Consider the following 72089-nt stretch of genomic DNA (forward strand, 5'->3'; position numbering starts at 1 on the left):
ATATGACAGTTCTGGTAGCATGGGCCAAACATTGCATCATCACATAGCTCATAGTGATGGTTGTCGATTATAAAGTCTCCCACAGAGTTATTTTGTATTCTTATAGACAAACAAAGTTTATTTTGTATGTTTACATACAAACTGAGTGATGAGTTGTTATCTACTATTTTAAAAGCTTTTCTTTATAATGCATCTTTACTACTGATTTATATCGAACTGAGTTGATTAAGTTTGAGTATCCTTGAGTTGAGTTGAGACGAGATAAGTTGTTTCTTCAGTTCCAGTTCAAGCTTATGTCATGTTTTATATTTCCCCTTGCATGCTCGTACATTTCATGTACTGACGTCATTTGGAATGCATCCTTTATGATACAGATACAGGAGATCAGGGTCATCAATATGCAATTCATTGATACCATTCGTAGTTCCAGAGTTATTTGGTGAGCCTCCTTGCTTCTGGAGGATCCTTTAGTATTTCTATTATGTCATGTTATTTCAATTTTGTTTGGATAATCGGGGGTCTTGTACCGACATCCCTCATAGTATTAGAGTCTTCATAGATGGATAGACAAACAATAGTAGTTCATGAGTCTTTTTCATTTCCAATGTTTAATGTTTAATGACTTCAGTTACCTTTTTGGCTAGTTGAATGTTTTATTTTAAAAATATTTTGAGTTTACTTTTTCAAATAGTTGAGTAAAGTTTGCTTTTAAAGCTATTTTTATTATTGAGTAAGTCTTCCGCTGAGAGTTGAACCAGGCCAAGGGTTCGCTTGGGGCCAACAATGGTTCTCGAGTACCAGTCACGCCCAGGGTCTAGGCACGAGGCGTGACATAAATATATTGTCTATTCTTCGAATTGTGAGACGAAGAGGTAGATAGACCAAAGAATAAAAGAGGTTTGATCTTTCTTGCATATAACTTGATTAGATTTGTGTTAAGGATTGACACCCGGACAAACACCAAGCTTGGTTATGAAACAAGACGAAATATAAATTCTCGCCAATTGAGTCTGTCTATCCCCGCTCAACGATGTAGTTAGATAATCAATTGGAGTAGGCAATTAGAGGTCGGGAGACCATGGTCATAAAATCAACCTTGAAAATTAGTAATTTGATAACCGTAGTTAATTATGCATGAAATGTGATACATGAAACCTTAAGCATGTTGCAGTCCTGGAATTTTCCAACTATCGTAAGTAATTTTATTATTTAATTCTTTCATTCTTAGTATTTAAATAAAAATCAAATTCTTTTGGCACTCTTAAATAAATAATTAGACTAGTATAATTTAGTAAAACAGTTAATTGACAAGTCCTTTGGGTTCGATAATCCAACTCTTTTAGAGTCAGTATATTACTTGTGCGACCACGTACACTTGAGTGTGCAATTGGGAGCAACACTAGCTCACATAGTTATTACATGATTCACTCGAAGATAAAATGGTGATAAATATTACCTTAAAAGAGTAGCAACAACACCTGAAAAAATTGCTTCTCCTTGAAGAATAATTCAAATCACAAGCAAAGAGCAGAAAGGAGTAATATGGTTTCTACGAACTTTTCAAGAGTGAAATCATGTTGTAATTTTATAGATTTTGGCTAGGATGGAAGCGGAACCCTAAGAGAGAGTTTAGAAGTACATTGATTATACTTTGGAAAAAAAATAATGGGTTAAAACAAAATAAGAATAATCTATATATAATCTGAAAATTTTCACCAACTTAGGGGGGGGGCACACCAATTGGTTGTCTACACAGTCTCACAAAAATGTGAATATCTTTCTATTCCAATGTCTTATTGATGAACAATATACTGAGTTGAAAACTAGACTTGTATTAATTCACTTTGATAATTAGTAGATCCTCTATCTCTTTTAAATTGGGAGATATGTTTGTTCAAAGTTAGACCTTGTATGAGACCGTTTAGAACACTCTGCCACAATGAATTTTTAACTTGAAATTGTGTGTTAAGGCTTCCCTTGGCCTAAACTTAGATTAATACTTCAAATACTTTCATATATGTTCCTTGATAAAATTATCCATTTGTAGCTGTATTTGAATTTTTTGACGTCAACATATTAGAATATGTACTAGTAGTTATGGGTGTTACATTATTCTCCCTTTAGGAAAAAATTTCCTCGAAAAGAGTTAATACTTATGGGCAAAGTCTTTAGATAATTTCTCAAAATTTTGGTAGAGTCTCCTTAGTAAAATGGACATCTCAAAACCAGAAGAGCAGAAGAATTCAACCTATAGGCCTCGCAAAATGGTACAATATACAATCATTGCAAGAATATATATATAGACACTCACATTATTTCTTGTCATATAATACAAAATCATAATATTTAAAAGGATTTCACCTCATTCTTTCACAAACTGAACTATCATGCCTTCAGTACAAATACTATATGTAATACTTCATAAATAATAACCTCATTAACATCTGAAATGTTATAATGAACTCATAAAATAGGCTTCTTGAAGAGAAACTTTAGCTTGAAAAAAATGAGGGTATTCCGATCTTATTTCTTAATCGGCTTCCTACATCATCTCCTCATCATTACTATTCCTACATAACACCTTCAGTGAGGCCACTTTCTTGGCCTAAGTTTTCAAACTTGACGATTAAGAATAACAATTAGTTTTTCCTCATATTACGATTTGTACATTTTGTATGGGGACAATACCTAAAGAATATCTCATTGTGACAATCCTAACCCAACGTGAGTGACACCCACACTAACCCCCTGGTGGAAGAACAAACTATGTACTGCCATCTAATAATCAAACAAATAGGTAGTTTCAAAAATTTTAAAACAATTTTTCAGTAATAAAAAGCAATTTCATAGTTACAAAACTAAGTCATCAAACATTGCAGAAGTAACTCTCCTAGAACCTGAAAGTCGTGGTAGCAAAACTCTAACTATTTGGAATAAGGAGATGCAACTCTATACTCAACTATTTAGAAAGTTGCGTGAAGATGCCCTATACTCAACAAAGAAAGAGCACGTACAGTATCAGTATACAATCACAATGTACTTGTACGATCATCGACTAGTTCCAGTATATGAGATATGAAGAAACAACTACAACCAACTAACACAAATAATACACAATCATAACACAAGTATAAAATAGTTCAGGCTCCCAGTCCTTACCCTGAATTGACATGCACAATAATTATGAAACTTCACAGTACAACAAACCTTCCAGTTTACTCATGGAATTAGTGTATCGACGTGGTACCCGTTTCCATTATTAGTGTACTGGCATGATACCCATTTCCATTGTACCGCGTAATATCCATTAGTGTACCGATGTGGTACCCAATCCAACAAATATATGTGTTGGTGTGTCATTTGATGCTATTATCAAACACACAATACAATCACAACCACATTGAATAACAATCACATATGTATATTCAAGTAACATATTCATTACATGCGGTTGATAACTTCTTCATTTTCCATCATGTTCTTTCCATTTTACCTTATCATATATAATGCATGCATTACTAATGAACAGTTGACAAGCACATATAACATAAGCGGGAAAACAAGCAATCATCACCTACCTTGAATCAAGCCTGGAAAACTCAGATTTTTATTATGAATCATGATTGGTTCTTGGTCTATAATTAATAGTATAACATATAATTAACTCAACATGGCCTAATTATACCAGATAATACTCAAATCCCAATCCTAAGCCAAATTAATGATCATTCTACTTAAACTAAGGTTTTTCCCACCATTGATTCAAGTTAAAATCCTCCCCCAAGAGTAATTCCCTAGATTCTAAGGCTTAAAAATCAAAACACAAGTTAGAGGAGTAAGTAACTTACCTTTATCAAAGAATTGGTGGAAAAACTAAGGAAAGCTTCCCTAAATCACCTTTTCTTTTCCCAAGAATGAAGTTACAGAAAATTGGAGATTTTTGTGACTTTTCTACATAAAACCCGACTAACCTCGATAAAGCAACCCGACTTTCTATAACAACATTGCCATAGTAGCCCGCCTGTTATAGCGAGAATTAATTTACCCCGCTATAGCAACTTGTGCAGAGGTAAGAGACTCAAAAATTCTCCCCAAATACCCTATTTAACGACATACTTTCGAACGTTGATGTTCTATACTAACCCCTTCATGCCAAGTCTGATATCGAGAGTTCTATATATCTAAATTCACTTATGAGAGGTCCTATGAATTTTTTAATGTCTTAGCTACTAGAATACTTTATCCAAGCTTAGATATGCCCCCCTAATCCCTTTACGGATTTCCCTAGACCTCACATTTCTCTGATTCCTTCCATGACTTAACCTAACCTAGAATTTTCAAGTCACTATCCAAAAAGTTTTCTGACTCAATTCTTTCACCATTTTTCTATCCATAATTACTTTAAAAAATTGTTACACCCATGCACTTCCACAACTCGGCATTTTGAAGCAAATCACGCTGACAAAATTCTCATCCGAATATGTTTACTAAGAATATTAAGCGAGGTCAAATATTTGTCAAAACTTCACAATTATCTCACTTAACAGCTCAAACTCATACAGAAAGCTTCGGGGACCAAACAAACTGTGCCACTAGCCCAAAATAGACCCTAAGAAGCTGATGGAACTAACGAGAAATTCATACAACATCAGATCCTCCAAATGTTGATCAACGTCAACTCTTTCAACTTAAAGCTTCCAAAAGGGAAAAACTAACTCAAAACTCTTTTGATCACATTGGAAAGCGTGCCACCCACCTCACACAAGACAAACACTTCATAGAAGACATGAAAAGGGACAATATAGTAAAATGCACACAAAAATAAGCAAATGACCACGAGGGTCATTACATATAATGAGCTCATCTACACAAATAGGATGTATAATATTTACGCTAGGTACATAACATATTTAGTTTTTATCATATGGCCGTAATGGTATAGTGATCCTCGATAAATTTATTTACACACTTATATTTATAGATGGAAGTTATTTTTTATTAAAAAGGAACAATTGGAGTGTGTTCCGTCAAATTGTTCCATTTCATATTTTTACTTGCCAATTCATATAACTATTTCTTTATTATATCAATATTTTGACATATCTCAAGATTAAGCTCATGATTTATTTAATTTTTTTTTCACTCTTCTAGAAAATAATTTATGATATGTACTAGATACGTAGAGCTTAGGTCGTTCGACTAATTTTTCATTTCCAGGGCCTAACATTGACTCGAGCCACACAATTAGGGCAATTCTAAATTTTGTACACTACTTTTGTATACCATGCAAGTGTAAAAGTCATTGAGAGTTGAAAAGGTTGCAGAAAATTTGTTGGTGTAGGTTTGAACGAAACCAAGTATGGACAATACTTAGTTCCACGGTCCGTGGATCGTTATCATAGATGATGTCCTAAAAGTTGAGGAAAATATAAAGTCTCAGATGAATTTTTACTAGCCAACAAGAAGGCTCATGGATGGGTCTATGGGTCATGAATGAGGCTCGTAAATTGAGTCTCAGACTTACTGATTTAAGTGTCTTGGAAATTTTTGAGATACAATGTATGAAGGGGTTACACAGGTCATAGTTGGGATTGCGGATCGTAGAGGATGCTTGTGGTTCAACATCATAAAGATGGACTTGAGTACTATGTTTGACGGACGATCAATATGGTTTGTAGAAGGGAGTACAGACCATACATAGGGGTTGTACATGTGATTTCAATAATTCTTTTTCAGGATTATTTGGGATCTTTTCCTACCCTTTTAATTCCTAAACTATATCATTTATACCCTATTTCTTAGACCTATAACCATTTTTATATTCAAAACCCTAACATTCACTCTCAAACTCTCAAGAGCTCTCAAGTCTTCTTCTCCAAGTTCTCTCAAGGTGATTCTAGGGCTCTTCAAGTTCCAATTCTCCTTTCCAAATTTCAACCTACGGTTTCATCAAGGTATGTAAGAAATTCATCAATGGATTCCTCTTCACCTATTGAATTCAAAGAAACCTCAAAATCTCTCTTATGATTTTTACCCAAATTCTAGGGTTTCATGATTTATGTTGAGCTCAATTGATTTAAAGCTTATTTATCATAATTGATCTTATTATGCATGATTTGATCATGTTTGAATGTTTTCAATGATTTTTATATAAACCTATGCTATATAAGTGATTTTGATATGAAATCAAGCTTTGAAGATATGCATGCATTATTAATTGAATGATTTATTAATCAAGGGTGCTTTAGATAAAGTATCAAGCATGTTTTATGAAATTGATTACTTCCGATTTAAGTGCTTCTTAGTATGAAAGATGATCATGATTTAGTTACTTTAGTGTATTTTATGAATATATTATGAATTCATGATTTAAAAGAACTATTCTTATGACATGAAGTTTATGAATGATTTGATATTACTAGATTCTTACAATCTCAAAGACTATGAATATGATATAATTATGCATGTTTTTCTTTGGGAATATACTTAGAACCGAGTGGACTTTGGGATGGAGGCTCAGTCGTTAGTAGAGACATAATTCTTTTGTAACAATCCCATTGTCCCATAACTATGTGTCCCCATATGACTTAGTCTTAATTGACTCTAGCTAGTGGATCCACGTAAGCTCATGATTATAGTCCTTACTGTAACACCCCAGAAATTTTTTGAGCTGAGACTCGAACCATCATTCGTTGTGAGTAGGATTTTACCGAAGAAATTAAAATTTTCTTTAGTGTTAAGGTCACTAGATGTAGCACCTTGAGTTCCAAGAAGAACTAAAGAGAGTTCATTCCTAAGTTCTTCTAAGTTGTGAGTCAACTTCAAACGACATAACCTTCAGTACAGGATGAGTTAGGTGGGCTACAAGGTACCATATGAAAGATATTTGCATTATCTTTCCAACTCCGCCGAGTTTTCTAAGTTTTGAGTTTGGATAAGTGAGATATTCCCTTTTGAAGTCAGGTTACCCAGTTAAGGAAAGCTTTCCAAAAATAGTAAGGGGTATTTTGGTCTTTTCCTTACCCAATCAAATTTAATTCGTTTCTAGTAAGGGTTTAAGAGTCTAATACTATTAGCTTCATTTTTATAATCCTAATATACGCCTAGGGTTTTAGTTGAGAGTTCAAGAAGAGAAAAAAAAAAGGAGAGGATCAAAGCGTTCGTCGAGAGTCTTGTGTTTTGTTGCGGATTTTTGCCATGGGTTTAATCCCTAAGAGGTATATAAGCTTCCATAGTGTTGAGTTTGTTCACCCACACGCCAATCATGTTATTTTCAGCGAAATTTCATTCTTGAAGTTGAAAGATTAGAGTTCTTGATAAGTGTTCTTGAAGTTTCCTTATTGATTAAGTTTTAATGTAAGATTCTACCTGGGTCAACTTCAAACAACCATATCTCCTAGAATATAAAGAGTTACGCGGTCCATAACCTATCCAATTAAAGGTATTTGAATCTACTTTCCAACGCCATCAATTTCTAAGTAAAAAGTTATGACTATTTTAGTAACCTATATAGTGTTGTTACGAATTAGCCGACGGGAAAACATTAAGAAAGGTTGTTTTTGTTTTTTTTACCTCCAAGAAAACCCTAATCGAATTTCTTGACTAAAAAAAGACTCAAAACAATCAGATTTTCATCTTCACTAATGAAAAACATAATTCTTGGCCATAGAGATTTCAAGAAACTAATTTCAAGAATCTCAAGAAAGGTTTTCTTGATCGTTTATCTTCAAGCTAGGGTTTCAAGACTTCTAATCAAGTTCTTCTTCAAAATTCTTCAAGAACCTTGTTCTTTCAGGTATGTAAGACTATCATAGTGTTGGACTAGTTCGTCCTCACACCCTACATATACTTTCAAGTCAGTAAAAGAGAAATCTAGGATTCTACCCCTAGATTTGAAATTCTTGAGATAAGTTAATTTTGAGTTCTTGAGTTCGTGTTTCTTTTAAAAGTTCTATTCTTAATTATCAAATTGCTATATTGTTATCGAGATCCTTCATATCATGAACCATAACTCTTGAATTCATAATTCACATTCAAAAGAGAGTTAAGACTAAAGTTCAAGAGAGTCTTTGAGTTCAATTGTGAATCCTTTGAGATCAACTATCGATTTGAGCTACGTTTTGAGGAAGTAAGTATGAGAATGAAAAGAGTCGTATACATGAGTTCCATAATGTTATGTAGACCCTCGAGTCGAGTTATTTTATGCTCAAAATTCTGCATGAACCCTCTGAGATGAGTAGTACCCTGAAGTCCATGAGTTGAGTTGTTCTTGCCCATAATTTCGCATGAACCCTCTGAGTTGAGCATTCTTGAAATAAGTAGGAGCATTGAAGTTCTTGAGTTCTGAGTTGTTGAGTTCCGAGTATTGAGTTCTATGTATGGTTATTGAAAACCTTGGATTGAGTCGTTCATGTCCATAATTCAGCATGAACCTTATTTTAAGAAGTCTTTTTACAAATTGTTTTAAAATGTGTTTTAAAGACTTGAGCACTTAGTTGAGAAAGAGTAGAGTTGAGTTCATTTTCTTTAAAATGATATATGGGAACTAAGTATTCCCAATAGTAAATGTTTTTACATTTAAGATGAGTGGAAACTGAGATTTCCAAAAGAGTTTTGAGCAATTTGAGTACTATCTCTTTTAACAAAAAGATGAGTTTTGAGAAAGAATTTCTAAAACATGATTAGTATGACAATCGAGTATGTCATCAATGTTTAAGCAGCATGGTATCTAGATATACCATCAATGTATGGCAGTATGACTTCCCAAGTCATCAATGATCATATTAAAATATGATTTTGATATGTTTTTTTAGAAAGAGTTTTCAAAAATAGTTACTTCTTTAAGAGGTTAGTTTGAGCAATTATCTCAAACTAGAGAAAGAGCTATGTTTTTAAACATATGAGCTGGGTATATTTTGGGAGTAGTATTGAGCACCAATATGGGGACCCGAGTTCATAATAACTCAAGTCTTCATAAACCATGTAGCCAATATGGGTAGAAAGAGTAATACTTTTTAGATGATTCCTTAATGCTCTTAGCATAGACTAGTGGATCCACTTAGTTAAGGCTTCCTTTATGAAGGCAAAGTATAAGACAGTTCTGACAGCGTGGGCAAGACGTTGTATCATCACTTAGGCTCATAGTGATGGTTATCAGTTAGAGAAACTCCCACAGAGTTATATTATATTTTATTATATATAAATTGAGTTGTTATTGTATCCTTCAATACACTAAGTTGATTTCTACTGTTTTAAAAGCTTTCCATATACTGCATGTGTATTATTGCTTTATATTAAGTTGAGTATCCAGAGTCAAGTTTAATATCGTTGAGTTGAGTATCTAATCTTTGAGTTGAGTATCTTATCCTTGAGTACTTCTGAGTTAAGTAAGTTTGAGTAGTTTTGAGTATCCTTGAATATTCCTTGAGTTGAGTAAGTTTGAAAAGAGGTAAGTATGTTTCCTTTTTATCAAGTTCAAGCTTATGTTTATGCTTTAGAATTCCCCTTACATGCTCGTACATTCCACGTACTGAGCCATTTGGCCTGCATCTTTTCATGATGCAGATCCAGGTATTCAGGATCATCAACATGAGCTTCGTTGATACCACATGGAGTTCGAGTTAGCTATGGTGAGACTCCTTGCTTTCGGAGGGTTCCACTTTTACTTTCAGTTATATTAGTTGTTAGGAGGTCTTGGGTCTTGTCCCGACTTCCATCTTTGTCAGTTAGAGGCTTCATAGATAGATAGTAGAGTTTGAGAGGTCTGTTTCATTTATCTTATTAAATGTTTTAAAGACTTGAGTTGCCTACTGTTGGCTAGTTGAATATTCCATTTATATTCAGAGTAAATTATTTGAGTTAAATCTTTGTATTTGAGTTTCATGAATTTTAAGGGACACTCATGTATGATCTCTAACACCATTAATCATGTTAATCCTAATGCTATGGATAAGGGGAAGGCTCAAATGCATGAAAATGCAAACGAACAACATACTTCGATTCATAGAAAACAGACTCTGGTCCAATCCAATGTCCAGAATCCCAGAAAAAACAATCAACATACACATGGCATTAACCAAGTATGGCAAGCTAAGGACAAGCAGCAACCCCTTCAACAAGCTCAGCATAAGACCAATGATGATCAGAACCAGCCAGGTAACAGGTTTCCTAATGTCTCTAGCAATTTTTAACAGCAAAATCCCAACCAAAAAGGAAGAACTGACATCAATCCTAGTTTAGTTAAGGAAAAACATGAGCAATCTCAGTCCAGCAATGCCAAGAAGGATTATGTACCTGAACCTGCTCCCTATACTGTGGTCCAAACCTATGCTGCTAAACTTAGACATAATCAATCTAAAATGATTAATAATATCAAGTTGACTACCCCTGAGCTCACGTCAAAGCAGGGATTTCCAGCAGTGTTATTTGAAAAAAAAAAAGTTCTGGGGGAATTAGCAGATACTTGTAGATACACTCTCATTGGGAAGTGCACTAACACTATGCCCAAGATGAAGATTATTAGGAAGAGTTTCATTGTTCAGACTCAACTTTCAGGGGGGGTTAAGATTGCTCACTTTAATTCAAGACATGTCTATATAGACCTTGCCAATGAGTTGGACTACAACATGGTTTGGACCAAACAAAGAATGAGCATAGCAGGTCAACTTATGAGAATACAAGCTTGGACACCAGCTTTCAAACCTGCAGAAAAGACCCTTATAGTACCAGTATAGGTTTCATTGCTTGAGTTACCATGGCATTGCTACAACATGGACTATGTGACATGCATTCTATCTCCTATTGGAAAGGTTCTATACTTGGACTCAGCTTCCATACAAAAAACTAGATGGAGTCAAGCTAGGGTGAAGATCCAATTGGACCTCACTAAGAAGAGACCACCTCGTGTTTGGATGGGATACAAGGGAGAAGATATTACTGATGGCAGATGGCAATCCATTGAATATGAGAGTGTGTCTGACTACTGTCTCCATTGTAAACATCAAGGACATGTAGACTCTGAAAGTACTGTGAAACAAAGAGAGAAAGATCACAAAAAAAGAAAAGAAATAGAAGAAAAAAAAAAGCAGAAAAACACCAAAGACAAGGATAACAAGGAACAACAACAAGACAACCAAATAGCGCAGGAGCTGAGAGAAGAATCATCACACAATAAGAATAAAGGGCAGGATGCATCAAAAGAAGTAAAGCAACATCAAGAAGAACAATGGCAGACTCAAAAGAGAAAGAGCAACAACCATTTGCCAGCACAAAAAGGAATGCAAATGGAAACAGACCAACAGATCAGCAAACAGCCAGGTATGACATCCATCCCTACTTACAATATAATTGTTGATCTTGATATGCAGTAACAAACCAATAGTCAAGTAGAGGAAGAGAATCAACAAGAAGGAAAGAATGCAACTTTAACGTCACAGGTTGCACCAGAACCAACTCCTAAATCACATATGCATAGCAAGGTACCAATAAACCAATAGAATAAAGAGTAGGAAATACAAAACAGGAAGACCACATGTATTGACTTAGTGCTCCCCAAATCCCAGAACCCATTTAGTATTCGTTCTGATATTGTTGATGAAGTTGAAGGAGGTATGGATGGAGGGTGTCAGGAGAAGCCAACTAACTTGCATGAAGAGGTTACCAAAGGGGGGAATTTGACTCATGTTCTACATGAGGTTGTCCACACAGACCAAAGGCCTGACCTTAGAACTTCTGCTACCACTCAACAAGTCCCTACCAAACAGAATCATAACCAGACTAAGGAGATGGAGACTATTAAGATGCAAAAGGACCCAACTAAGGTGAAGAACACAGAAAAAACTCAGAAACAGTCAGTTGTCAAGGATAATACACCTAAGGGTACTCATAGTAGCAAGAAGAAAAGGGAGATCATCAGGTATCTGCATGTGAACAACACCATTAAAATGATACGGAGGTTACAAGAGAACAGACTAGCAATAAAGTTCAAGAAAATGAAGGCTATCAAGAAAAGACAACATAATGAGACTAAAGAACAAAGTAACACGGGCCATGATAAAAGGGAGACAGGGGATCAAAATCAGAAACAAACTACTAGTAGAACAAATCCTAAGTTTGATTATGATGTACTAAACTCAGAAGATGAATTGGATGAGGATACTCAATCCATCAATGAAATTGATGACAATGAGGAAGATGAGGAAACTAGTGCCCATCTTATTAAGGCATTTGGTTCCATATTTCCCTTGGATTATCAGGATGAAGTACAAGAAGTTACTGCACATCATGGGTTGTCTCCTAGAGGAAGGAGGACTCAGAAACAATCCAAGCAACTGACTACCACCAGCTCATCTGCTACTTCTAGCAGGCTAAACACAAGGTCCAAAAGCAAAGGTTTTTAATGATAAACACCATATGTTGGAATGCCAAGAGCATCAACACACAGGGCTCTCTGGAAAGGCTACAATCCCTCAAGAAAATACATCATATATCCATCATTGCAATTCTTGAACCCTTTGCTGACAAAAATCACATCGACAATTACAGAATCATGCTTAACATGGATAATGCTCTCTCCAATGACAATGGCATGATTTGGCTCTTCTGGACCAATGATATGACTTACACTCTCAAGGAATATGATGATCAACAAATCACTGGTGTAATCAAGTATGATGCATTTGTGGAGAAATTTATTTTTTCTGTCATTTATGTTAAATGTAAAGATCAGTTAAGAAGACCCATTTGGGATAGAATGCTCCAGATTTCAACAGACAATGTCCCCTGGTGTACCATTGGTGACTTCAATGTGATTACCTCAACTGAAGAAAAGAATGGAGGAGTGCCATATAATATGAACAAAAGCCTGTAATTCATTATTGTTAGTGCAGCTTGTGGACTGGTTAATTTGGGCTATAGTGGTCAACACTTCACTTAGTGTAACTAAAGAGCTGAACAGGCTAGGGTGTGGAAGAGGCTAGACAGAGCCATGGTAAATGACAAATGGTTGGAGATCATGCCTCAAACTAACATTAGTCATTTGCCATCTGTGGGATCAGATCACACCCTACTTCTCATGGAAATGACAGTGAATGATAATCAAGGTATCAAGTATTTCAAATTCCTACATTGTTGGGTTGATAATGACAGCTTCATGGACACTGTGACATCTTGCTGGAATAAAGAAGTGCATGGCAATCCTATGTGGAGATGGCACCAGAAAATGAAAAAAGTTAACTACCACTCTTACTGCCTAGTCTAAAAAGGAATTTGGAGACATTTACTCCAAGGTAAAAGAATTTGAAGAAAGGGTCAAAGTAGCAGAAGAGGAGCTGATTAACAATAACACTGAAACAAACAGACAGAATCTTCACTACATCAATGCTACCTATATCAAGTATTTAAAAATAGAAGAAGCAATTCTCAAGCAGAAAACTCAGCTTCAGTGGTTCAAAGAGGGAGCTGCTAACACTAAATAATTCCATGCCCTTATGAGAGGAAGAAGGAAGAGATTATTCATTCACAAGATTTGTAACAGTGCAGATGAATGGGTTCAAGGGGACAGTAACATTGCAACTACAACCTGTGAACACTTCCAGAAAATCTTCGCAGGCCATGAAACCAGAATTGATGAAAGAATTCTCCAACATCTTCCTACACTGGTGACACCTGAGCAAAATCTGATCTTATAGGAGATACCCAATATGGAGGAATTGAAACAAGTTGTTTTTTCCATGAACCCCAATTCTGCTCCTGGTCTTGATGGTATGGGGGGAAATTCTATCAAACTTGTTGGGAGGTCATTAAAGAGGACTTACTTGCTGTTGTACAGTCTTTCTTCAATGGTTAAACTATGCCCAAGTTCATGTCACATGCCTACCTGGTCCTGCTTCCTAAAGTTGCTCAGCCTAATAATTTTTCTGAACTTAGACCTATCAGTCTGAGCAATTTCACCAACAAAATCATTTCCAAGATCCTAAGTGTAAGACTGGTTCCCATCATTCCTTACCTCATATCTCAAAATCAATCAGGGTTTGTTAGAGGAAGGAATATTGCTGAGAATATTATTTTGGCACAAGAAATCACTTATGGTATCAAAAAACCTAAAGAAGGAGACAATGTGATTATCAAGCTTGACATGACCAAAGCCTATGATAGAGTCTCTTGGGCTTACACTTGTTTAGTTCTAAGGAAAATGGGCTTTGGAGATGTGTTCATTGACATGGTTTGGAGAATCATGAGCAACAATTGGTACTCTATTATCATCAATGGAAGAAGACATGGATTTTTTCATTCCACCAGAGGTCTCAAGCAAGGGGACCCTCTTTCCCCTTCCCTATTTATTTTAGGTACTGAAAGTCCTCTCTAGAATGTTGAATCTGTTAAACTATAATATGTCATATAAAGGTTTCGTGATGGACCCCAAGGGCCCTAGAATTAATCATCTCATCTTTGCAGATGATGTGATTATTTTCACCTCTAGCAACAAGTATTCTATTAAGCTCATCATGGACACCTTGACTGTGTATGAAGATACTTCTGACCAGTTGATCAACAAAAGCAATAGTCACTTCATGGTTCCTGCTAACACTCCTCAGAACACTATCCAGATGATCAAATATTGTACAGGTTTTAGTCAAAAGAACAGTCCTATCACTTATCTAGGCTGTCCTTTATATATTGGGAGACAAAGAATCATTTACTATTCCCAAACTTGTGGACAAGGTGGCTAAAAGGATAAGTGGATGGCAGACAAGATTTCTTAGCTTTGGAGGAAGGGTGACTCTTATCAAACATGTTCTTCAATCCATCCCCATTCATACCATGGCAGCAACTTCACTTCCCAACACCACCATCAAGTACATGAAATGCATAATTGCAGATTTTTTTTTGGGGAAAGGAAGGAGACAAAAAGAAGTATCATTGGGCATCTTGGGAATCTCTGAGTTTTCCTTGTGAGGAGGGAGGTATTGGTGTGAGAATGTTGTCTGATATCTGTACTTCTTTACAATGCAAACATTGGTGGTTATTCAGGACCAAAGAGTCTCTTTGGGGATAGTTCCTTAGAGCTAAATTCTGCAGGATATCACATCTAGCTGCAAGGAAATGGGACAATAGGCAATCTCTTGTGTGGAAATACATGCTAAAAAATAGGAGCATGATGGAAAAGAACATCAGGTGGAAGATCAATTCTGGCAACTGTTCCTTTTGGTGGGATGATTGGCTTAGAGTTGGAGCTCTTGGTAATCTCATAAATGGAATTTCTAGTCAAAACAATACCAAAGTGCACCACTTCCTGCTTGAAGGAAAATGGAATGAATTTAAGCTCAGACAATAGGTTCCTCTTATATTAGTAACACAGATTCTGAGGATGGACATCCAGTTCCAAGCAGGGGTCAAGGATGAGGCCATTTGGACACTTAGAGAGGATGGAAATTTCTCCTGCTCCTCTGCCTGGGAAATATGTAGGGCAAAAAAACAAAAATCCAAGATCAACACTCACATTTGGCACAAACACATTCCTTTCAAGATTTTTTTTTTTTTGATGTGGAGATCTCTTAGATTCAAATTGCTTACCAATGACAAGATCATCAGCTTTGGTGTGGAACCTGCGAAGTGTTGCTGCTACATCAGATAGGGATGAGACGACATTAATCATATCTTCTCAGCAGGTTATTTTGCCACTCATATCTGGAAATTTTTCTCAGGACTGTTTGGAGTTGACTACCAATACACACCTCTGAAAAATCACTTACTAAAGTGGTGGAGTCTCACTCCTAGAAATGAGGTCCACAAACTCATAATTCAAGTTGTCCCTTTACTGGTCTCCTGGAACTTGTGGAAGAATAGATGCAGAGCCAAATATGGAGGGAAGAAATCCAGCATTTCAAGAGTCCAATTCATGATTTTCAAAGACACCAACCTTCTATTTCAAACAACCTATCCATATATACAATGGCCTATGAACTGGAAGGATGTTATAAGGATAATTGAGGAGTGCAGGCATGATATTAAAGTAAATCCAGTCACTTGGGAAAAACCACCTCCCAACATTTTCAAATTGAATACAGATGGAAGTGCATTAACCAATCCGGACAGAATTGGAGGAGGGGGCATTATTAGAGATGACTCAGGAAACATGGTATATGCATTCTCTATCCCCATTGGAACCAACAACTTAGCAGAAATACAAGTTGTTGTTTATGGTATTCAGTGGGGTCTACAGAATGGTTATAACAGGCTAGTCCTAGAGGTAGATTCTGAATTGGTTACAACATGGATCACCACCACCAACAAGCCTCCTTGGAAGCTGATGTAGGCAGTGTCTGATCTTTAAAACCTCACTAGACAGTGTGAATTTTTTCAGTGCAGACACATCTACAGAGAAGCCAACTGTACAACTGACTTCCTTGCTAAATGGAGCCACAAATTCAGCAGAAACCAGCACTTCTACACTAGCCAGCAACTTCCTCCAGCAGCAAAAGGAAGTTACGTTTTGGAAAAAATGGGGATGACCAATTTCAGAAGGAAGAAGCTCAAGAGAATCAAGCATCCACCTTGATACTACCTCATTACGACATATATAGAAAGTTCTATATTTTTTGGTACCCTACCCTTTTACATTTTGGCTATGGTTAATTTTAATTATAGCTATAGTGAATAGGCGTAGGTTTTTTATTCTCCTTGTAAGGAGAGAGTCTCCCTTATTTAAATTTCATAGTTGATATGTAAAGAGATGAGTCCTCTCTTAGGTGTCTTCTTTGATTTTCCCTTAGACTAGCTGGTTAACCTTAGTAGGATAACTTACTCAAAACCACCTTAGGTGGAGGTAAGGTTTATGCCCCCTCTTTGTACTTTTGCTTTTATTTATGATAAGGCCTGGGGGTGTTGCTAAGCCCCTGACCCCCCCAAGGGTCGTTCAAAAAAAAAGTATATCACCTTTTAAAATTATAGGCATTTACTTTAATCAATCGTAAAATCTCATACATGTTTAAAATTGATGCTGCTATTTTTAATTAAAGAAGGAAACACATTTCATGTGATTAGGTTATCTACGTAACAAATGAATATAAAAATATGCAAATATATTTTCAAAATATGATTAAAAAGTGCATAAAAACCATTTTATTATGTTATGCTATAATTTGAACATCTAAATAAAATTATGACAAATTTAAGGGATCTACATAAAGTATTAAAAAAAAAATGAGACAAAAGTTAAAAAAAAGAAAAGGACAACACTTGAAATGCCCTCCTGCTTGGTGGTCTCTTCTCAATTAAGTACACTTTGCAGCCTTGTTGCTGCAGCCATCTGAAACCCTAAAATCTCATCTTTCATAGCTTCTCTCTTCATTTTCCTTCACAGTGGAGTCGCCATTACTTCCCTCTCCGCCGTTTTTGGAATCTCCGGAGCGAGAGGCTACTGAGTCACTTCTAAGTCAAATCTTGAAATCAGCGTTCGCTTCAAATGGCAAGTCCAGTGGAGTCACTAACTTCCATTAGTTCATCAGTCGCAACATCATCGACCAAACGCCGAATTCAGATTTTTCGCAATGAGATTCCTTCAATTCTCAGTAATTCTGGTCAGCATTTTTCTCTTATGGTTTATAATATGCATGTTGTTGTTTTCCCATCCAAGTTGGCTATTGTTTGAATTCTTTTTTTGGAGGTATGGTCTGTTTGGTACGACGGTAAACATGTATTTTGGCGAAGTATTTTCCATGTTGATACTTTGTGGGGAAAACATTTTGCATTCAAAAGGAGCAGATTACTTTTCCTTTACAGATATACACTCTACACTCTTACTTTGTAGCACTTTGCTTCAACTAATAAGTAGTATCATCAAAATATTGTCTTTCAGTCTAAATTACACCTTGACTAACTCAAGTCACTTTGTACACATTTGAACACTGGAAAATAATCCAGAAAATGTTCTTATATCCGTGCACCCATATAAGAGAAATAGATCACAGGTTGTCATTATCTTTAGTTATCTTATCTGGATACCCAAGTAGCGCATTGGAACAGAAATATTAAAGGAAATGGAATAGTAAGGCTATGGTTATGGTTTGAACTGTTGAAAATTAAATGATTTTCTCACGAATGTGCAAAGATAATTTTATAGTTTATTTAAGTTAATATTTCCTGGATTTTGTAACTTTTTGCATCTTCTTGATGCCATCGATTAATTCTACTTACTTCATAAAAAATAAAGTTAATCAAATTTAATATTTCTTTTTTTTTGTTGAATAAAAGTTCTGTTGTTCACCAAATGAATGGGGATATCTGGACAAGAGGCATACAACTCTGGAAAGCCTTAGACCATCCCTACAAAGAACAGCTGATCATATATAAGATTGCATTGAGGAAAAGGTTGCAACAATCTGTTAGGAAATGTTCTCATTTCATTGAATGCACGTCTCTATCTTTTGTTCCCTATGACCACGATTGAAAAGTTATTTAACAGTGAAGTATATAAATCACTAGTTAAAATAGATTTGCATTCTCTTAGTAAGATTGACGGCAAGATCTCCTACAGTTAATGTAGATTCTCAAGCAGCTTTCTGTAACATGCTATTATCTTGTGGCCCTAAGGATTCAAATGGTGTGTGATGGAAGCACCTGTATTTGGGAAAGTTGCTTTTTGTTTGGCACATTAATTAATCAAGAAGATTGAGAACCATCAATGAAGAAAAGAGCAACAATGTCAGCTTGGTGTGTGTTTGATGGTTTGATTGGTTATTTGCTCATCCTGGTCAATCAGTTGATCATTGTTTATACCATTATCTTTTATGGTAGATATTGGTTGATACAATTGGAAAGTAGACAATGGTTTATGGAGTTTTTTGCAGAAGAGTATGGGATATGGTTATGTCGCCATAGTACTACAATGCTAAGTATCAACATGTTTCCCTTTTCAGCCCCCATTATGGCATTTTGGTATGAATAAAAGCCATGAAATTTTATGGGGAAGTATGTTAAAGCCTGTGGAGATTTTTCAACTTATAGGTGTATTAGAAGGGAATGCTTGAGGAAACTAGCTTTTTTGTTTCTGCATCCATTCCATATTTCTCCTGGAAAAATCGAATTATAACTGAATCATCCTAATAGTTCTGAACAAGTCCTTCATGGGATCTTCGTAGATGAGTTTGCATTCCTCAATCCAGTCTTGAACTTTTGACATCTAGGATAACTAGCTGGAGCACCCATGATGCAGTTCAACAAAATCTAAAATATGATCAATATGTAAATTATTTTTGAATTTGGTGCTAAAAAAATCCTAGCTTCATAATTGAATGAAGTTAGACGGTACAACTCTTATTGTTTTAATAATTCACAAAAGAGTTTCTCAATGAATTAGGAGCAGGTGCGCAATTGCCTAAGTTTGATTAGCTGTTTTTGGTTGAAAATATTGCTTTTGGTTGCGACCTTGTTAGGTTGAGCACTTCCCTAGTTGGTGATAAAAAAAAAGAATATACTAAGCATCTATTTTCTTTTGTAGGTGCCTAGAGAGGCATAGAAAGTCATTACTAAATTGATGTGATTAATGGATGACTAGAAAGCATTGATGTGCTTAAAAAGGGTATTTGTTTTGTCTAATATGAACATTTATATGGCACTTCATCAAAATAAAACTTGGACATGCATTTGACATTTATGAGATAAATATGCTACAAATTGCAGTTGCATTCAGTATATTTTTAGTCTTGCGATCTTGGAGACATGTTGATTTGTGTATCTTCTTTTTGAACAAGTGAATCCATGAATTAAATGTTTGAGCTTTATGTTGCATTGGGAGTAGCAAATGAGTTTTGAGTGATCGTGTATGTGCGTGTTAGTGTGATGGAGGAAATTAACCGTGACAAATATTCTAATATGAGAGGAGATGGGGCTGCAACCTGCGGGTGTATCGGAAGTGTTATTGTTGACTTGACAAGATGGTTGTAATTGAGCCACAACTTCACATTGTATATTTTTTTTGTACCATCTTGGTTTGCAGTGTCGAGAAATTTTGATTATCAAAGACAAAGAGGTTCGGTGACAATGTGATAGACTTAGAGCTTGTTTGGATTTGCTTATTTTATGTGCTTTTAAGCCAACATAGCTTTTAAGCACTTCTATAGTGTTTGAGTAAGATTAAAAAAATGCTTTAAAGCACTTGTTTTTAAGACAAAATAGCAAAAATAAACCAAAATTTCTAACTTATGGCTTTTGCCTTATAAGCCATAAGCTTTAAGCTATTCCTAATAGGCTCTCATTCTAGTTTGTAAAAGAACAATTTAATTTCTTGCCGCCAGAGCTTTGGCCTAGTATTAAGAGCATAGGACGTAATTTGTAGGTTAGGCAGATGCCATAGGATAGAAGCATGCACATACAAAAGTATGATTTTAGTGAAGAAGCATAAAGGGGTGGGCTCATTATATGCAAGTTTGGACCATGCGTGACTAGCCCTTGGGATTTCTCAATTATAAAAAAAGATTTGATTTCCTTGGATTTGGTGATATTGTTCTATCTTCGTGGTGCTTTATGCAAACCTAACTTTAGGGGCTCATTCTCCGGGAATCCTTCTAAAAATATAATAGACCTTTCTTTAGCCTCTTTTTCTTGCTCCTCCTCCTTGACCCTTTCCTGTACGTGCACTACCTATTGATAGCTTCCTGGGTGATCTTACCACTCTTTACTCCTTTGCCATGCATTCTCCATCAAATGATTCAAATCTAAGAAATCCGTCTTTTACCTGCAACTTTCAGCTAAAGGAGAGCTTGATCAATTCTTTTTTTTCTTCTTGCTCGATCAACTCTTAGTTGCTATGGTTTCGTTGTCAATTCTAGGATTGTGAATCTTGCAGTTTTTCTACATAATAGTATCAAACAAGATGTACACAGTCTCCAGGATTTTATTGGTGATATACTTAATATTAGCTATAGAGGGTAATTTTTCACTGGGAATGTTGTTGTAGAGGATAATTTTGAGAACTTTTGCATGACATTTTGAAGGTTTGAGACCCTTTCCTGGTTATGGTTTGCATAACCAGTACCGACTTGTCTACCGTAAGACTAATGCATATAAATGATGGAGATCATTTTTTCCCCCAAATTAAGTGGTCCTTGTTCATATTAGTGAATCAGGATACGATATGCCTTGTGATATATTGGACAAGTTGGAAAATGTTTGGTCTCTCAAATAACTTGAACTTTTAGATAAGATGATCATACATCTTCAATATGGTATCAAAGCAATCTGAGGTCCTGGTATCGAGTGTCACTGCTGCCCATTATCAAAAAATATATCCATGTGCTTATCACATGAAAAGAAAGAACCAGGCCCCGCCTGGGAGGATGTGTTGAGAATATAATTAAGTAAATAAAAATGTGTTGTCTAACAACGAAGTGGTCATACAACTTTAATAGTTTCATCTTTGTCAAAAAAAACAACAATTTCGATAGTTTCATTAAGATAGCACAATATACTAGAAATCATCACAGCATAGGAAGTGAGAGACTCCCTTATGGCAAATCAGATGCCGTAGGATAGAATTGCTTACTTTACCTCTTTTAGCACCATCATTGTAGTTTTTTCTTTTTTTTGGGGGTGGTGGTGGTGGTGTTGGTTGGGTTGAAAGCATAATCTTCTCTGTTGTTTCATTTCATGATAGCGTTATCTATGCATTTCTAATTCCCATTGATACATGTTCAAAATAGTGAGTAAAATCACACATGAATGAGTGTTGGTGATATTTGTCTTTCCTGTACCATAAGGTGAAACGGGTATAGGGGTTGTTAGGTCACTCCTCTACAAAGAAAAATTGTTGACATTAACTGCACAGATTTTGACATGTGGATATGGTACAGATAGTGCAATGTTACTTATGTGATATACCCACTTTCTTTTGAGAATGAAAAGCAAAATAAGGTGGTCTTGAATTAACAGTGATAAACAGGTGGTCTTTCATGGTGCATTTCTAGATTACTTTTTAGTGGAGTATTCCTATTAGAAATTGAATGCATATTTACTGTTTCTAATGTTAGAATTTAATCTTATGTTTTCAAGCTCACTGTTGGATTTGAATTGTACAGAGATGACCGCTGAAATTGCTTCCCTGTTGGTAGAAGTAATTTTCAGTACAACATTTATTTATGATGATCGAGGATCAAGGGCTGCAGTGGATAATGTGGTTATCAAAGCATTGGGTGAAACCTTTTTTATGAAAGCTTTTGCTGGAACCCTTGTACAATTCATGGAAAAACAGTTCAAATTCCAATCCTATATAGGGTGCCACAGACTCTTAAGTTGGTCTTGTCTTCTCCTAACTAATAGCCAGTTTCCCTCAGTATCAAAGAACGCAGTGTGTCGACTAGCACAAGCGCAAGCATCAATCTTGCATATTGGTATGCAAGGATCGTCCCATGTTAGACGGACCTGCAAGAAAAGCTTGTTCTTTTTGTTTTCAAAGGTTTCATCTCGTCTGACTAATATGCAGGTCTTAATTGAAGCATGGTTTTAGAGGTCCTAATTTTCTTTATAATATGTTCCGTTTTCAGGCACCAGATATTTACAGAACTTACATGGATGAACTAAGGGATTCAAGGATCACTTACAAGGATTGTCCTGAGTTTATACTCTTGATGCTAGAATTTTCAAGTGCAAATCCACCTTCATTTGATCAATGGAAGGTATGAATTGGTTTTCAAGCAACTCTTGGGATGTAGAAGTTATGGCACTTGAAGCCAAATATGTTAGGATCCATCTAGGCCTCCTCTGTGCTTTATATTTACATATATTGCGTTGTTTCTGTCTGCAGCAAAATTTTCTTGAGATGTATGTTAAAGCTGTTCTAAATGCAAGAGAAAAACCACCAAAGGGCCTCAGTGATGCTTTCGTTCCATTATTTTCTCGTTTGACACATGAAGATTTTAAGAACACTGTCATTCCCTCATCTGTCAAGATGTTGAAACGAAATCCGGAGCTTGTCTTGGAATCAGTTGGAATCCTTCTGCAATCTGCCAAACTTGATTTGAGTAAATATGCTGTAGAGATTCTTTCAGTGTTATTGTCACAGGCGAGACATGCAGATGAAGATAGAAGGATTGCTGCTGTATCCATCGTAAGGTGCTTAAGCATAAAATCTAGCAGTCCAGATGCTATAGAAGCGATGTTTAATGCAGTCAAATTGGTTATTGGAGGTTGTGTTTCTAACTTTATATTTTCCTTTTGACTGGTTGATATGGCATTTTTCTAACTAATTTACTGGACCTGGAATATTTACAGGTTCAGAAGGAAGGCTTACATTTCCCTATCAGAGAGTTGGCATGATAAATGCACTGCGAGAATTGTCAAATGCCCCAGAAGGAAAACACCTTAACAGCTTGTCAAAGACTGTTTGTAATTTCCTTTTGTCTTGTTACAAGGATGATGGTAGGTTTCGGTATCTTTATTACGTTGATGTGTGTGCCTAGCTTCTCTCTGACAGTTCCTTCTTCTGCAATGTCTTCTTTAGCTTACAGATCTATGGGCTATTCTTTATGTTTATCCAGGTAATGAAGAGGTCAAGCTTGCATGTTTATCTTGTTTGGCTACTTGGACTGCAAAATGTGCTGATGCAATTCAGCCCGATGTTATATCTCTCATTGCATCAGGCCTCAAAGAGAAGGAAGCACTTAGAAGAGGTCATCTTCGCTGCCTGCGAGTAATGTGCCAAAATGCTGATGCTCTTCCACATATGTCCCCTCTGCTGGCAGCTCTTATACAACTTGTTAAAACTGGTTACACGAAAGCAGCACAACGGTTGGATGGCATCTATGCATTACTCTGTGTGGCAAAACTTGCTGCAGTGGATGTTAAAGCAGGTTTATTATGACTTTTCAGTTTTGTGGTGCATGAATAATGGTTACTGACCTAGTGACAAAAAACTGGTTACCGACCTAAATTTTCACAGTCTGTGATTCAATTCAGTTACTTCTTTTCATGTGGATTTTTGCTTATCACACATTCTAATTTTGCCTTTGTTGCTGTTGTTAGATGAGACTATAATAAAGGAGAAAATTTGGTCATTGGTATCACAGAATGAGCCGTCAGTGGTGACAATTCCTCTGGTGAATATTCTGAGCTAATTTTTGGTCATTTTAAATGATTGTTGTTAGAAGTTGGCACAGAAGAAGCATAAGATGATATTCTCTCTGTTGGAACTTTATATGTGGTTGACGACATTCTCGGTGAATTGACAATTTTTCCTGGCATGCTTTTAGTCTGAACAATTAGAAGTAATACTCTCGGCTTTGAAGCTGATGCTCTTTTCATAGGCCTCATCTCTTCAAATTTCATTTACCTTCTTCCTTACCTCTACTCTTCTTAGTGGGAGGTCTTAAACTTTTGTGTTGTTTTTTCACATTTTATCACCTGACAGTCCAGGATGTTGGTTTTCCCCTATTGACATTTTGAGTGGTTTAAGTTCCTAAACATCTTAAGAAGTTTTCAACAGTGTATGAAGTATAATGCCAAGATAATTCTATGCCCTTCTCTTCGAGGACCTATATCTTGATACAAGATGCATGAGAAAATCTTAAATTTGTGTTGCAATTTCTTTAATGCACTCTCAACATGGTTCGATACTCTTTCCAGGCCTCAAAATTATCAATCGAGGACTGTTTGGCTTGTCATGACCTTTTTGAGGTGATGCTTGTAGATCATTCACAAAGGTTAGTTTTATGGTGAACATGGGAATCCTACTATGATGAAGATTCCACTCTCAGTTTGCTATCTGTGCATATATTTAATTTGTTGCCAGGAAGTATCATTATTGAAGTTGAATGTCCCTTTTCTACAGGGTATTGGAGACTTTTGCAGTCAAGACGTTAATGCAGGTTAATTGGCAAGGTTTATTTAATTGGGTGTCATCATCCTTTAATGAATTTGTCCTTATTTCTAACCGGTTCTTAATCCTTCACAGTTCATACTCTTTTTACTATGCCATCCAAATTGGGATATCCGAAGAGCAGCTTATAATTCTACGAGGAGGATACTTTCTGCTACCTCACAGTTATCTGAAACTTTAATGGTTGAGTTTTCGAGTTATCTCTCTGTTGTTGGTGAAAAGGTTATTCAAATAAAGATGAGGTGAACTTTCCACACATGCTTATGCCTTTAATATTCCCCACCCTGAACCTTTAGACAAATGGATTTAAAAGAAAATTAAGTTTGAAGAACCCACTCTGTCTACCATCTCAAAAAAAAGAAAAAAGAACCCATTTTGTCTCGAAGTGGACCTTGTTTGCACTGCAGCCATGAAAAAAGACAGAAGTTATTGAGATTAGGTGTTCTATTACTCTTAAGTAATATGGATTTTATAACCTGATTTGGTCCAGGATGCATAGATCTTAGCTAGGAACAAGATCAAATTTTAGGTGACATATCTAAGTCATACTGCAGTACTCAAATGTGCTTGGGCGGGGGGGGGGGGGGGAGCAAGAGTTAGAAGAAGTGGGTGGAGAATTATTCCTTCTGGCCAGTGTGGAAGGAATGGAATGGAAGGTATTTTGAGGATAGGTCCAGTTCTGTTCAGAAAGTGAAGCGGAGTTGTACTATATTTTTTAATTTTTGGTGTAATGAACAGTGTATAGAAGACGTAGATCAATTTGTAGAATTTCTAGGTGCACTGTAACTAGTCTTTCTTTTGTTTCCTCTTTATCTCTCTTTTGGAGGTCTCCAACATATCTTTAATGTGGAAGAATACAACAGTACCAATTTCTCAAAGAAAAAAAAATATGGATGGATATATTAGTGCATAAGGTTCTGAAATCATAAAGTTCTTGGTATAAGAAAGCTAGTTCACCCTTCGGGGTGGCCCAATGGTTTGGGCTTGGGACTTCCATGTTGGAGGTCTCAAGTTCGAAACCCCTTGCCAGCGAAAACAAGGGGTTTGCCTTCTGGGTCGAGCTCGTCACACCGGGCTTGCCTAGTGTGGGTTACCTCTCCTATGTGGTTTTCAAGGTCCACTAACTCTGAACTTTTAGAAAATTTTAACTCTCTGCTCTTCATTACTTTTTTTGATAACCAAGAAATCTCTGATGGCCAGTTGGACACTGTTCGAAAGTAGGAGTATGATGTGCCTGCACTGGTACCTTTTTCCTTTTAAATATCAAGCTTTTGTCTGTGGCAGAGTTCTAATCCATGATGTGCACCTGATCCGAACATCACATGTTACTTTCTTACCACTTGGCCAATACCTTGGGTGAAATAGCATTCTCTTAACCAGTATACCAACATCAGCATTTCCTTAAAATCTCTGCACTTGATTTATATGGTTTTACTTTATATATTTCATTTGATTGCCTAATCCTATTAGTGTTCCGTGCTATGTGTATTCTTTTCTTGGATCATATAGTTTGTTCCTTTATTGTGCATATAAGCATGCAGTAATTGAGGTTTGTGCTTAAAGCTCACATAAACCTTTGTCCTCTACTCAATTTACTTGTTGAAATGCTGATTAGGAATTATTCTTTGGGTCTTTAAAGGTTATCTATTAGGATTAACTGAATTAAAGTTCAATTAGTAATGATATATCTAACTATTTCATGTTCAAGTACTTTCATATCTCTTCTGATTCAAAAAACATCGGACCAATGGTTTGTTGCAGCGATACTGAAACTTTAGTGGATGCTCAAGTTCCATTTGTTCCATCTGTTGAGGTTATGGTCAAGGCTTTGATTATAATGTCGTCTGCTACTTTGGCTGCTGCACCAAGAGCGTATTTGCAAGTTGTATTTTGCTCGCACCATCCATGCCTAATTGGAACAGCTAAAAGAAATTCTGTGTGGAGGGTAATGTACTACTCTTTCTTGTTTTGATGTCCTGGATCCTTCTCAATAGCTGTTGATTAGATTTGATTTTTCTTTGACACCTCCAAAGAAGAAAAAGAATTTTTTTTTTCTTTTTTGAGAAAAGGGTAACTTGTATTCATAGAAAAAATTCATCATCCAAGAAATGATGAATTGGAAACTTACATCCCATAGTGTGATGGGCCCCCACCCCATACAGTTTATCAGATTACAAGTTTCCTAAGAACTCTGCTACTTCTACCACCCCCCCCCCCCCCCCCCCCAACCAAATCTTGTTTACACCAAAAAAAAAGAAGACTAATACAGTTTGTTTTAATCCTCTGACAAGTAATTTTCTGTCCTTCAAAGCACCTAGTGTTTCTTTCTTCCATATGGACCACCAGATACATGATGGGATGAGCTTCCACCATTCTTCCTTTTTACCTCTGCTTCCAACTCCTAGCCAACTGTTCAGAAGCTCCAATGTAGTCTTTGGCATCACCCAACTAACCCCCAAAATGCATAAAAACCTATTCCACAAACTGGTAGCTATTTGGCAGTGTATGAATAGATGGTTGTTCACTTCAGCTTCCTGTTCACACATAAAGCACCTTGGGCAGATTTGCATGCCTTTTTTCTCTGTAGGACCTCATGAGTGAGACATGCCTTCTTGATTAGTAGCCAAACAAAACATGAAACATTCAATGGACATTTCACCTTCCAAAGCAGTTTCCAGGGCCATCTTTCAGTTCGTGAGACATTATGGTTCATCTTCCAGTAGCATGATTTCACTGTATAGACCTCTTTGTTGTGTATCTTCCATATTGGCTTATCAGAACTCTCAGAAGTACCTGGGAAATTATTAAGGACCCCTAATAACATAGCAACCTCCTCGATTTCCCAATCATTAAATGCTCTCCTAAACAGCAGATTCCAGCCATTTTGACTCCATACTTGTGCCACAGTGTCATTGTTTTGTAGACTCAATGTATATAGGTGAGGGAATATTTATCTGCTCTTTACCTGATGCATCCTAAAATGATTTAATATTTCCTTTTAATTCTTGCTTCTTTTTCTTTTGGTTTGGGAAGCAGGCAGAAAGAGTAGCAGTGGGAGGAGAAGCAATGCCATAAAATAAGTCACTGAAACATAAATCTCGAAACTACTAAACAATATTTAGAACCTGGTCATATCCCTGTTTCTATGTACTTATGCAATTCAACTTCCTCTCATCCTACTGCCAACTCCTCAGTCTGGCCGGATGAGCTTAAAGGATAAAATATTAAAATATGGATAGGATTTGATTCATTTACCAATTATACAACAACTTTACTAACACTTGTACAAATACAAGAGCAAATACACTTTGCTCTTAATGGTGATAACAAGTAGCACTCCGGAAATCCTCTAGGATATAAAGCTTTCTATATGCCTTGCTTATTTGGTACTAGATTGTATCTTGCCGAAGTTTATGAAGATATGTCCCTAATCATCTAAACAGTTTAAAATGAAACTTATCAGGAAAGTTGAAGGGAATAGTGATAATTGTGTACTTGAAAGTGTCTTGTCTTTTCGAAGCAGCACTTAGTAGTTCACTTTTATCTTTTCTTATTACTAACATGTTTGTTTGGCCCTCATAGTTGGAGCTTCTTATGCATAGAATAAGTCGGTTTTGACAAGACAATTGTATGAGTATCGTTTTTGCATGCACACTGTGTTTGGTCTTGTCAGGATTTACTTACACTTGGATGAATTTACTTATTCTTTTTAATAATTATTTCCCTTTTTTGTTGCCTTTATTTTCTGTCTTTCCTTCTAGTTGAGAAATTATCTTATGTATATTTCACTTAATTTGTCTAAACCTCTTTTGTTTTTGTTGTTTGTCAGAGGGTGCAAAAATGTTTGCATAAACATGGTATTGATGCCATTGGTCTTGTCACAACTAATGTGGTTGGTTTGTGCAAGGTGAACTGCAACTTTTATGTTACTTTCCATTTTTTGTGAAAGACCATTACTGACTTTTGAAAGATCTACATATGATTGAGGAATGCTGATATGGGAAGTTTTGGAAAACTATATTGTTTTGCATCATGTCAAAATTATGATTACCTCTTCCCTATTCTAATTGCCTAATAACTTCAACTGGAGTTGGACGAGTGGAAGTAAAATTGGTTGGCTATGGGTTCTTTCCTTACTTGGTAAGGAAGTAAGAGCGAGAGAAGTTTAAAGTGTTGGGATATCCAAGCCCATCATATTGCCTTTTAATTCTTCCATAACTAGATGGAAAGGTGGAAGTATAACACTTTTACTTCCTTTCAAATGCGTCAAACAACCAAAAATAAATCATCAATAATAGCCTAAATGAATCAGTTCTCCTGTCTTTCATGTTCCTCCTCCCCTTCCTTGAGCCAAGCAGAGTGTATGGTCAATTGGATACCATCCTTCATTTTCATATGTTTAGTAACTTGTCCCATATGTTAACCTGCAGGGTTTGTTGGGACCGACGGGTCTGATGAGTGATAATCATTTTGCGCAAGAAGCAGCAATTAACTCCTTATCAACTTTGATGTCCATGTTACCTGGAGAAACCTACATGGAGTTCGAGAAGGTTACTGGCATGGTTCTTTTGGAGTTATTGTTTGTCACTTGTTATTGCTTAACGTGGTTATAAATTCTTTAATTCTCCTTGGCAGTACTTCAACGATCTTCCAGACCGTTTGGCACATGATATGTTATCTGAAAATGACATTCAGGTAATATCATTACCTTTCCTGTCACTAGATTCAATGATGGTTGCAACACATAATTTTAGAAATTTATGGATCATGTAATCTTGTGTACAATATCATTGTGATGTTTTGTGCTTGGATACAACATTTAATAAATAGTTGTTTCAACATGATTTTGAAAAAAGTAGTATTTGAAGTTGAAGTTGAAAAAGGGTATTTGGAAATTGAAGTTGTGTTTGGACATGCATTTCACTTGAAAAATGTTGAAAGTCTGAGGGATTTTTTTAGAACTTGATAAAGTGGTTAGACCAGTTTTTCAAACTCGGAAAACTCAACTTCAAGTTGGAGTGAAAAATTGCATACAATGTATAATCAACAGTTTCTGAAAAATAAAAGTTGAAAAAAGCAAAAACGTTCTAAGTCCAAACAGTCCCTTGTGTATGTATATTAATGCAAATTACTGGATCTACATCTGGGTATGTTATTTTCATATCTTATATCTGGCATTTAGGCATGCTATAGTCTTAGCCCTTGGGACATGTCAATTGTACGAGAGCTTTGGGGTAGGGGGTAGAGACGTTATGAGGATTCTTTGAACTTTTGATCTTGTAAGTTTTCCCCCCAATTACTGTTGATACCCTGTTCCACTCTGGACCAGCTTCCACTAATCCTTGTGATGACAAACTCTTTTGTTTCCTCAACTGCCTTAGGTTGTAATATTTTATTCTTAGTTTAGACCTAGTTACATGCCTAATTTTCTTATTCTGCCTAACAAATTCAGTTAGTTGCAAAGAAACATCTTTTTATTAACCAGATTTAGACTTTTATATAGATACAATTGAAAACAAATATGCTAATTATGTTTCATAAAAGGCTAAGGATATATTTGGAAAACAGTAAAATCCCCATCATCAAATCTATCATTAAACCATGTCCTTAATCGTTTTGAATCAGGCCATGTGCAATAGACACTAAACTTTCTTCTAACTATGGGAGTAAAAGCCAGAGGGATAGGAACCCATGGAAAATATGCTGGTGAACGAATGACCTCCAACTGGCCTGAACTCCTTGGCCTTTTGAAAACTTTATATCTGTGATCCTATCAAAGAACCCCTTCTCTGCCTTTTTTCTTTTTTTTGTTTCTTGAGTATTTGAGGGGCTTAGGAGGAAAGGGATTCCAAGTCTCAGAATTTCCAAATTTTTAAATTTTTGACGTGTTACTCCCTCAGATGTTGTATAGAGCTATTGTTTCCTGGCTTCCTAATAAGTGTATTTAATGTCATTGTCTTTATATCCTATTTTGACTTTGTTTCACCTTCTTTCTTTTTACCGTCCTAATATGTATTTACCGACTATCTTCTGATTTGCTTCATTGTCTCTCTTGCGTTTAGATATTTCAAACTCCTGAAGGAATGCTTTCGACTGAACAAGGTGTTTACATTGCTGAATCTGTTGCAACTAAGAACACAAAACAACCAAAAGGCCGTTTTAGGCTTTATGATGACAGTGATGGCCCTGTGAGTGCACAATCTACCTTTCCCAAGTCCAGAATTGAATATCTTCCTTATTTAGTTCTCTTATGGCGGAGTTTGCTTTTGCATACAGGACCAAGTAAGTTCTAATCACACTGCAAGGCGTGAGCCCTCTAGCAAAGAGGTTACTGGAGTTGGGAAAAAAGATGGTGGAAAATCATCAAAGAAAGCTGGTACCTTTTTGATAGTTCCTTGTTTTTATTGAACTTAATTTAATCATTGTAGATAGTTTTGTTAATCCTCTGTCTTTATATTTTATTTCTTTAGATAAAGATAAGGGAAAAAGTGCAAAGGAAGAGGCACGTGAGGTGCAGCTAAGGGAGGAAGCATATATACGTGGAAAGGTCACGGTTGTAAAAAAGAACCTTTCGTCAATATTGAAAGCCTTGGGAGAAATGGCCATAGCTAATCCTGTCTTCACTCACAGTCAGCTACCTTCCTTGGTTAGTGTGCTCTATGTTCTCCACTATCCAATATAATATCTTGTCTGTACATTAAGCAGGTATCATCTAATATATTCTACTCAACCAAACCCCCATTCATAAAATAAAGGCCTATGTTGCTTAGGAAATATGTAAGGAATATCACTGAAGTGAAAATTTCAGCTGTTCCCTCCAGTTTGATCACTGTGAGTCTGTAACTATCCAGAGGAAATATTTGGATTATTAGATTCTGCCAATATTTACTATTATGGTAAAATATATAATGAGGAATCAGCATCTTAGAACATCTTTCCCTTGTTCCTATTATTGTGCAGAAATGGTTTACTCTATGGTAACAGTTTAATGCAACCTTCTGTTGGCTTGTTAAAAAGAAGAAAACGCTTGTGCTGGTCAGTCAGGAAAGAGTACCAAAAGTGGGCCTTTTGAGGAATTTGTGCTTTGAGTACAAGTAGAGTTAACTTTGAATTATCATCTAAAGTTTGAATTTTATCAGAGCTCGAAGGAGCATGGATTTCTCAGAAAAGCAGCGAGTCTTTGTTAGCCTATTGTGACATACTTTGAAGTTCAGACTTCAGACATGTTCGACTTTGACGGCCACAGTATGAAAACATCAATTCTGGTATTTCCAGCTGATGATGGGACTCTTATCTGATATTGTTAGACTTTCTTTAATATTAGTGGGCATACAGTCCAATTGGACAATTAAAATATTATTCTTCAGTGAAGTGGGTTGAGAACCATGAGGTTAAAAATACCAGTTGATTTCTTCTCACCTGTCCCTTGGTGGACACAGTTACTTAACACGTGCAGGTGGGAGGTAGCATGTACCCTTGGGATTAGTTGAGGTGCGCTCTCTCCCAGTCACCATAGTTATCAAAAAAAATATTCTTCCATTTAAAATCGGCAAAAATGTACGTGGCTAAGCTTCATATATCAATCATGTTTGACTCAAGACAACTTGCAAAAGAGAGGCTACAATATATATAGTTTGTGCTATCCATATGAAAGAGAGATGGAAGTAACTGGGACATATACTTGCATTGCAAGTGACAGCTAAACTCTGGGATATGTTTCTGTATATGCTCTACTTGAAATGGGCAATGCCATATTCCCAAGAGCTACTGTTTCTCTGGAATGGAAAAGTAATCACCAAGAAGTAAAGAAGGACGTGAAACACAATCCCTGCATGCATCTGGTGGATAATTTGGAATGAGAGGAACCTCAGGTGTTTCAAAATAGGGAAGAACCCATCAGTAAAATCAAGATTGAATGCTTATTCTTGCTGTCATTTTTTGTGTAAAAATGAACAAATAGAGGACATAGAAGCTCATAGAATTCATCAGTGTTATACAGAACTGTGAAGTTACCTTTTGTAGTCATGTAAATACCCAAATGCCCAGATCCTTACAGATTATGTAGGTTAGTATTTAAGGAAGTCAGGTGCAATCTTTTGCTCTAGAGCACCTCCTTGGCGCTGCCTATTAAGCTTTAATTTGCTGGATCCAAAAAAAAATCTGTATAGTTAAGCTGGAAAATAGATGTTGATTTGTAGTACAAGGGGAAGCAAAAGCCGAAAGGTTATGAAAACTAATTTAGTTAGTGGGTGTTGAGCCAGGTAGTAACCATTTATTTCATCTTTGTTAAAGTTTATCACACTTCAACTTAACCTTTTCTCCCTTGATTCACTTTTGTAGACTGATATCCTTGTGTTTTCGTGAACTTTAGTTAGAGATTTCACCCAAACTAGTTTCTATCTTCTGGATTTTTCTGCCTTTTTTTTTTTGAAATTGGTAACTTTAGATTTTTCTGTATTATCAAAATGGTTTAATTCGACGTGCCTATAATAACAAGGGAAAAGAAATCTATGCCATTATGTAACTGTTCTTGTTATAGGTTGAATTTTAAGGGTCATATCCTTGTATGTTGCTGTCTTTAACTTTTCTATTTAATCTAATATTTAGGTGAAGTTTATCAATCCTCTACTACGGTCACCAATAGTTGGTGATGTGGCGTATGGAACCCTGGTGAAGCTTTCAAAGTGTACTGCTACTCCACTTTGTAACTGGGCTCTTGAAATTGCAACAGCCTTAAGGTTAATTATGTCAGAGGATGTTAATGTCTTATGGGGTAAAATTCCTTCTGCTGGTGAGGAGGTATCAAATGAAAAGCCTGGTCTCTTTGAGCGTGTAACAAACGGCTTATCCATTTCTTGCAAAACTGGGGCTCTCCCTGTGGATTCGTTTACTTTTGTTTTCCCTGTAAGTTTGTGGTCTGATCCTGTCAACCTTACTTTCCTGGTAGTTATTCTTTCCTTTGTCACTGAGACACTGACATTTTCTGATATACATATATTTTTCTTTTTGTTGCATGCGTAGATAATGGAAAGAATATTGTTATCTCCCAAGAAGACCAAACTTCATGATGATGTTCTCAAGATAATATTCTTGCATTTGGATTCGTTTTTACCTCTACCTAGAGTTCAAATGCTCTCAGTTACGATCACTACAGCTTCTTGTTGTTTATACCTTGATTATCATACCTGTATCTATTTCTGACTGATTATCTTGGTGATTTTTTAGGTTCTTTATCATGTCCTGGGTGTTGTTCCTGCTTATCAAGCATCTATTGGACCGGCATTAAATGAGTTATGCCTTGGGCTGCAACCAGCTGAAGTGGCACCTGTATGTGATGTGGTTATGAATTTCTTCTGTGAGCTTCCACATAACACTTATAATCACTTGTGTTTCATGGACTTTTGCAGGCTTTATGTGGTATTTATGCTAAAGACATCCATGTTAGAATGGCTTGCTTAAATGCTGTGAAATGCATTCCTGCTCTGGCTAGTCATTCTGTCCCTCAAAGTAGTGAAATTGCCACTCGCATCTGGCTTGCTTTACATGATCCCGAAAAGGTATTACATTCTTGTAGAAGTTACTTTTCTAGTGATAAATGCTTAATTCTGGGTTTTCAGTCCCTTTAAATATTACTCCCTTCGTTTCAATTTGTTTGTGTGGTTTTGACTTGGTGGAGTTGAAGAAAGTAAAGAGAACTTTTGAATCTTGTGGTGTTAAACTAAAGAAATGTTGAATGTACGAAAATGCCCTTTAATGTCGTGGTCTTAGGGATTAAAGAGTTGTCAAAAAAGGAAAGAAACATTATTTCTGAAAGGGATTAAAAAGGAAGGAAAGTAAGACAAACAAATTGGAATAGAGGGAGTAATAATGATATATTGTTCAGATTTGCACAATGACCAGTAAGGGATAATGCTTTCATCAAGTGTATGAATCCCGTGAACATACTTGGTGTCTATTTTTATTTTTGCTGTACTCTTGTCCAATATATAGGGTGGGCATGATAACTGGTATCAGGTACGGTATGCTTTTAAATTTCAATAGTATAAAAATTCAAGATTTCGCGTTAGAAAAGAGTTAAAACTTTTAGTCTATCTTAACATTCCACAACATCATGAGCTCAACGTGCTTGCCTGGACCAGGAGGCAACTGGATTTACTTATTTTCTCTTCTGTGTTTGCTGGAAAAGCGTTTCTATTTTCCTAGAGAGTTTCAGATTTTGAATTTGTCATTTCTTCTTGTGACATAAAACATCCCTGGACACCTTTCAATTTTTTTAACAGCTCCCATATCATTTTAGTTGGGGTATAAGTGGCATATTAACATAAGCTAGCAAATGAATTAAAATGAGGAGATACGGGTACACTATGTAATGCTTTCTCACTAGTGTTGGCGTAACAGAAGTGCAAAACCCACATGCATCTAAAAATTTTGGGTTCTGTGCTTCATAGAATTTGTTCTACTCAGGAAGCATCTTGGTACCTAATGCGTAAGTGTGTTATTATTTTGTCCTCTGGTTGGTTAGTCTGTGTAGATGATCTGGTATGGTTGTTCCTCCCTTTACCTACTACCTACTTCGAAGAAAGTGGGAAATTATTGGATGTATTTGATTTACAGTTTAGACTGAAATAAATAAATGACGTTTTGATGATTCTATGAGTTCCACCAAGAACATACAGTCTATTTGTATATTTTCTTTTGCTTATGGTGTAGGATGGAACACGTAAATGAAGCTGAAACAGTTCTACAAACATTAGAATCCCTACAAAATTAGTCAGGGCACACTTTTTTTTTTTGGTCTTACTACATTGTACGGTCCCAATAACACATCCTTGGTGCTGTTCTAATCTATAAATTAATTTACCTCTTCAAAAAGAAATTGGGCAATCGCCTGTCTAAGGAAATGATCCTTCCTAGATTATATAGTTCCGCTTTCCTGTTAGCTGAAAGTGACAAAAATTAATGGCTTGATTTTAGTTAAATCGTAGGAGCGTAATAACTTCAGTATCTGAACAGTATGGTCTTATGATATTTGCTGATTTACTTAATCGACTGTAAGTCTTGATTATTTTAAGTTAGGTTGTCTATATAGCAGCAATTCAGACATCCATTTCAAATTTGTGTACTAAGGGTTGTTGTGATTCAGTATTTCTATTTTATGTCCAAAATGTTAACATGACAGTATGAACTGTGTGTGTTTACTATTCAGTGTGTTGCTGAAGCTGCTGAAGACATCTGGGATCATTACGGGTATGACTTAGGAACAGATTACTCTGGCATTTTCAAAGCTCTTTCCCATGCTAATTATAATGTGCGAGTGGCTGGCGCTGAGGCCTTGGCTGCTGCTTTAGATGAAAGTCCAGATACGATACAGGTTTAATTAGCTTATATGTTCTGTTTTCTGGACAATGTATAAAAAATTCTTAACTGACAGTGTGAATGTCTTTTGGATAAACAATGCTTTCAGGAATGTCTTTCAACTTTATTTTCTTTGTACATCCGTGATGTTGGTTCTGGTGAAGACACCATTGATTTTGGATGGATAGGCAGACAAGGAATAGCATTGGCTCTACTTTCTGTGGCGGATGTTCTTAGAGCAAAAGACCTTCCTGTTGTTATGACATTCCTAATTTCAAGGGCACTGGTAATAAGTTCTTTCTCTGAATGAGGTGTTGTTAATCATGTCTATGTTTAATGTATCATTAAGATCTGCATTTTTTCCTTTTGTTCTTTCTTTCTCTCTCTCAAAGATTGCTAATGATAACTAACAGGTGAACGGAAGTTCTTCTTTACTTCTGTGCATGCTGATTTTCGCAATTAAGTTTTTCTAAGAGTTTGTCTTGTTATAGTGATACGGAACATGTTAACTATCTTACAATTGAAATATTGTTGCTGAGATACTTCTTTTCTTCGCTTTTAAGGAGTTCCCTCCTTGTATCAAAAGCTTTAAAGTCCACATCTTCTGATATGTACTAGCTGTTTTATGAATTGTGGTGCTTCACTTGGTTTTGTAACCCGTCAAAACAGAACTTTCTGGAAATATATGAAAATTCATGAGAAATGGTTTTATTCTGTTTGGGTTTGAGTAGTGGGTGACTTTGGAATTGCAGGCAGATCCTAATGCAGATGTTAGAGGAAGAATGATCAATGCTGGCATAGTTATTATTGACAAACATGGAAGAGATAATGTCTCATTGCTATTCCCTATTTTCGAAAACTACTTGAACAAAAAGGTATGACATATTTGTTTCCAAGATCGTCTATTTCCTTTAATCTTAAGAGGTTTTATACTTTTGGTTGGGGGTGAATGATTGGTGTTCGAGTTTTTCATGTTGATCCTATTGCCCTTTTGTGGCAGCTAAAAGCTAGTTATAGGCTTTGAATATATATCATATGTTCAAATAACAACTGTTTGTTGATTGTGCAGGCTTCAGATGAGGAGAAATATGATCTGGTCCGTGAAGGTGTGGTAATATTTACTGGAGCTTTGGCAAAGCATTTGGCCACGGTAATTGATCCCCCCTCTTATAAACTTGGTCCACTGTAAACACTTTAAAGATTTTGGTCTAATACCTTGTCTATTTTTGAACAGGATGACCCTAAGGTTCACACAGTTGTAGAGAAGTTGCTGGATGTACTGAATACTCCGTCTGAAGCTGTTCAGCGAGCTGTCGCTACCTGCCTTTCTCCACTTATGCAAGCAAAGCAGGTTAGTTCAGCATCTTCTTGAAAGCTTCTTTATATTATGCAGCTGTAACAAACGAGAAACATTGCCACATGTCATGATTGTAAATCTTGAACAATCTGCAGTTACTACACTCTTCGTTAACAGTCAAAAGTGTGCTTTTGTTTACTGCCAGGCTACTTTGACTCTTCATAACGTACATGTGTCCGAAGGATATGTTTTGGGTTTGGGTACCTCATCTAGATCTCACGGAATATGCCTTGAGCTGTCTAAAATTTGGATGTGTCTGACCAATAAAAAAAGGAGATGTGCCTATACCCAACCCATATCCATACTCGAGTCCACGTGTAATAGGTTAACTGCATGGAATGATATATGTTATATCCTAGTGAGTTGTGCAGCTTTACATCCCTCCTGTAGAAGGGTTCTTACTTTTAGTAAAGCAAGTAAAAAGAACCAACATGACTATATTCCGAACCATCTGTTATTATCCTAATTTGCATGAATCTAGAAGTGAGGCCTTTCAGTTCTATGATGAATAAACTCCAGTATCATAATCCATGTGGAATTTTTGTTCCCTTTTCTATAGGCTATTGGTGTTCTGAGGTGGTAACTGGAGAATTTTTTGGTTAACTACAGACTCATTCTCATGCATTTACCATGCTAATCCCGATAGTCCCTTGGGATATTTCTGAAGGAATTCTTGTCTCACATAGCTTTTAAGTTTGTTCTTTTTTGTTGAGAAAGTTGACATTTTATAAACAAAATATATCAGTAGTGTTTCAGTAGTAATTACGTCAGGGGTTTAAAGTTAGCAAAACCAAATATATCTATCACCTATACTCCTCCTAAACTATCTAAAAGTGAGTAATATCCTCCACCTTTCTGGAGAGTACATAGTTACATAAAAAATAAAAGGTTATAAGGCACTTCAATTTCAAGCTCTGGAAAGGGATGCTCTTGTTTTCAAAACATCTCTGGTTCCTTTCCTTCCATATTGTCCACCTGATGCAAGCAGGGACAATCTTCCATCTCTCCTTATGGCCCGACATGTTTCCTTCTCTATTCCATCCTGTTAGGGCTTCTGATGTATGCCTTGGCATGGACCAACTGATACCCCTCAAGTTAAAAAACACATGCCACAGTTTCAGTCACTCTACAGTGAATGAAGAGATGGTTCGTTGTCTCTATTCTCTTTCACTAAAAAAGCACCTGGAACATAATTTGCTTCCCCTTTTCATTAGATTGTCCTGCGTTAGTACTGCTTGCCTGGCTACCAACTAGGTGAAACAAGCCACCTTGTGGGGTATCTTAACTTTCCATATCATCTTCCAAGGCCATGATAAGAGCATTGCAGCTGGCCTATCAAGGTGCCTGTAAGCTGATTTTGTTGTGAATTTCCCATTTTTGGCTCTCAACCATTGTAGACTGTCTTCATTTGTGTTAAGGCTATTGACCTGCACCAAAGAATTGAAGAAATCTGTGAGGTTGTCTATTTCCCAGTCATTTCCATCCTTGGTTGTCCCTGACATCTGCTACTACTGCTGCCTCCTTCTGTTGGTTCAGATTGTAGATCACAGGGTACAACTGTTTCAAGGGGTATTGACCAACCCACACATCATTCCAGAATGATATCCTTCTTCCATTTCCTATTCAATCCTTGAGTTTTTCCATATTTTAGGCCACTGGATCCTGATTGTTTTCCATAAACCTACCCCATAAGGGCTTGTAGCTTCCTTAGTGATCCATAGGTCTTCCATTGTATATCTGGAAGCTATAACATCTTTCCATAAATCCTGTTCTCCAGAGACAAACCTCCATAGCCACTTCAAGATAAGACTCTGGTTCTGTACTTTGAGGTGCTTTATGCCCTTTCCTCCTTTTTTGTTGTTGATGACAGCATCCCATTTCACCAAGTGATACTTCTTTTAAGCTTTTAAGTTTGTTTTGTAATTCAACTTTCTCTAGCATTCTCTCTCCTTGATCTGTACTGGATAAAGTCCAGGAAATATAAATTACTAATTTGTGTCCTAGTTCTGTTTCTATAATTTTGACTTTGTTTCTTCCAGATTTGTTCTCTGATATTTTTCTTCCTTAGTCATCTCTATTTCTTTCTGCTGTCCTTACAATTTTTTTGTTAGTTTATACCTAATTTGCAAGCTGAAACTGGATTCTCTTTTTGCCTATCTCTTCTCTTGCACCAGGAGGATGCACCATCTCTGGTTTCTAGGCTTTTGGATCAGCTAATGAAGAGTGAAAAATACGGAGAGCGTCGTGGTGCAGCATTTGGACTTGCAGGGCTGGTTAAGGGATTTGGAATATCTTGCCTGAAGAAATATGGCATTGTAGCAGCACTACATGAAGGTTTTGCTGACAGGTTAGTCTTCTGGCATGTTTCAATCACTCTAAATTAGAGGTTGAGTTACTCTGTGATTTCAATTTTTTTTTAAAAAAAAAATAGAAAACATTCTCAAAAAAGTTACCCTGTGATTTGATGCAGTGGTTTTCTGTTCTTTTCCAAGGATTTGATGAAATGTCATGAATAACAACCCAGTTGAGGCATTATATAATGGAATTAGTGAGAAGAACTCATTCTTCTATTTACCTTTATCTTTATGTGCTAGACATTGTTGAAGTGAAATTTCAAGGTTATGGTCGGTTGAATATAGGCTTTTATATCAATGGTAATTATTAAAATATTCTGTATGCCTTTGTAGCTCGATTATGTGCTTTTGCTTATGTCTTAAAGATGTAAATGGATAAATGTTTCTGGGTTTGTTTTTTCAATTAAATCTCCCTGTCTTCACCTGCCCGCAACAAGGAAAAAGGGGAAAAGTGACTTTGTTATCTTTCAGCTTGTCACCTCTTTTCTTTATAGTTGCTACTAAAGTTCGAGCTCTGAACTTTAGATGACTATTTCATGAAATGTCTACATCTATTAGCTGTGTTCTGACCATAGTTATATGTTTCTAATATGATCTGGGAGCTGTTCATGCAGTTATCGAATTGTACATTAGTATTGAAAAGAATTGGACCTGAATAGAGAGGAATGGATAAATAGGACTCATACACCCAATCCCAACTAATGTGGGATTGAGGTGTAGTGTATGTTTCTGTTATATTATAAAATTTTAGGTCATTTCTTGCTTGGCATTTCAGCTAGCAATAGTTGACATTCAACATTGTTTCATTGATATGGCTTTGTCACGGGGTAGCCAATTTCATTATATTTCAATAACTGCACCTCTCTATAGATGAAAGTTTCTCCTTCCAGGATCTGAATGATGTTTATTTGCAGGAATTCGGCTAAGAGCCGTGAAGGAGCACTGCTTGCATTTGAATGCTTCTGTGAGAAGCTTGGGAAGTTGTTTGAACCGTATGTCTTCTGTTTATATTTTTTTTTTATCCAGAAATCATACAAATGAAATGCTTATCCTTGTTGTAATTTGAACTTGGATTTTGAAATTAATCAGCTTTGTTTCACCTGTCTCCCCGTTTTTCCTTCAGGTATGTAATTCAAATGTTACCGTTCCTCTTGGTTTCTTTCTCTGATCAAGTGGTTGCGGTGCGTGATGCTGCTGAATGTGCTGCTCGGGCAATGATGTCTCAGCTTAGTGCTCAAGGAGTGAAATTAATTCTTCCATCACTTTTAAAGGTTCTTAGTTTTAGCTTTTCCCCTGTATCTTACTCAATGCAGTTGACTCTATCCATACTTTATTGGTTTAGTGATGTGGTTAACTGGATGATGGAGTAATCTTGCACAGTGTAGTTTATGCACACTTATAGAGTACTCTTACAAGTCATGCTGAAAATTCTTTTCCAGTGTACATCTATCCCGAAAGTTTCATGTAGTTTATTGGGACTCTTAGAGATGGGAATAATTTTGAGAATGCTCTTCCGATGATGAGAAGTTGTTGCACAGTGGGTCACGTTGGTTAGCCTTTGAGGACTATTTGGTAGCACAGGAATAGAGAAACTGTAACCTTAATGCACCCTTGCTATTTGTTTTTTGAAGAATAAGTGCAGCGTTTCATGAAGCATATTGTAGGTTTTTATTAACTTTTGGCATCTGTGTGTTTCTCTGAAAAGACAGTTGGATCCTGAGTTTTGTTGAAAAACCTATATGGATCTAAAATGGCCAGAAAAACTTGATACTCTGCTGTTGTTGATGAGTCCGCTATTAAATATTTTCCCATGTGTTTCGGATTCACTTAACTCATTATTAGTTGCCCTTCATTACATGAGACCTATGTTTACAATTATTTTTCTGCGTCAGGGCCTTGAAGATAAGGCTTGGAGAACCAAGCAGAGTAGTGTACAACTTCTTGGTGCCATGGCCTATTGTGCTCCACAACAATTGTCACAATGTCTCCCTAAGATTGTGCCCAAGTTAACCGAGGTTTGTCCTACTGCCTGCAAACTTAGTACTTCTGTCTTTGACTACAGTGCGGTACTAGTCTCCGTTTCTTACCGCTTTGTAATACTGTACAGGTGCTTACTGACACTCATCCCAAGGTTCAATCAGCTGGACAGACAGCTCTTCAACAGGTTAAACTATCTCATGATCAAATTTCTCTTACTTTCCGTGTTCTACTTCGTGCCATTTATTTAGTTTTGTCTTTTGTTGAGTATAGGTTGGGAGTGTTATAAAGAACCCTGAGATATCTGCACTTGTCCCTACTCTTCTAATGGGTCTTTCAGATCCTAATGAGTATACAAAATACTCCCTTGATATTCTCCTCCAGGTAAATATGTTTACTGATAACATGTTATCTGGTTTCCATGTACCTATACTTGATAGGTAATCCGGTTTCCATGTACTTTCTGACAAGCTAATTCCTTGTTCCAATTCTTTCAGACAACCTTTGTGAATTCAATTGATGCTCCTTCTCTCGCGCTGCTGGTACCAATTGTACACCGAGGGCTTCGTGAAAGGAGCGCTGAGACTAAGAAGAAAGCTGCACAAATTGCTGGAAATATGTGTTCATTAGTGACTGAGCCTAAGGACATGGTACCCTACATAGGACTACTGCTCCCTGAAGTTAAGAAGGTACATCTTAAAATAATTGGAGTAACATTTATGATGAGTGCAAAAGTTGACTCTAACATAATTTTCACACGATTTCAGGTACTTGTAGATCCAATTCCTGAAGTTCGATCTGTTGCTGCAAGAGCTATTGGTTCTCTTATACGGGGTATGGGAGAAGAAAATTTCCCAGACCTGGTGCCTTGGTTGTTGGATACTTTGAAGTCTGATGGAAACAATGTTGCGCGTTCTGGGGCAGCACAGGGACTTAGTGAGGTATAATTATCTCACCCTGTGTTACTTGGTTACATCTCTCTCTCTCTCCCTTGTTATAAGGAGTTGAAAATCTCCCTTTTTTAAGACTTTATGTCTACAAGAATCTATCACTGGGATGTGTGGGTGGGGTGGGGGTGATGCTTAAGCTTTTTCACTTGAATATATTTTGGATATTAATTCTAAGTTAGCATTATCATTGTCTCTTACCTTTGCTCCTTTGTCAAAAGGTAAATATAATAGATCTTTTTTTGGACTTTAAAGGAGTTCTTCAATATTGGCGCCAAGATTAAGGTTTTGTGCTGTATGCAAACTTTGCTTGTCCTCTTGCATCTGGTTCTGCTGGGTGATTTAACTCTAAAATTAGTTATTGACATTGTTTGCATATAATAAGTTGAAATGGCTTTTGAGCATCTTTATCTTATTGGCTCCGCCTCTTTTAAATTTGGCTGTTGTGGAGTGAGGGCCAAGAAACAATAATAATTAACAAGCACGGAAACCTTTTGTGCATCATCAAGGAGTTTTGGGGCTGGTGGGTGGGGGTCTGAAACCAGTAACAAAGAATGGAGACTCGGTTTTTGAGCTGCTTAGGGTTCTCGTTTTCACATTCAACCTACAAGTGTTTTTTCCTCTTTCCCAGGTATTGGCTGCATTAGGAATGGAGTACTTTGAGAACATACTTCCTGATATAGTACGAAATTGTTCTCATCAAAAGGCATCAGTACGTGATGGGCACTTGGCACTCTTTAGGGTAAGAACTTTTTTTTTTAAAAGTTTGTGTTCAGAAAGATTGATAACTTCATACTTTTGTATATTTTCTCACATGGATTATATGGCTACTTGTAGTATCTGCCAAGATCTTTAGGTGTGCAATTCCAGAACTATTTGCAGCAAGTTCTTCCAGCTATCTTAGATGGTAAATTTCTCTCTCTCTCTCTCTCTCTAATAAACAGGCGCAAACACTTACACAGAGATGAACAAAAATAGCAGTCGTTCTTTCTAGTTGGCAGAAACCGTTGAAGTATTATGAGGGGCAGTCTTTTATGTTAACTTACATTGAGAGATTCAATTAACAATTTATTGTACAATAGGTTTGGCCGATGAGAATGAATCTGTGCGTGAAGCAGCACTCAGCGCTGGCCATGTTCTGGTGGAGCACTATGCAACTACGTATGCCTTCTTTGTCATCTTCCACATCTAGTTTTAAGTTAGTCTCCTTAGTTTGCTTTTGGGGTCCTGTCAATGGCTGTGAATTTAGTGCTATGATATTTAATTGATGTAGATATACACAATGGAAGAGGCTATCTTGAAGTGAATAAGAATGCTGTTATGATTACAGTTTGAACTATAATTGATATGCTGACCATTTTGTTACTCGATGATCTTCTTTTGTTCCAGATCTTTGCCTCTGCTTCTTCCGGCTGTGGAAGAAGGTATTTTCAATGATAACTGGCGTATCAGGCAGAGTTCTGTAGAGTTGCTGGGTGACCTTCTGTTCAAGGTATGTGTCGCACTTCAGCATCATACTGTAGGATGAAGCAGGCTTATTAATGTATTATTTTCTTCTAGGTTGCTGGAACATCTGGAAAAGCACATCTTGAGGGTGGTAGTGATGATGAGGGTGCCAGTACTGAGGCTCAAGGACGAGCTATTATTGAGGTACTCGGGAGGGACAAGCGTAATGAAATCCTTGCCGCATTGTATATGGTCCGAACCGATGTCAGCATAACCGTACGCCAGGTACTATGGGATACTTCAATCATGATGCTTGACTTATTTGGAGATGCTGATAGTAATGAATAAACTTCAATTACTTTGTATTTTCTTTTTTTCAGGCTGCTTTGCATGTTTGGAAGACCATTGTTGCAAATACCCCGAAAACGTTGAAGGAGATAATGCCTGTACTGATGAGCACATTGATAAGTTCTCTAGCATCTTCATCCTCTGAAAGGAGACAGGTATGCTGTTACCCTTGTTTATGGTAAACAAAAATGTGTTCAGTAGTTCTGGAGATAAGAATTCTGTGGCCTGAAATTTGCAGGTTGCTGGACGAGCATTGGGTGAGCTTGTTAGGAAGCTTGGAGAAAGAGTCCTTCCTTTGATTATCCCAATATTGTCACGGGGTCTAAAAGATCCTAATCCAAGTAGAAGACAAGTGAGTACTTTACTTCTTCCGTATGCTTCTAGGTGTTTTCTGTAATTTCTCTGCGTGTTGTCAGTCTTAGAGTACTTAATGATAATCTCCGCTCATCTATCCAAATTGGGAGTTACAGTTTCATTGCGAACAGAGTTAAGGTATATCTTAGTGAGATAACTTTGTACAGCTGAAGCGTATTTGGGGAGTGATGATTTTCAGAGCAAATTATATGATTGAGCTTCTTTGTTAGAAATGTTCTGGAAGTCTTGTTAATAGGAAAAGAGCTAACAACTTTTGCTTAAGCTCTCTGTGAGCCCTTTTGTCTATTCTGTAATTCTGCATCTTAAACAAATCACATTTTTTGTATAGGCAGTTTATACGCTTAAATTCCCAAATTTGTTGCTCGACTTCTTCACTAACATTGTAGTGATACAATATAGTCATGACTTCATGGTGACTGGAGCGTGTATCATTCTGTCTTGATAAGGTGGATAATTAGTCTTATTTATACTGTTCCAAACAAAAGGGCCAGAAATGGCCTGCAACTACAAAAAAATCTCATCCTTTTGCCTTCATTAGACATAGGCTTACCTTCGCACTTGCAATCACAATGTACCAATAAGACGTAGTTTGTTTCCACTTCTCATTTTTCTTTTCTGCCGACTTTTAATACTTCTAATTTCAGGGTGTCTGCATCGGTCTAAGTGAAGTAATGGCCAGTGCTGGCAGGAGTCAATTATTGAGTTATATGGACGAGCTTATCCCCACAATTCGGACAGCACTTTGTGATAGGTGTGGTATCTTTTGTTTATATTACTATGAAAATCGCAGTTTTTTGCATTTCCATTCCAAAGTAATTCTTTGGTTCTTTATTCAACAGTACGGGCGAGGTTCGGGAATCAGCAGGCCTGGCATTTAGTACTCTTTACAAGGTAAACCCTTCAGATCTAGCCAATCATTGAGATATTTTACTGAGAACTTCTCAACACTAATCTTCGCATCTGGTGGTTTGTAACATAGAATGCTGGAATGCAAGCAATCGATGAGATTGTTCCAACACTTCTTCATGCACTGGAGGATGAGGATACCTCAGATACTGCTCTGGATGGCTTAAAACAAATTCTGAGGTAGGCTATCGTATGTCTAGTTTAGACATGTTTCTCTGTATGATCTTATCTTTTTGTCCTAAATTTATTGTCACTTATTTCAGTGTCAGGACCGCAGCTGTGCTGCCACACATCCTCCCAAAGCTCGTTCATCTTCCACTTTCGTACGTATATATGATTTCTTCTTCCAATAGATTTTCTGTTCTGTGGTTCTGTGGTTCTGCAGTACTCACCATAATATCTGCACATACCTACAGTGCCTTCAATGCTCATGCTTTGGGAGCTTTAGCGGAAGTTGCAGGACCTGGTCTTGGTTCCCACCTTAGTACTATCCTTCCTGCTTTACTGAATGCAATGGGTTATACCGACATGGTATGCCTCCTCACTGACATGTGCATTCATTTCTGTAGTTTTCACATTCGTTTTGTCATTTTCAATGGTTTAATATACAGGAAATTCAAAGTTTAGCAAAGAAGGCAGCAGAAACTGTTGTGTCAGTTATTGACGAAGAAGGCATGGAGTCTTTGTTGTCAGAACTACTGAAAGGAGTTGGCGATAATCAGGCATGCTCTTCCTTTATACTCTTGCTTTTGTAACTCATTTATTGCTATTCTTTTCTCTCATGCTGCTTTATACTTGTAATTCCAGGCATCGATTAGACAAAGCTCAGCATATCTTATCGGGTACCTGTTCAAAAATAGCGACTTATATCTTGGTGATGAAGCTCCAAACATGATATCCAGCCTCATTATATTGCTTAGTGATCCAGATTCTGATACTGTGGTGGTAATGTCAGGGTCATTTCATTTCCTTAGAATGTTAATTTGTTTGGTTTGGTTATCTTACCACTTATTTGACAGGTTGCATGGCAAGCTTTGTCTAATGTTGTTAGTTCAGTACCTAAAGAGGTTCTTCCAACATATATCAAGTTGGTTCGTGATGCTGTATCTACTTCAAGAGATAAGGAGCGTAGAAAGAAAAAGGTATCAATTTTCTGTATTTCAGACTTCTGTGATTTATGTTTAAAAGCATGCATATCACATTGTTATCAGTTGTTTGGTGAGTCTATATGTTTGAGATTTTGATGTTCTTAATGAACATGTAGGGAGGACCAGTTCTTATACCTGGATTTTGTCTTCCGAAAGCTCTTCAGCCATTGCTTCCTGTTTTTCTCCAGGTATTCCAGATTATTATTATAATAATTGTTATTAAAATTACTATTATTATTGTTATCATTATTATTCTTAATAAGCTATTCCAGCTTCTTTCTTTGTAAACTCACGATAGATGTCATGATTTTCTTTTGATGGGTGATTTCGGGGTCTTGGGTTAAGTTGAATGTTGTTAGAGATGAAAAAGCCTTCTCGAAGTACATCGGAATATCAGTCTTCAAGTTCAACACATTTATATGTTTTGTGTATGTGTATTTGGTGGTGGGAGGGACAAAGCGGTGTATCATACTGCATTTCAGAGTTGATTATATTTTTTGTTCTATAAAAAAGAATCATTGTCCCGTGCATGTGTGATAGGACCACTTTGCTGGAAAAGTTACATATGTTTGGTTACTTTTGAGATGTGGTCGTGTCTATAAATTTCAACTTTGTCGTGTGCCATACAGCTGAACTATGATGCCTTGTACGTTGGACCAGTGATTTGTCTGATCTGATTATAAATATTTCAGTTCTTGTTACATGATTCTTAATGAACTTTTCTTTTGGACACATAACCCATTTTTAGTATTTCATGGAATCAGCCTTTTCCTCTCCCTTAGCATGGAAATTTTTCTTTTTAATTTTTTTGGAGAGAGATAAGAAAGACAACATGGAGATGGAACAAAAATGTATTCGAGGCCGCTTTATCAGTTTTCAACATGATGCTTAATTTTCATTGCTAGAGTATGTTGCATATTCCACTATATCATGCATGAGGCCAATGTTATTAAAGTTATGGTGTTCAAACAATGAAACAAGATGCAGTATAGGCAGGGGAATTGCTGCACAAGAGTGATGTCACAGGGCACTTAGGTGTGAGCTGAGTGCCGTCTTCAAGATTCTGACATTAAATAATTAATATAGTAGAAAAAGCAGTATATATAGTATTAAGGAAATGTTACCCATGAATACTTATCAATTACTAACAGGAAGTTTGTTTTAAAATACGAAAACTGGTCACGATGTCTACATCTGAACTAGAAGTTTTAAAATTGATTTTTCACATTATTTAGAAATTAAAGTTGCACTTGGGTGATAATATTTTTTTTACATCATATATTTCACTCAAATGTGGTTCTTAGTCTTCTTTGCATATAGTTATTTGTGTCTAAGCAGTATTTTTTTTGTATTATACATGTGTGGTATTTTTCTTCCTCTTCTGTGGCTTTGCTCCCTAAATGTTTAATTGGATTTAAAAGCCTAGGAGATGATCTCGTTTCCATGTTACCTTTTGCAATGCAGCATGACACTCATCCAAATTTCTGACCTTGTCATTGCTGTCGGATTTACAATGCAAATATACATGTCTCAACTAGAATAAAATATTGAAATGTGATTGTTGCCAGGAAGAATTATAGGCAAATTTCTTAAATTACTGAAATTGTGGCAATCTAATCTTATCCGAACAATCAATGAAATGGTAAAGATTGAATAAAGCTAAAAGAAAATAAATAGTTTATTAGCTCAAACAGAAGACATCTTTGATTTTCTAGATTGTTTGTAGGCAACATATATAGTTTTGAGCTTTTGATAGATTGAAATACTTTTGAAGGGGAACTGCACTTTTGGTTGTAGTATACCTGTGGATATATAGAGTTAAGGTTACCAGTTTCAAAACAAAAGAAGAAGAAAATAAATAGTAGAGCAAACCTAAGGATTAAATCACAATAAAAACTATTTAAGGTTACCAGTTTCAAAACAAAAGAAGAAGATAAATAGTAGAGCAAACCTAAGGATTGAATCACGATAAAAACTGTGTTCAATCATCTGATTTTTTTCTTTGAAAATGTTATCCCCTGCTCACTTGTCATCATTTCCCATGTCAAATCACCTGTTATTTGAATCTTTAATGTACTCCCTACTTTTAATAGCATTGGTTGTTAATTTGGAGTTTACAATTTTTGCAAACTAAATTTCTTATTCCAAATGAATCCATCTTATCTATCTAATAGCGTATATTTTGGTGGACGTTAAAGTAAGTAAGTAAGATGCTTCAAGAACTAACTCTACTATGAAATGTTTATGATTTGCAAGTATATTCGTACCTTATTAGATAAATATGATTACAGGGTATTGAATATTTGGATCTTTAATGTACTCCTACTTACTTTTAATAGCATTGGTTGTTATTTTGGAGTTTAAAATTTTTGCAAAATAAATTTCTTATTCCAAATGAATACATCTTAACTATCCAATAGCCTATATTCTGTTGGATGTTAAAGTAAGTAAGATGCTTTATGAAAAAAAAAGAAGGTAAGATGCTTTATGAACAAACTCTACTATGAATGTTTATGGTTTGCAAGTATATTCGTACCTTAATAGATAATGATTACATGGTTGAGTCTGAGGTTTAAATCCAAAGTTGTTTTTCAAGTTTCTTTGATTACCCAATCAAACAATAGGTAGCCATCAATTAGAAGTTTTAACGAACAAAATTGAATAAATAATACGTCAGATTCAGATATACTAAGAAAGCAAGAGAATTGTGGGGGAGGTAATAGGGGGAAGGTGATTACTGCAGTTAAAAACTTCCATGAAAGGTGTGTTTTTGAGAAAAGTTTCAACTCTTTCTATGTGGCTTTGACTCCTAAAAAGATGTGAGCTACCCATCAGCCTAAGATCATCTTCAAAGTTCTAACTGAGAGGCTCATAAAGTTTATACACAAACTGGTGGACACTCAACAGTTGGCCTTTATCAAAGGAAAGCAGATAATGGATGCCATCCTTATGGCAAATGAATTAGTGGACTCTAGAGTCAGAAGCAATGCACCTGGCATCCTCTGCAAGTTAGATATACAAAAAGCTTATGACCATCTTAATTGGATGTTTTTGTTGGAGACCCTCTTTAAAAGAGGTTTTGGTGCCAGATGGTTAAGATGGATGAAGTGCTGTATAAGCACAGTGAAGTTCTCAGTCCTTGTCAATGGCTATGTTGCTCGGACTCTTCAATAATGTCAAGGGGTGCATGTCGGATTCGCCAAAAGTAGTGTATTTTTGGAGAATCCGACACGGGTGCGGCATTGAAAGTGAAGAGTCCGCGCAACTTAGGTCAATGGTTCCCCTACAAGATTTTTTTCTTCACAGAGAGGTTTAAGACAAGGAGACCCCTCATCTCGTTTCCTTTTCATCATTGCTATGGAGGGTCTAAATGATATGTTGAAAAATGAAAACTACTCTAGAAAATAGCTGGTCGAAGGGATTCAGAGTATGAAACAGGGTAGGATCTTTGGAGATTACCCATCTGTAGTATGCTGATGACACGCTAATCTTTTGTGAGGCTAACAGAGAACAACTCGTGATTCTCAGGGTGATTTTTTTCCTTTTTGAAGCAATATCAGGGCTACACAGCAACTGGAACAAGAGCTTCTTGTATCCAGTTACGAGGTCCCTAATTTAACTTCATTGGCTAGGACTCTTAGTGGAAGAATTGGGGAGCTACCAACTATCTATCTAGGTATGCCTCTGTGAGCCAAGAGCAGGTCTATAGATATTTGAAATGGGGTGGTAGAGAAATGTGAGAAAAGATTGGTGAACTGGAAGAGTCTATACCTCTCTCTTTGGGGAAAAGATTAACACTTATCAATAGTGTCTTGGATTCCATACCTACTTATATGATGTCCCTTTTCCCCATCCTTGATGGGGTCATTGAGAGACTTGATGCTCTAAGAAGAAATTTCCTCTGGGCAGGAATAGTGAAACCAAGAAATTCCACTTGGTGAAGTCGGATGCACTGATTGGGAGTAAACAAGTAGGGGGTCTGGGGTAAGGAATTTTAAAACCTAGAACCAATGCCCATTGATGAAGTGGCTCTGGAAATTTGCATATAGTGAACAGGCATTATGTGAAGGGGTAGTCCAGCTGAAATATGAAATGGAAGATCTTTGGACCACCAAAAGGGTCACTGGCACTTATTGAATCATCCTTGTCGCCTTTCCCCGTCCAAACCACTGGTGTTGAACATGATGATACCAAGATAAGAAGAGAGAATGACTAAATTGGAGAGTAACCTGACCTTTGTTCCTTCAATACTCTTTTCTCTTAGTTCCTTCTCCAAAACCAATCTTCCCCAACGGTTTCTTGTTATTTATTTTACGTTTTGTCTTAATGGTGAAATTGAAAAATTATCCCAGCAGACTGGCGTGAGGCATCAAAACTGAAGTCTAGGCACCAAACTTACATCGTAATTGATTCAAGGCCGCTGCTTAATTCTGCTCTGTTGCTTAATACTGGTGTAGATTTGTTAGGCTCACTGTAAATAATCTCTTTATTTTGCTTTCTTGCTTCCTTGTTGAAGGTTGCCAACATATCCTTAATGTTGAGGAATACAATCTTTACCAGTTTCAAAAATAAAATAAAATACTGGTAATTATAGTGGTAAAAAATTGTAGTAACCTCCTAATGGTCTTTTGTGGTACTTTTGTTTATTGCATTGCTCCCTGGACTTTCTCTATTCAGTGTGATTTTCTTTTTAACCTACAGGGTCTCATAAGTGGATCCGCAGAACTAAGGGAGCAAGCAGCTTTAGGTCTTGGGGAGTTAATTGAAGTGACAGGCGAGAAAACACTCAAGGAGTTTGTGATTCCTATCACAGGGTATGCACCACGGTGTACTAACACAAATTTTGCACCAGCATAAAGAAGTTCATATAGGCAGATATTAGGATGATTATATTTTGTCTTTTCTAGATTTTATAGTCTCATTTTCTCTAAAGCTACTCAGCATATGCTTAACTTCTTTACAATATGCTTTCAATTGCAGGCCCTTGATTCGTATTATAGGTGACAGATTTCCTTGGCAAGTAAAGAGTGCAATTCTGTCTACTCTGAGCATCATAATTCGAAGGGGAGGAATAGCCCTAAAGCCCTTTCTTCCCCAACTTCAAACAACATTTGTCAAGTGCCTACAGGATAACACAAGGTTGGTTCTCTAGGGTTTACCTTGTTTGGCTGGTAGATGGGGAAATGATGTGTTGTAAGCATAATGCCGCTCTGCCCTGTTTTCTCATCCTTCCCATGCCATCTGTTGCTTCTTGAAGCGATAGCTTCAGTGTTTTGTTATTTTTATTCCTTGGGTTTATGTAAATACTATTATAGGACAATACGATCAAGTGCTGCTCTTGCGCTTGGGAAGCTTAGTGCTCTCAGTACCAGGGTTGATCCTTTAGTTGGTGATCTGTTAACTGGTGTGCAGGTCATAGTTTTACTTTATTCTTCTTCTCTACTGTCACACTTTATCTCTTTCTAAGAAGCAGTGTTTATTCCATTAAGTTTTTGGTCAACAGACATCAGATACTGGAATTCGTGAGGCTACTCTAACTGCTTTGAAAGGTGTGATTAAGCATGCTGGTGGAAGTGTCAGCATTGCCTCTAGAACACGTGTCTACACCCTACTGAAGGATTTAATACACAATGATGATGACCAGATAAGAAATTCTGCTGCAAGTATACTGGGAATTGTTTCACAGGTTAGGATCATTCTACCCAGGAAATATTTATTTTCCTTTATATCCGATTTTGTTTCCTGTATTTAGCAGGTTTTTACTTATTACTGAGGTGCTTGGTAAAAGTTATTTGGTAATTTATTCGATGGGGATTTTTGCTCAAAATAGAGCCGGTTGTAGATCATGAAAATTGTCACTTTTTTTTATTTGCTCTATCACCGGATGCTTCATTTAGAATTGGCCTCTTGCAGTTTCCTCATTCCTGTGTTCCTTTAGAGGATAATAATCCTTAAACTATTGCATTTCTACCCTGTAATTCGGATGAAATGAAAGAGGAACCATAACTGGGAAGGGTCTTTTCTCATTCGTGTGCATCACCCTTTCACAAGTGTTTCTCTAGTACTTACTTTATTTCAGAATTCTTTTTCATTGGTCATACAAGATTGGACAAGAAATGATCATATCCAACAAAGATGCATGTAGCACAACATTAGGGTAAACAATTTGAATGAGAAAAGCTTACTAACAGAAAGTTGCTTGAGGTGGTTTGCCAATGTGTCCCACCCGGACCTCCAAAATGCTTGTTCCATAGGCACAACACTTTGATGATTGAAGGTGTAAAAGGTGATTAGTTAGACCTTACTCAAGTGGAGGAAAGTTGCCTCAAAATCAGTCCGATCATTCATAATAAATGCTGATGTCTTCTAAGAATAGAACATAATGGAGGCAGAGGATCCATATAGGGTACACCAAATAGTGTAGGTCACAACTGAATAGTTTTTGTGGCTTATTAGGTCTGGTTTGTATGCAATAGGAATTGTTGGTCCCAACTCTATTTTCCAATATTTCTTGCTTCAATCCTCATTACTTTTCTCCATTTGACGTCAGATATGACAATATACCCTTCACCAGAAGTGTTTCTACCTACACAAATTTGATTGAATAATATGAGATGCATGCTAAATGCTCAAAAACTAACAGAAATCGTGTCATTAGTACATAATATGCTAGATGTAATTTTGAGTCGCAAGTAGACACATGTGTGCTCTAGAGACCTCTAGTTTACCCTAAAGACAAATTATTTAGTATTGGAATGAAATAGGATTGAGTTGTGCAGAATAGAGAGGGGTTTGTGTTGGCATTCCCAAACTAGTAAAGACAGTCATTGATTGATTCAGTCTACTTCATGTCTTTGTTCATAATGTACTTTGAGTGATCACTAATAAGACTGCAGCTCATGTGTAAATAGGCGGATCTTATTTCATGTTTTCCTAATTTTAGAGGTTTGGGTATGGGTGATTTGGGATCAAAAGGATTTCTTGTCGGAAAATTCTTATGAAGTCAAAAAGGGCCAAATTTTACTAGTTGATTGTGTGTTTCTGGTGTTGAGCTCTTTTGTTAGTGCTCTTTTGCTGTGTTCTACTATGTCTAACTTATCATAAAAGCTATGTCTATTGAGAATGGTTGAGATGCTAAACTGGTGCGCATATCACATTTTCAAGTACTCCTTCTGTCCCAATTTATATGACACACTTTCCTTTTTAGTTCGTCCCAAAAAGAATGTCACCTTTCTGGAAATAGAAACAATTTAACTTAGAAGCTTGCCTTTTACCCTTAATGGAACGCTTTATATCCACACAAATGGTCGAGTAATTTAGACTACAAATTTCAGAAGTCTTTCTTTTTTTTTCTTAAAACTTTGTGCCAAGTCAAATGGTGCCATACATATAGGGGTGGAGGGAGTACTTGGTTTGCATCTCACAGGTGTACCCCTTCTTTCATATCTGTTGGTTTTTAGTAAGAATGTCTTCTTTTCACGGAGACACTTTGGTTGGAGATATTGCTTTCCCTCTAAAATACATATTGCTTTATCCTCTTTCTCATCTTCACAATGCTTTCATTCCAGGATTTCACCATTGGTGATCTAATTCTCTTTCTCAAATTTCCTTTTCTTTTAAAGCTTGAAAAATAGATAGGCAAGTTATCTTGCAATCCTGTTAGCTTTTATTAAGTAGTAATATTCATAACTACTATTTCCAATTGTTGGGTAATCTGCATATGGAGGTTTTTTTTACATGGTAGTCTTTTTTGAATGTTGTATATGCATGGGATCTTGACATACAATGCTTTTTCCCCTTATCCTTTTACTCGCGGATCGTTGTGGAGATTCAAGGCCTTTGATCTATTAGAGGCTTATCACTAGTGACCTATTAATATACTAAACAAATATTTTACTGATATGTTGCATTAATAGTTCTTTTTTACAGTTGGTCTGTACTTTCTAAAGTAACAACTAAGCTTTCAGTACCAAGCCATTTCCGATTGGCTGTTTGAAGACTCATTGACCATGTATGTGCATGTGATAGGTGTAAACTTTATGATATAAAAGAATATTGTTGAGATGGTGGATTTTATCAGCTCCTTTTATCTGAGTAGGGTTGCTTTTTAATACCAGGACTGTCTTGTTGCTTTTAGTAACAAAATCATATGTTGCCTTCTCAAAAAGTTGTAGGAAGAGCAATCAAAACCATTTTCATTCTTCACTTTTCAAGAGAATTGAGCCTGAGATTATCTGAGCTATGTGATGAAAGTTTAGGGGCATTTTACTTTGTAGATTTAACTATTAAAGTCTAGGGGGATTTGTTTCAAATGATGCTTTATTAAGCTGAGACTGATGTATCTGTATAGGTAGACTAGCAGAAAATGTTTCAGATAAAGTTGTGTTTGTATATTGGAATTGTGCTGAATTAATGGGCTTCTTTCATAACATCAGCTTAAATAAGCTAAGTTCTAGTAGATCTGTTTGTCTTCTTTTGCACAGACCAATAGTAGTATAATTTATGTCTCTTATCAGAATAGGAAAAGAATAAGTGAGGGTAAAATACCTTATCAAAAAAACAAATAAATGAGGGAAAACATGATTCTAGATTGCTGCTGAGGGAAACCTTGCTCACTTAATGTTTTATAGTCTTTCTTGAAACAGAATCTGGATGTACAGCTAATTATATACGACAAACTGATAGACAATGAAATCATTAACCAAATTCTTTATTAGTTACCCTTATCTCAAAAAATTAACCAAATTCTTTATTAGATTGATTTGATTCTCAGGCAGTCTCATGGACCTAAAACTGTGTTATTGAGATTCTTGTGATTTATCCTGCTTTTTATGATTCTACAGTACCTGGAAGATGGACAAGTTGTTGAATTACTTGATGGGCTGTCAAAATCAGCTTCATCATCTAACTGGTGCTCAAGGCATGGAGCAGTACTTACTATTTGTTCAATGCTTAAGCACAATCCTGATATAATTTGTGCTTCTTCGTCATTCCCATTGATCGTAAAGTGCCTCAAAATCACCTTAAATGATGAAAAGGTACGCCTGACATTTATCATTTTGCTTTACAACTTGAATTTGTTTTGTGAAAAAATTGCTTTATTCCAATTGCCATAGAAACTTAATAATGTTGCTTGATCCAATCCCTGGTAGCAAAAATAATTCCACTTTGTATTGCCTTTACTGAAGGGAATGTGTTTGAACTGAAAATCAATGGTTTGGTGCTTTTTTTCTTTCCATTAAATAAATCAATAAATCAGTGTTATAGTCCAACAGAAACTCTTAAAGGTCTTCCTTTTTATAGCTGAAGCATTTCTTTCTGATTGAGGTACTTCTCTATTTTTTCAATTTTCTGTACGTCAAACATCCAATATCTGAAGCATCTCTTTCTGATTGAGATACGTCTCTATTTTATCAATTTTCTGTACATCAAACATCCATGAGAGGATTCAGATTTTCATTTTCTTATTATATTATCTTAACATTTTAAAAGGTTTTATTCTGGAGAGTAAATTGCAGATGCAAGCAATGAAACTGGAACTGTGTTGCCAGTGTAATTATTCAGAAAGAGTAGAAGTAAATCTGATGATTTTTATTTGTGATTGCTACTTTATTTGTTAGTTTCCTGTTCGTGAAACATCAACAAGAGCTTTGGGATTGCTTTTATGTCAACAAATTCAGAGTGATCCTACAAATGCTACTTCACATGTGGAAACGCTGGGATCCATAGTGTTGGCTATGCAGGATGATTCAAGTGAAGTCAGAAGACAGGCATTATCTGCATTGAAGGCAGTTTCAAAAGTTCGTGCTTCTGAAATATACAAAATAACCTACATACACCATAAGATCAGTTGTACACGCCAGTAGGCTCGATATTTTTTTTTTGAATTAACGTTGGCATTTTCTGTCATACAGGCCAATCCTGGTGCCATTGCCATCCATGTTTCAAAATTTGGCCCTGTTCTGGCTGACTGTTTGAAGGATGGAAATACACCTGTGAGACTTGCTGCAGAGAGATGTGCCCTGCATGCCTTTCAATTGGCAAAAGGTATTACCTTTGTATTTTCTGTCCTGTTGCATCTTAACATTCTTATTCTAGTATAAATCTCTTCAATCCTGTTCTTGGCCGTATGTGTTTGTTGTCCTTATTAAGTTGCTTCTGGCACCTTTGTGTTTTTTACTTATGCATTTGCCGATTTTGTTGTAATGCTTAGAAAGCTGCTTCTAGTGCTTGCTAATCCTCTTCAATATTACAGTCCTCTGGTTTTGGTATGGCAAGCGCCTAAATGATCCTTTCTTCTTGTTGGCAGGTACAGAAAATGTTCAAGCTGCACAGAAGTTTATTACTGGATTGGATGCTAGACGAATAGCAAAGCTCCCTGAACACAGGTGAAATGTTTTTAATTACGCCAGATCTGTTGCTTACTATTTGCATATTGTTTGCCTCTGACAAATTTGTTTGTTGATTATGGTTTAATGTCATACCATTCACTAGTACAACATTCTATCACAGAATTTCTTCAGCTTCTTCTTTACCCATTTTACTCTGTCACTTCTGTTGTTACTACTTACTCTGATCTCTTGCATGAGATTGAATTACCAAAGATCACTAAACTACTTTAAATCACTATGGAAGATACATCTGCCATTAAATTAGTACCATTTGTGAAATTAATTATGCAATTCTTCACTCAGTTGCATGCAAATCAATATAACAGTCCTTATGTTTTGGGGGTAGGTTTAAATTAGTCCCTTAAATATACTCCCAGGTAATTATGATCCTTAAGCCAAGAGTGGGACTTTTGGTCTCCCCGGATTGATTTAAGGGGAAGTGTGGAAAAAGATTGTATAGCAACACTGGAAAAGTCCCGTCAAATCCCAGAAAAAGCACCTCAACAAGACATCTACTATTTCTCTTTCTGCACACAGTTCACCAGATGAATCATTCTACATTGCATCTGGTAGACTGTGGAGAGAGAAATAGTAGATGTTGTGAAGATCAGTCCAATTCCATTCATAAAGTTAAATGGTGTTGCTGATCTGTGCACGGTTCAAAACCGGTGGTAATGGTCCTGCTGTTGTACGCTTTTCCACCTGATTGTTAAGCTTTTAGTCCACAGCATCATTTGAACCACCTTACCAACACATCATTCGCAGCACTTCCAACTGAACCAAATCCCTGGGGGAATTTAGTCTATCTTTTATCTTCTTAGCTGCTTTATATTGTGCACTTTTAGCATCAATTTTATTTTCTTGTATTTGGGCAGCTGTGCCTTCAACTGGCCCATCATATTCTAACTGTTTTCATGTTGCAGTGATGAGAGTGGAGATAGCGATAATGATGCCTCAAGTGGCTGACGAGCTTATGATTGTAAAACACTTTTTTGCCTTCAAAGTAGTTATCCTCAAGGTCGGTGAGACATGTTAGAAGCGGAAGTTCTGCTTGAGATTTAATATTTATAGTAACCATCATACATATAGATGCCTAGGCAAATAAGGATGAGTTTGATATCTGCCAAATTTTTGACTCCGGGTAGATTGTGCTTCCCATATCTTTTGTAGTTGTGTATTATTGAGATTGAATTGCCTTTGAGAAAGGCAGGGAGCTCACATTCATGTATAAATTTTGTAAATTTTCTCCACATATAGGAAATTACTGTTTTTATTTACATCGAGATAGTACTCATTTTTCCTTATAGTAATAAGTGATAACCTTTGTTCTACAAAACATGCCACTTTGATACCATTATAGAGACTAAAAGGGGAAGTAAATTAACAATAGTGGAAATGGTTCCTTTCACTGAGTCGATTCTGGGATGAAGCTTTACTGTTATATCATCTATTTGCTGGAGGAGTGTATGTCATTAGAGTGCAGATGCCAACTTCAGGAAAATTGTTTCCTGATGGTAATTTATGAAGAAATACCAGACTTTTTGTTCATGAATGGCAGCTTAGAGACTTGCTCAAATGAGTTCATATCTCAGCATTTATCTTTTTTCATCCTGAGCACTTTAAATTGACTTGAAAGTTCAAATTCCCGTTTCCTCAAAAAGGAATGTGATCTCATTTTCCTCAAAATTATATCAAGTCATAACTATACATGTTGCGTTAATTTATGTATCTTAATCATTTGTATGGTTGGTATTGTTGGGATTTCCCTTTTTAATCAGTTGATTGATAGTAGTAAAAATGCTGAAGTTAGTATCTTGCAAGAATTATCTCTCTATTGAGGTCATATTTTACCTATAATAGAATGAAATATTTGTGTGCATAGTCCAGTCATTAGTTGAAGGCATGAAGCTAACGGATGCTAACACCACCAGTAGCATTTGCCACTCTTTCTGTGCTTTCAATTTGAAAATAATGATCAGCCCAATTATATTGCTAATCATCCGTAATAGTGGGAATGCATTCACCTAAGAGATTACTCTTTGGGTGTTGAGATGGAGGAATATATTTTCAATTTTTAAATGTTCGGTTGATCAAAATTTTTGAAAACATTCTCTAAGAAAATAAGTTTATTAACAATGATTTTGCAAGTGACATTCTACAATATCCTATTGGAAGTTTCATCATTTACGGACAGTAATGTCATAAGAAATACAACTGAAGCAAGAGATGATACATTCTATGTTATTGAGAAGGTGGGAATTTTACTACAGGTGAACAATGAAGAGAGAGAATTGACAATGGAAAAGGATCAAGTGAAGGAGGTTTCAAACAACATGGGTGAAAGAGAGAGTTGAGGAAGTTAATAAGGTAGATGATGATTGGACAACTCAACATCATAACAATAAATAATATTATTATTATTAATTAATAATCTATATAAAATGTAGATTACTGGATATTAAGATAATAAGTGCTAATTTAATTATTTCTTAAAAATATTGCTAGAAGATATACAAAATAATAATTAAAAAAATATTGTTTACACTTCATACGAACTCAATTCACAAATTTCAGTCTGATATTTTAAGTTATAAATGACAGAATAAAAATGAAAAGCTAATTACAGTATCACCAAGGAAAATAAAATACATGCGAATTTTCAGTTTGGATATTTATTCAAAAAATTATCTCCAAAATAATATAATTTTAATTTGATAAATAATTATATCAAAACTGTCACATAAAATTGCCAAAACCAAAAATTGATAGTTATATATTATTAATAATTTTGCAGATTTTATTTTAAAAAATAATTATTAATTACAAAAATACTAAGAAATTACAAACACGCGTAATCCTTATTAAATTACCTTTTTTTATAACTATCCTTATTAATCTCAACAACATTCTTTATAGTGATAAGATAATTTGCAACTATTCTTATTAATCATAACATCAAATAAATGTATACTTAATTTTTTTTATATGGTTAATAATTTTGAAATTAAAATATTTTGATCTCAATTTGTGGTGTAGTTATTATAATAATTATATAATGTAACAATAATGTGCGAAAATCATTTTTCCGGTTGATAATATTCAAAAGTTATGCACATAACATTAAACAAAAATATTATTATAATTAGTAATGATGATTTTTTTTTTAAATTAAATGGTTATCCCCTTCTAAGTGGCAATCTAATATCAAGACACTTGATAGTTTAATAACAACGTACAAATTGATAATAAAAAAAAAAACTTATAAACAACAAAATTAACTATTTGATTAGATAAGAATTAAAAAATGTCATGATAAAAATAAATAAGTAATCAAAAAAATTACGAAAAAAGAAGAAAAGGAAAACTGTAATAAATGAATAGCTAAAAATATGTAGGTAAAATATTTTTTTTAAAATAAGTTAAAGATAACAAAAAAAGAAAAAAAAAAACTAACCTAAATCATCCCTAAAATTCCTTACCCACTTACCTAACTACCCTAATCTATTAAAACTCAACTATATATATTAATCTTCTACTTATACAATAGGAAAGACAAAAGAAATGTTTCAAATCAGTATTTTGTAAATAATAAAAAAAAGTCATCAACAGAAATGTTTTTGAATTATCATTTCTTAAAAAGAATAAATTGAAAATATAATAAATCTGTATTTTACAAAATAGTGTCACATGTCATCATTAAAATAATTTTCAGTATTTTTAAAAAAAAATATCTCCAAGAAAATTATAATTATAATTTGATAAATAATTATGTAAAAATCTGTCACATAAAACTGCCAAAAACAAAAACTAATAGCTATATATCATATATATTTATATAACAGAGAACCCTAGGCCCGCATACGTGGCGCCACCACAAGTCAGGATTCCCTTTTAAATTTATTTATTTCCAAAACTAGCCTTCCCCTTTTAATGAAAATTTGTGACTTTTATGAAAAGTTGCGGCTTTAATGAAGAGTTGCGACTTTTATGAAAAGTTGTGACTTCTATGAAAAGTTGTGACTTTAATGAAAAGTTGCGACTTTTATGAAACGTTGCGACTTTTATGAAAGGTTGTGACTTTATGAAAGGTTGCAACTTTTCCAAATAGTTTCTAATAAGGCACAATAAACATTTGTTCACACTACCCTTTGTTGTCTATAAATAGAGGGATTTTCACTCATTTTAAAACAACAAAAATTTTGAACCTCCTCTTCTTCTTCTTCTTCTTCACAATTAAATTAAATATTCGTGTACTTTGCTCCAGTTGAGTGACTCACTGACATCATTGCTTATGTTACAGATCTTGGTATGTTTTTTTACAGTTATTAATTTATTCTTATGTTATTAAGGATAAATGATAAAATGTTACAATTTTCATTTTCATTATTAATGTTTGTTACTATGTAATCTTGTATGTAAGATAATATAGTGTTTTAGTTCTAATGATGGATAGGTTTTAAGTATTATTTTATAAACTCCATGATATTGAATTCCTACGCGAAGCGCGGGTAATTTTACGAGTATATATATAAAAGAGAACCCTAGGCCCGCCTACGTGGAGCCACCACAAACCAGTATTTCCTTTTAATTTATTTTATTTACAAAACTGGTCTTCTCCTTTCATGAAAAGTTGTGACTTTATGAAAGGTTGTGACCTTTCCGAAGGGTTATAACTTTTTCAAAGAGTTGTGACCTTTCTGATAAGACACAATAAGAATTTGTTCACAGTACTTTTTGTTGTCTATAAATAGAGGAATTTCCTCTCATTTTAAAACAATGAAAATTTTGAACTTCTTCTTCTGGACAATTAAATAATTGTGTGCTTTGCTCCTATTGAATGACTCACCGACACCATTGTTTTTGTATCAATACATTGGTGGATGGAATCATTATATCCTAAGAGGATCTATTCCTTTAAATCTCGGGTACTAGAGGGAATAATTTCCTTAAGGGGACACAATGCATTCAGAGGGCTCGATTTTTTCCATTCTGTTTCATTCTATTGTTATAGATCCTGGTATGTTTTTTACAGTCATTAATTTATGATTATATTATTAATTGTTATTTTTGAGTACATGCTTTAAATTTTGTTGTTTATGTTTCTACAAAATTATTGTTACAAGTAGTTGTTAGTACAAATTAAATAACAAATGTTAATTGAGTATTCAAACAAGTTTTCTCTACTGGAATTATTGAAGGTAAAAACAAAAAGCCCTTACAAACCACTAATTTCTTCATCAACAACGTCATTTCTTCACATACAGGGATGAAATTTTGTGTTCTTTAGAAAATCCTCTGAGAGTTAATAACTTTGCATGCCCATATTTTTTTGTTTTTATGTTGTTGTTATCTATTTTTACTAAATTTTATCAGTGGATATTATGAGTACTTTAAGCAATGAAAGTTGATTGAAGTGTTAGTCAATTTTTTGAGGTATGTTATTTCAAAACATGAGAACTTTTCTGGTATGAATGATTTGTTATCATCATTGGATATCTCATAGTTTACTCCCTTTGATGTATGTTTTTTTTCTCGTTGTTTTGTTGTCTCCTTAAAATTGTATTGATTATTTTTCGTTTGGTATGTATATGATCTCACTTGGAAAAATGTTTTTCTTTTTTTCCTTCTCATTCAGCTCTTCTAAATATTTTTTGTGTGAGTTATGACTATTTTCGGCAAACTTAATTTGAAGAATATGAAACAAAACCTGCTCTAAATAAAAGTAATATATTAAGCTACAAAAGATATGTCTATTAACATAGATTTGTTGTCCTTTATGTCCCAAGTCATTGCTGAGCATTTGAGTAATCTAGGTTAGACTCATTTTTAATTTTTTAATGTTCTAGAATATTTCTTTTAACATGAATCTAGAATCCAACATTTTGATCTACTTGTACTTTCATAATGCAACAATTATACATACATATTGATGAAGCATCTAGAAGGGCCTTCAGAGCAGCAGTTTAATGAAGAATGAATTTCTAAAAGGGTCAACAATATTATTTTGTTATTTTTTCACATTTATTTTTCTCCTTCTATAAATTTTGTTGGAGTAACAAAGTAACAATCACGAAATGTGGTGAACGTTTGACCTCAGACAAGTAGATTGTCTCTAAAAAATATATTTATGTTGTTGTGTTGTACATTTTTAACGGTCTTAACTTATTTATAACAATTATTGATTATCGCAAACGTTTACATATTTTTTTCACAAGGAGTTATTCTAACCATAAAATTATCAGATTCTATATTTTTCATGTACAAAAAAAATAGAAAAAATGATGTTTAATCGCTACATAAAAACATCACTCAATTTTAACAAGACAATTATATCATCAAACATATATTATGATAAATTATGTAAAAGATAAAATGATTAGATATCAAGATATTTTTAATCATTCATATACATTTACAATTCTTGAGATATGTGATAATGTCAAATCATATAATTTTTGTTGAAATGTTCTTAAAACCTACTAAAATTTACTCTCTTTTTTCTTATAACAGTCGGTTATTGGAAAGGTTGTTCAAAAGCTTAGAAAGTAAATTACCTAGTTATTAATAATTTGCAGACTTTTTAAAAATAATATTTTATTAATTAAAAAAAACAAGAAATTACAAATCAACTAAATGCACGTAATCTACTCTCCCATTTCTCTACCACTTCATGTAAACTTTATTTATTAATTAATTTGTCGATTTTTAAATCTTTTAAACTTATCAATAAAAATAATAATTTTAACTATCTTTTTTTTGTTATATAAAGATAAGATGATTTGTAACTATCCTTATTAATCTTGACAAAATTCTTTTTCAGTGATAAGATGATTTGCAACTATTTTTATTAATCTTAACATCAAATGATTTTTTAAATTTTATATTTAGAAAAATAATTTTGAAATTAAAATATATTGTTCTCAATTTGTAGTGTAGTTATTATTTCTTTAGCAACCTAACATATTGAGAAGATTTTCATAAAATGGATGATGACTTTGAAAGTGCTATTTTCTTGTTTTTTTAAAATTATTTTTATCAACTTTATTCTTATCATTTCTAAATTTTCATTTATATCTTACAAAATCTCTCCACATGTATTTAGATTTAAGATAATATTGTTTTCAAAATTTTGAATTAGAATTGATTTAAAATGAATTGCCATATATATATATATATATATATATATATATATTCATGTTATATTCATAATAGCATGTTGGTAGTGCTTATAACTTATAAAATTTATCTAATTAATATTTAAAATAATATATTAATTATTTATATAAAACTAGCTTAGAAGTTTTTAATAATAAATTCTTAAATTATCAGACATTGTTAAGTTATATGTATTTATTAAAGAATAAAATCTACAACATATTTAGAAAGGCGAAACAAATCTAAAAATTCCTAAATAAAAGAAGAGACTTTTAGTAAATCAAAGAAGTGGACGATGATCCATTTTTTATCTTTCAATTTTTTCTTTGCATTGAAAAAATAATTTATTTTTATTTGGTATAATATTAATTTGATATTTATTTTTATGTACTATATATTATTTTGTTCATAATATCTTTTATTTAATTAATCACTCAAATTTAGTATTTTGTATATTTTTATTTTATTAAATTGTATTAGATTAAATGAAAATCGTCTTATTTTGTAGGATTGAACGAGAGATGAGTGCTAAAAAGGTTGCAACATGCTTTGTAAATTATATTTAGATTTTAGCTAAAAGTAGATACAAAATTTTTAATACTAGATTTTAGATTGATCTATGAATTTGTAAATTTAATTAATTAGCACAAATATCAATTGAACACACCAAATATGCTATATATTCATCTTCATTATCATAGAAGAAAGAGAAATTGTTAGAATAATGTTTATTGTCTTTGAAGAACATACACTTATAGCACATAAATTAGTGTAAAATTTTGTTAGCATTACTTGTATATATAAAATTAAAACGTTACTTTTTATTATATATGCACTTTTGTTACTCAATAATAATTTGTTTTTGTTATTTCTAAATTTTATTTTTTTTATATTTTAAACATCCGCGCAACGCACGGGTACGTATACTAGTCATCCGTAATAGTGGGAATGCAATCACCTAAGAGATTACGCTTTGGGTGCTGAGATGGAGGAATATATTTTTAATTTTTTCATGTTCGGTTGATCAAAATTTTTGAAAACATTCTCTAAGAAAATAAGTTTCTTAACAATGATTCTACAAGCGACATTCTACAATAACCTATTGGAAGTTTCATCATTTACGGACAATAGTATCGTAAGAAATACAACTGAAGCAAGAGATGATACACTCAATATTATTGAGAAGGTGGGAATTTTACTACAGGTGAACAATGAAGAGAAAGAATTGACAATGGAAAGGATCAAGTGAAGGAGGTTTCAAACAACATGGGTGAAAGAGTTGAGGAAGTTAATAAGGTAGATGATGATTGGACAACTCAACATCATAATTTTACAGTAAATATTTGTCACGATCAAAAAATTGGGTGGGATGACACGTGCCTTATCCCACCAAGAATAAATGCGAAAGTAAGAAAGAAATTAAGAACGAAACATAATATAAGCATGTGAAACTCATAATATAACACTATCTTCCCCAAAATATGGTGTCACTTGTACAAGTTTTTAAGTAATACAATAGATTCAAAAGATATACAAGTCTGAATGTCTACAATACTAGAATAGTATAAAAACATAATCAAAAGTATGTGATGGTTGTCGAGACGCTAGCAGCAAAGGTAAGCCTTAGAGGAAGTTGCAGGAGGAATGATCAAAACGAACCAGACTCGTAACTTACACAAGTATAGAAAGCAAGGGAGTGAGTATCAAACAACAACAGTATTTAGCAAGCATCCCTTGCTAACCTAAAATAAAGTAATACCAAACACAAGTACCCTAACACACCTTTCGAACCTCCACACACTACAATCTGCATAGAAAACAATCCATTCCAACGTAAAAATTTCACAAGTAATAGAGCAACACAATACATGTAATACACCATAATTAGCACATCAGAGTATTCATAACATTATCGTGATCTTTCAGATTCAAATAACCACGAACAACCCCTATGTCAATGGGTGTCTACCGACACAATTTCATTGAAAATTTTTAGTATTATATATATAATACTACAAATAATATTGATGACATTGCTTGAACAAGTGAGCTTCTTGGCTCATTGGTTTGCAGGGCAAACAAAATCGTCATTCTTTGCAGGATGACCAAGTTTGAACCTCAGCAAGGCCAAATTTGGCTTTTATTTTTTGGGCGTTTTTAGAGAAAAGTTTAATATCAGAAGGATTCGAACCACCAACCTTCTATTCCTAGTCAAATTAGGCTAAAATAAACTAGTTGAATGACACAGCTTATATCAATATTTATTGTTTATTTATTTTAAATATCGACATCGCTAACAAAAAATCTTACGTACGCCACTGATCACGAACATAACAATTCACTCAAAAAGGTCAAAGGATAATGATGAAGTACAATACAATATAATACAAATGACATACATAGTGATGCATGATTGTCCTATCGATACACACATGCTGCCTAGCAACACGGGACCCATGGGGGACATATGAGTCTATGCATCCGACAAAATCATTTCCATCTGCATAATTCACTCGTCAGAATCATTTTACATTAACATATTTCATTCATTGGAATCATTTTTCATCGACATAATGCATTCGCCAGAACTATTTTCCATCGGCATAATTCATTCATCGAAACTATTTTCCATCACAATAGAACACTCGCTGGAACCATTTTTCAATGGCATAATTCATAATAGTGTCTCAGAACCAGTGCAAATAAGTATGTTCATATGCACAATGAGAGGATAATAGATTCCATACCAATAATCAATCACATACAATCATGACACATTATCAAAAGTGAGTCAATATGATCATCCAAATCACTCGTGGCACATCACACATTATCATATCAACGAATTCATCTTTTTATCCTCACATAATCATTAAAAAAAAATATAAAATAATTGACAAAAAATATGATATACGAGAACCTTCATCATTTCCCATTACTTCCAAATATGCAACAAGTCATACAAGGTTTAATACACTTAACAAAGAGGTCAACTTGCCTTGAAAGAGAATAAAATCAACTCGACACTTGAGCATTCCCTTCATGATGAGTCTCTAACTCCACATAATCTAATTAAATATAAAATCTCTATAATAAATCATGAACAACAACACTTATAAAGTTGATTTTGAAAATCACGTCCAAATGGATCCAAAAGGTCATTTCTAAGGACTAAAGATAGTTCTGAAATTTTATGAAAAATTATAATACCCAACGAATTTGAAACTCATGAGTGAAATAGAATTGAAAGACGAGTTAAAGCTATTCGTGAAACTCCAATTTACTTAAAATATGTGTTCATGAAAAAGGCCCTCAATACTTGAGTTCAAAAATAATGATTCGATGTCAAAATTATGAAGAAGTAAATGTGTAATGAAGAGTTTGGGGTTAAAGTCACTTACCCAATCAATAAATCTTGAAAACCTTCTTTCAAATCGCCACTCTAGAGTTCTCCAAGTCCAAAAATGGTGAAATGAAGAAAATACCTTGATTTTAGAATTCATTAAACTATCTAGTAAAATGTTCTCCGCAAACACGACCACCCTTCCGCGATCACAGAGACCAAGAAACCTAACCCTTCATAAACGCAAGCAAGGCTCTGCAGACGCAAAGGTCAAACAGCTCAGCCTTCTGCGAACGTGGTCTTGCGATCACGGAGGCTAGACCACCTAACCTTTGCAACGTGGACAAACTTTTGAGAATGCGAAGGAGGACATCGGATGACAACAACACAAGGCACAAAACATTCACGGAATAACCCGTGGGATTCGTCGAAATTTCGTCCACACAAACAAGATATGCTACCAAACTAAAATCGACGTTTCATACTCAATGAAATCATCTAAACATGGATTCAAGGTCTTCTTGACCTGGCATCCGTTAAAGTCGCTTAATCTAACTTTCACTCAAAATTATCAAATTGTTCTGAGCACCTTTGTAAAAATGAACCAAGACCTTATCTGAGCCGAAAATCATCTCCTGAATCCAATGCAATCATCTAAAATCGAATCTGAACTTCCAAACACTGAATATTAACTAAATTCAACGGTTATCCTAAAATCACTTAAACTTCCAACTCTAAAGTTCAAGTCCACATAAAGACTTTGCAACTAAGAACTACAACACTCCTAGACCAAATTCTGGATTTAGGAGGTGATGAAACTAACATAATTCCATTCTGATACTCATAGCTCCGTATAATGACTAAAGTCACTTATATTAACTTAAGAGTCTCCAGAATTCTAAAACTCTCAAAAATCACAATTTTTCGATTATGATATAAAATTAGTCTCATAAACTATCCAATATATATGACTCGGGGAAACTATTGAAAGGGATAAAATGATAATTTTTCAAAACTTCCCAAAAATGACCTTCAGGGTCATTACAATATTCCACAACAAATAACATCAATATAGGTACATGAGGAAGGGAGTTCACATCAGGAGAATCATAATACTAGCAATAAGGATGTGGATCTGGATGAGGATGATCTCAGTGTAAATATTCAGAATGAGGTTGTTGTTAGGGAATCGTCACCGAGAAAAATTGATAAGGTCAGGTTACAAGAGAAACAGAAGAAGAAACAAAACAAATACAACAAAAAAAAAATAGTATTATCAATAGTAGATGATATATAATAACAATTCATCCCAAATACATAAAAACATATAATACGAGAAGAAAAAATTAAACCGCAAATCTCTGGCCTCCACAATGCCTCCTAGCTCTTTTAAAATTTCTCTTAGCATTCTCCTCTTTGCGCAGTGTAACCGCTCTTTTTTTATTAAAAGTTGTCTTCCACAACGTTTTAAAAGACTGCTTTATAGGTGTAGGAAAAGTTCTAAACTAAATAACTGAGCACAAAAATGAATTGGAAATTACTTGAGGTTAAAAAATCAGGCCTCACCACACGAGGTAGAGAGAAAGGTGTTGTCCTCGCCCCGCAAGGTGTGTAGCTAGCAACTAACCTTTGTGCGACGAGTTAATCATATTTTACTGGTAAGTTTTTTGCTCATGTTCTGTGATTCCAACAATTTCATTGCAATATTCATTTGTTACCTTGCTTAATTGTGGTTGCGAACATTTGTTTCTTATCATCAATAGTGTTATCTTCAATTGTCATCATAGTGTCTCTTTTTATTCTTTTTACTTTAAATCTCTTTGTTTTTGTATCGTTTAATATCAAAGATCATAATATAATATTATGCATAAAATAACATAATCAATATTCAAAAATACAATGAAAGTTACTAAAATGTAAGACAAATAATAGTTAAAATATGTGTATTTTGATCGAGCATTGATATCTGACCCTATACTCGATCTGGTGGCTCCCGCACGATGGATATCCCAAGCTAAACAAAAGAAAAGAGGTGCAACATCTATTGCTTCCACAGAAAAGTCTTCTCCAACTGCGAACTCTCCTCCCAAAAGGAAGAGAAGTTAAATAACGTTCAACTAAACACGTAAAATTTAATGTGTAGACGATCGTATGCAATGTAAAACCCAACGAAGAGTTCGGGTCGATCCGCAAGAAATGAATTAACATAATTCACTTTATAATGTGTTGTGCTTAATCTCACTAGAAGTTTGTGATTTGATGAAATTTATGCATATAAGTAAATTGGGAGGTTTTTTAAGAAACAATTAGAATACGAAATTTGAATGCTTGATTTATCGCAATACTACACAATTGCAACCTTAAAACATGGATTTATCACAAGTAATTTGATTTTTTTAGGAGTGTGCTAGTATTAAATAGAATCTTACAAATTGGGTATTGTTAATTGTTAAATTCAATTAATTGTCAATGGATAAACTACATAAAAAAATAATGATAGTTATTTATCAGTCAGCCATCACAAATCATGTGGGTTTTATCAAACCGCAACATGTATAGTATTTAAATCAATTTACGACTTTAATTCAACCAAACTATATTAAGCTTTTGCTGTCAAACGAACTAAATTAAGTCATTATCAATCATCTCCTTTTACTTTAATGATTTTTCACAAGCAACATTAAAGATCTAAAGTAAACAAGAGTTTACAACCTCAAATTATAGATGAAATCATAAAGGGCAACTTAACCCATATAAAAACAACATTTAATAAGTAATCAACCAACACCCAATTGTAATTAATCATCCACACATCACACACCTCTAAGAATAGCAAGATTAGATACTCATAATAAAGGATAAAAGAATTGTACCGAAGTTACCACTCTCAACAGCTACTCGATTGAAAATCCTAAAAAATTAATCCTCAAGACCTTCAATCTCAAGAAGGTTAACTTCACAAATCTTCAAGTACATACTTCTTCCCCAATAGAAAAGGTTTTGCAGAGAGAACAAGAAAACTTAGAAAACTGAAAAGTGTCTATTTCTCTCTTCAAAAAGCTATTTATATGATTGTAAAATTGTTCAGAAAATTTCTTTTCGAGTCCACTCAGTGAGCTTAGTTAGGATCGCCAAACGGATTGGTGATGTGTTGAACATGTGATACATTGTCAACCGGACTTCTTAGATTTGATTTTTTCTTCAGTTGCTTGTAACTCTCAGCAATATCAAAATCCTTCACCGAGTTACTTTCACGATGCATCGACTTCTCCCTTCCATCACCAACTGGCATGAACTTGGGTGATCCTCAGCTTTGCCCTTTGCCTATTTTTTTTAAAGTATTTGACTTCTTTTGATCTCTTTTAGCTCCATATCATCCTTATGCTTTCAGAACTGAAATATAAACACACTTTGATCAGAAAAGCGTATTAATGGGCCTCAAATGCATTACTTTGGTGAACTAGAAGACTAAAATGAGTTCAACATCCTTGACTCATCAACACCTCTAACTTAATTTTTTTTTGTCCTCAAATAAAACATCATATCAACTAGTTCAACAAAGATATCTACATGCAAGTGCTATCATAAAGTCAATTTCAAAGCTTATAACTTCTAATTATGCATTAAAAGCTTCAAGCAACGACTAGTCGTTATCAATCAATGCAAATGCTCACAATAACTTATTAAGACACAAAATTATACTCAGCCAAAACATTTAAGTTCTCTCCCACAAAGAATGATCCCCTCTCACAAATCATAAGTACTTTTATCAATTTAGGCATTATAACAAACTATCACACTCACATGAAGAATAACACGCATAAAATGCTACCTCTACCTCCCCCTTCCCTTCTAAAAAGAAATTATAATTTTTATTTTTCTAAAAAAATCCAACCCATCCTCAAAAGAATTTTTTATTTTTATTTTTTATTTTTTTTTAAATTCCTATCTATCCCTCAAAAGATTTATATATATTTTTTACAAATTCCTACCCATCCCTTAAAAGATTTTTTTTTTTTGGGTTGGATATATACAAATAATTTTAAGAAAATATTTTCTACTTGCTTACCGAATATAACAAAAACAAAAAAAATTCAAAAAAATAAAAATAGTTTAAGA

The 72089-nt window shown here is 35.1% G+C and overlaps 1 protein-coding gene across 1 annotated transcript; it reads left to right on the forward strand.

Annotated features, from left to right (window-relative positions):
- Window positions 1-17271: 17271 nt before the first annotated feature.
- Window positions 17272-58749, forward strand: LOC125838427 (protein ILITYHIA). The gene is made up of 59 exons (XM_049517487.1): window positions 17272-17579; window positions 22074-22450; window positions 22539-22670; window positions 22799-23180; window positions 23266-23412; window positions 23532-23843; window positions 24016-24089; window positions 24616-24692; window positions 24821-24857; window positions 24944-25110; window positions 26630-26813; window positions 28698-28775; window positions 29299-29418; window positions 29504-29563; window positions 30931-31056; window positions 31145-31244; window positions 31339-31514; window positions 33476-33772; window positions 33890-34006; window positions 34094-34195; window positions 34276-34425; window positions 36075-36239; window positions 36333-36509; window positions 36976-37098; window positions 37293-37373; window positions 37458-37574; window positions 39755-39927; window positions 40849-40926; window positions 41058-41205; window positions 41827-41949; window positions 42042-42098; window positions 42185-42295; window positions 42409-42600; window positions 42679-42852; window positions 43490-43600; window positions 43696-43765; window positions 43941-44019; window positions 44248-44350; window positions 44419-44589; window positions 44685-44807; window positions 44891-45004; window positions 45672-45778; window positions 45867-45918; window positions 46007-46113; window positions 46197-46256; window positions 46350-46464; window positions 46545-46655; window positions 46741-46878; window positions 46953-47075; window positions 47198-47269; window positions 51783-51895; window positions 52062-52220; window positions 52397-52493; window positions 52585-52767; window positions 55925-56119; window positions 56702-56881; window positions 56996-57128; window positions 57391-57469; window positions 58396-58749. The coding sequence occupies exons 1-59, from the start codon at window positions 17465-17467 to the stop codon at window positions 58436-58438; spliced, it is 7887 nt and encodes a 2628-aa protein (XP_049373444.1). The 5' UTR covers window positions 17272-17464; the 3' UTR covers window positions 58439-58749.
- The last annotated feature ends 13340 nt before the right edge of the window (window positions 58750-72089 follow it).

Source organism: Solanum verrucosum, unplaced genomic scaffold (genome assembly GCF_900185275.1).
Source record: "Solanum verrucosum unplaced genomic scaffold, falcon-dt-bn FXZP01000150.1, whole genome shotgun sequence".
NCBI classification, from domain to species: Eukaryota; Viridiplantae; Streptophyta; class Magnoliopsida; order Solanales; family Solanaceae; genus Solanum; species Solanum verrucosum.

Excerpts from the sequence above, each read along its gene's own strand:
- LOC125838427 (XM_049517487.1), top strand. The coding sequence starts at position 17,465 with ATGGCAAGTCCAGTGGAGTCACTAACTTCCATTAGTTCATCAGTCGCA. Across the intron at positions 28,776-29,298 it reads ATGTGGTTGGTTTGTGCAAG|GGTTTGTTGGGACCGACGGG; the intron begins GTGAACTGCAAC and ends GTTAACCTGCAG. Across the intron at positions 57,470-58,395 it reads GCAAAGCTCCCTGAACACAG|TGATGAGAGTGGAGATAGCG; the intron begins GTGAAATGTTTT and ends TTCATGTTGCAG.